The following is a 72,089-nucleotide window of genomic DNA, read 5'->3' as shown; positions in this document are numbered from 1 at the left end:
AACATGGATGGACCTGAACCTGTTAAAATTAAATGAAAACAAGACGGAGATTGTCCTGTTTGGCCGTCCCGACCTGGTTCAGGTCCTTGCCAGCTCCCTTGACCCCGTAGTTCCGCGCATACAAACCCATGCCAGAAATCTTGGTTTTATTATTGATGGTGCCTTTAAACTGGACAAGCAGGTTAGTGCAGTGGTCAAGTCCAGCTTCTTTCAGCTAAGGCTTTTAACCACGGTTAAACCGTATCTCCCCCGGAGAGACCTTGAAATAGTAATCCATTCTTTTATTACTTCTCGCTTGGATTACTGCAATTCCCTCTACTGTGGTATTGACCAGTCCGAGCTTAACCGCTTGCAGCTCGTGCAGAGCGCGGCAGCTCGCCTCCTTACTGGCACGAAGAAGCGCGAGCACATAACTCCTGTGCTCTCTTCCCTACACTGGCTTCCGGTTAGGTACAGGATCAATTTTAAGATTCTTTTATTTGTTTTTAAATCTCTGAATGGACTGGCCCCGAGGTACCTGGCTGACCTTGTTAATTTACACCAACCCTCCAGAGCCCTTAGGTCTGCTAACCTAGCCATTTTAGATGTGCCTCGTTCTTTTTTAAAATCTAGAGGGGATAGAGCGTTTGCGGTCACAGCTCCCACTTTGTGGAATGCACTCCCCCTCAGTGTGCGCACCGCAAATAGTCTCTCCACTTTTAAAGCCCAACTGAAGACGCACCTGTTCACTTTAGCCTTTGGCGGAGCATGATTAGTTTTATTGGGTTTATATTCATTTTATCTATATTTATATGCAACATGTTTTTATTGTTGCTGTTGTTTGCTGTTGTTTTACTTGTTATTCTTTTTATTGTTTTTACTATTTTACTGGAAAGCACTTTGGTTGGCCACTGGCTGTTTTTAAATGTGCTATATAAATAAAGCTGACATTGACATTGACAAGTTACCAATTGTCTGTTTCCAAAAATGTTGTCAGATTGTGGAAGGACATCAGTGGTTGTTTAAATGAGTTTTGAGAAAAGCAGTAGTAGTCATTTTAAGCTCAACTCAGCACTAGCTTACTTGCATTACTGAAGTAATTTTAACCCTATAATGCATAGGTGCTTGTGAATGTGAGCAAACAACACTCCTTATTCTCTGTTTTCAGGAGAATCCCTCAGTGTGTAACTAAAGAGAAATACGCACTGGGCATTGTTACCTTGTTCCCTGCATTAAGAGATCCCCTTTCCAAGAAAGGATATGTAAGTTTTGTGTCTCTTAATGTACAGCATATTTTTTTTGTCTTGTGACAGTTGTAATTGTTTTGAGAAGTGGCTATTCAACTTTATGGTAATTTGTGATACTGGAGTTGGTGCCTATGTTGATCTTAATTGATATACCAAGAGATGTCTTAAATATTTAGCCTGCCCTCACTGATAAATAGGGTGGGCCAAATGTAGGATGCGCTTGGCAGTTTAACACACTACAGTTTAGCAGCAGCAGAGGTGAAGTCAAGTTGAATCAAGACCTCTTGCAAAACTGAAAGAAGTGTTTGTTGCAAGCCTTTGAAATTAGACTTTATTTGTTTTAACTATAGCATAGTGCTGCCTTTTCATAGCAACCACAGCCACTCAGGTGGTGTCATCAATGCAGACCCTCTATTGCTGTTTCTCAGCAATTATGTGGGATTTCTGTTGAGAACTGCCCTAAAACTGTTATTTTACCTGACCTCCATTCACAGTTATGTTTGTCATTATTTGACCAGTGACACAATTTTTATCCTTTTACCCTTTAGTGTTTCTATACACCACCACAATGGATTGGAAATGAAACAAAATATCAAAATATGACTCAAGTGTAGAGTTTCAGCTTTAATTTATAGAGGGTTTCACAAACATATGGCCTTCCACATAAAACCCTCCATAAACTACAACTGGTCCAAAACTCAGCTGCCCGTATCATTACACGCACCCCTTTAATCCATCACATCACACCTATTCTACAACAGCTACATTGGCTCCCCATCACATACCGCATCAACTACAAAATACTCCTCCTTACCTTCAAAGCTGTCCACAACCTTGCCCCACCATATCTCTCTGACCTCCTCCACATTGCTACACCCACCCGCACCCTCAGATCTTCTTCCTCCATCCATCTCATCGTCCCCCCCGCCCGTCTTGTTACCATGGGGAGCAGAGCATTCAGCCGCTCTGCTCCCCAGCTCTGGGTCTCACTCCCACCTGACCTCCGTAACTCAGACTCACGACCACATTTCAAAACTCAAAACCCATCTGTTTAAACTGGCTTACTCCCTCTGATCACAATTGCATTGTCTAATTTTATATTGTATTTCTATATTTTATTTTGTCTCTTTAATATTGTGTCTGCTTTTATGTTGATGATGTAAGGTGACCTTGAGTGTCAAGAAAGGCGCCTATAAATAAAATGTATTATTATTATTATTATTATTATTATTATTATTATTATTATTAACCTTTTAGGAATTACAGCCATTTTATTCAGAGTACCTCCATTATCAGGGGTTCAAAAGATGATGAGAATGATAAATATAATCCTGGGTTTTAATACCTGGATAAAAATCCTTTGTATTCAATGACTCTCTGAAGTCAGCAACCAGTAAAAGTGGTCATTTGTGACATTTTTCTCTCCTGGTAATAAATTAGAGACCAATACATTTGAATGTAATGGTTGGTTTTATGTTGATTTCTGTTGTCCGGTTCCTGAGTAGTTCAAAGAAAATACAAATTCCCTTTCAAATACATTGGTCTCTGCTTTAATACCGCTTTGAATTGTAGACTTCAGGCAGTCATTGGTTGCAAATAATTTTCATCCAAGTGTTAAAAACCTCTGTTAAATTTATAATGACGTTGGTTATCAAAGTACCTTTGTGCCCCTGAAAATTGAGATACTCTGCATAAAATGGCAAATACTATATTTTTGTGAAACCTTTTAAATTGAAATGGAAAGTCAACACTTAAGCCACTTCTTGATTGTTTCATTTTAAATTCATTGTGGCTGTGTACAGTGGCAAAATGATTTTAAAAAATGTTCAAATAATTATGGACATAACTGTGTACTATGATCAAGGGGTTTCTGCTCATTTCCTGCTATTCACTCATTAGGCTGAATGTGGTTATGTCTCTGTCCTTCTTAAGGAACACTTTTACGACAGCCAAAGTGGTTCTGGATTTCTGGTATGGCGGCTCAAGACAACTCAGCGAAAGACAAAACTTGGATTCAAGGAGCCGAAAACACAGACAGCAGAGGGAGGTGGACCTAGACAGGAGAGGAACCAGCCTGAGATTGGTGGTCAGTTGGATGAAGAGCGCTGTAAAGAGGTTATATCCTTGATGAACCACACCAGTGACAGAGAAATCATCCCGCAGAAAATGAAGGAGACCTTTGAATATAGACAGCGTCTCATCCACAACTCTGAGGAATCACACACAGTACTCTCTGTGTTCCCACGGCTGCTGGACACAAAGGGGCTGGCAAGTATTGTTATTTGTTTCCGTGACCACAGTTCATAGCATTATCTTACGATTTGATGGTCAGAAATATAAATTGAACCAATATTTCTCTTTCATTTCTCTGTTACTGCAGATACCTCAAGATTTTAACCTCCTCTTTGGACCAGAAACAGCTGCCAAACTGCTTGAAAAGTGGCATACAGCATTTAAATGAAAGGTGATCAGAGAAGCTGAGAGCCTTGTGACTACCCCAGTTCTCCAGAGTTTGCTGAAGTCTGCCAGGAATCAGCATGATGAAACCTCTGAAGATCGCCCAGGTATTCAGTCAGTGACCAAAACAGTTTTTTTCCACTGCATCGGTTACACATAATACTGAAAATTTGGCTTAACACTACACAACTGAAGAAGCATGTGACTATACACATTTTTATTCTTTTTTGTTGTTCTTTTTTTTCTTTCTTTTCTTCAGAATGGGACAGTGATATGGCATCTTTCCTATTGCTCCTGCATATCCTGCGACCTCAGCCTACAAAAAAGAAAACACAGAAGATCAGTGCAGCTCAGGCTATGGGCCATCTTGTTGTGTTTCACAAGGTATATACTGGGCCACAATATGTCAGAGGGAACCATTGTTCAAACCCCAGATTACAATGTAATTTGATATATCATTTGTCCCGTAGTCATGCAAGAGCCTAGAAGAACACCTGGAGAACCAAGACGGTCATCGCCAGCCATACCTTCTTGCCTCTGGGACCAGCAAGCAGGTCATCAGCACTTACTACACTGTAATGGACAAGAAGCTCATCCCCTGCCAGGGTACCACATCATTGGCAGCGGTTGATGAACTCTTTAAACTGCACTTTGTTTTTAGTGTAACCTATGACAGTGCTCTCCACAACATGTTCACATTCCTCCAGACAACAGTCTACGGTATCGATGTTGACACCACAAAAGAAAGTCCAAAGGTGAAGGAACTGAGAGCCAAGTTCATGAATAGGGGCTAAGGGCCAGGTTCTACAATGTGCAGCAATTGTAGTTCATTGCATAATGTACCTAATTGGTCACTTTTTTTTTCCTTTTTTATGACTTTGGTGAGAAAAAAAATTTGGTTTAAGTCAGAAATGTGTTACCACAGCAAAAGAAGGCCTAACAGCAAAGAGCCACATTCATCATTGTGATCCAAGAGCCAAGTTCTCAAACAATGTACAAGTGCCACGTTTGCCAATCCTTGCATGATGCACCTAGTGCACTAATTCAGCACCTTAAGTTTTTTCATGGGTTATATCCTGGCAAAAAAAATGTTGTTGTTTGTGTTCAAGAAGGATGTTCACTGCAGTTTAAAAGTTATGCAGGTTTTAGAAAGCATTTAGATAATTGTCATACTGCTGTTAACATGGGCACAAGCGATGATGATAATATCCAGACACTACATCAGTCAAACATGGGTGAACAGAGCTCACGAGAAAATTTAAATGACATGGCCCTAGACATGATGAATCAGCCCTCAACATCTCACATGTCAAAAGATCAGGCAAAAGATATGTGTGCTTCAATTGTTGTGAAGTTGCAGGGCAGTGATGTCGCAAACAATGTTGTGTTATCTGTTGTTGAAAGCATGGAGGAGTATGTCAATGAAGTTCATGAAAGTCTTAAAGAGCAGGTGTTGAATGCAGTGCCTGCTGATAATCCTAGTAGAAATGCGGTGGAAGAAGTCTTCAGCAATACTTTTAATCCATTTAGTGACTTAAACACCAACTCGAAATGGACCAAGTATTTTAGTGAGAAATGGGATCTTGTTGAACCAGTAGAAATTCATTTAGGAGTCAGATATGATTCAAAGAGGAACAAAGTAACTGGATTATATGAACAGGTGCCAGTGAATGACACTTTCATTTATATACCTTTGTTCAAAACATTAGAGTTCATTTTCAAGAATGGAGAAGTATGTTGTCATATTAATAACCCTGCTGCTCATGGTGACTTGTATAAGGATTTTTCTGATGGAAAATATTACCAACATCACCCATTATTTTCCAAATCAAAAAATGCTTTGCAAATTCAAGTTTATTATGATGACTTTGAAACATCAAATCCACTAGGGTCGAAACAAGGCATTCATAAGCTAGGATGTTTATATTTTACACTCCGCAATTTACTACCACGTTTAAATTCATCCCTCATGAATATACATCTAATTTCTTTATTTCATTCCCATGATTCAAAAAAGTATGGCATTGACAAAATACTCACTCCTTTTGTTGACGATGTAAAGGTTCTAGAACAAAAGTGTCATTTACTGAACAACCTCTCTATGGCACCATTGCCCAAGTAACATGTGGCAATTTAGGTCTAAATTCGATTCTTGGGTATGTGGAGTCTTTTACTGCAAACTACTACTGTAGGATGTGTCTCATTGACAAAGCTTCAGCTCAAACAGTGTTCAGCAGAAATGATCCACTGGTGTTATTACACACTGCATTAACCAATAAGGAGCATTACAGGTATCTTTCTGAAAATCCAAGGGAAAATTCTTGTTTTGGGATCAAACGTGATAGTATACTCAATTCTTTGTCATATTTCAGTGTATCAGATAACTTTGTTTTTGACATAATGCATGATGTCTTAGAAGGTGTGGCACAGTACGAAATTAAGTTACTTTTTGAATATATGAATCAAAACTTCATTTCTCGTGAAAACATACTCCAGCGTGTATATGCATTCAACTATGGCTTCATGGATAAAAAGAATCGTCCAACACGTGTAAACATGACATGTACTGGTAGTGGCATTTGGCTTAATGCTAGTCAAACGTTATGCCTCGTTCGGAATCTCCCCCTGATCTTTGGTGATGTTGTTCCTGAAGGTGACAGACACAGGCATTTGTTGTTGCTTTTGTTGCACATCATTAACATTGTTTTTGCTCCAAGTATTACCGAGGGCATGACTGTATTTTTGAAACATCTTATTGAAGAGCATCACAGGCTATTTACAGACTTGTATCCTCAAAATAATTTAATCCCAAAACATCATTTCATGATCCATTATCCTGAATGCATATGTCAGATTGGGCCCTTAGTACATGTTTGGAGTATGAGGTACGAAGCCAAGCATACATTTTGTAAGTCAAGCATAAAGAACTTAACCAAGTCGCTTGCAAAAAAACACCAGATAGCTATTGCCTATCACTGGGAATCATTGTCTGCCAAAGGTATTGAGTCTGGGCCTGTCAAATCCAAAATACTGACTGATGTTGAAAATGGTGATTTGATTTCAGAGCATTTTCAAATTGATGTGTCAAGTGAAATAAGTGTTACAACTTGGGTTAAACATAATGGCACTGAATATCACACTGGTCTTGTTGTTTGCACAGATTTCATTGATGAAATGCCAGTGTTCAATAAGATTGTTTGCATTTTTCTGAGAAGTGAAGTTTATTTTTTGGTCTCAGAGATGAAGACTACATTTGTAGAACATTTTCATGCTTTTCATGTTGTTGACAACATGCACAATTTTTTAGTTGTTAGACCTGATGACTTGAGATACTTTAAGCCTTTTGATGTTCAAATGTCTTATGGTATTGACTCATTTTTCTATGTTGTGCCAGATGGCTGCATTGTATAGGGCAGTGGTTCTCAACCTGTGGGTTGGGCCCCCCAGAGGGTCCCAAGATAAGTTTCAGGGGTCTCTAAGTCACAGTTTTGAGATAAAAAAATCATTATTCTGGGACAAAAAAGAATCACAATTCTGAGATAAAGTAACAATTCTAGGAATATGAAGTTGCTTAAAAAAGGTTAAATTTTTTTTACAATCTTGTCACAAGTTTGAGATAAAATTCATGAGATTAAAAAAGTCATAATTCTGAGATGAAGTCAAAATTCTATGAATAAAAAAGTCACAATTCTAAGATTTAAAAAAAGTCACAATCCTGACATTAAAAGTCAATTCTGATATAAAAACATAATTCTTTCCAGGGTCTCCAAATGGATGTTGAGGGAAAAAAATGTCTTTAACATATATATTATTTGCATTAAAATCCTTTTTACTGAGTTGATTTGTACAATTGTGACTGAATTCTGATTGAATACGCACAAAAACCTCTTCATGTTTTGCACTTAAAAACTGAGAGTCAGAAGTCTCAGTGCTGGGGGACAGGGGCCCTGAATGACCAGCCTGTTTTTCCTTGGGTCACCACTCAAAAAGGTTGAGAACCATTGATTTAGGGCAACAACAGTTACAGGCTACCTCATGTTTTGAGCAGTGTTTCATTTTAGAGTCTTTTGAGTGCTCTGGCATTCAAATTTTATGTGAAGCCCTTATTTAAAGAAAAATAAATGTTTCTTTCATTGCAGTACTTTCTGGAGTGATTATTACACATGCGTTGGAGGATGGTTAAATTAATGGTTATTACATTTTAACTCAAACAATGTTAATCCTAGAAGGTATCAGTCAAAATGAGTTAAACTGTAGTGTAATTTTTAAGAGATGTGGGTGATCGCTTAACATGTGAAGGGACGTACATGGGTTTGGGGGGAAGGATGTAACCCAGGTCAGATTTAAAGAGTGTTCAGGTGCCTTTATCTGGTAAATCTTGTGTGGAAGTATCGCGACATAGGGGCAACCACTCAGAGCAGCCGCAGGGCTAAGCTTAGCACTAACTAATACATCTACCTTCTACCTTCTATTTCTGGTTAAATGTATCAGTATGCAAACAGTGGACACTATGCTGCCATGAATATCCCACAATGGGTTAGCATGAGCAGCCAGTGGATACAATTTCACTGGCACCCCCTGGTTTACATTTACAGTATGGAAGCAGTTTGGCTTCTCTTAAGTTAAATTTTAAAGGGACCCTGACAAGAGCCACTCTCTATACAATTAAATTTATCTGTTTAATTATGGATTTAATAACAAATACAGTATGTCATGTTTTACTAGTGGCAAGCAGTCACACTGTGAGAAAAAAAAAATTATAGCAATCAAAAGTTTTGATGCATTATGATGCATCAGTAATCATTTAATCATTGAACGGTAGCCCTCTGAATCATAATCAAATTGAACCAAAGTCGGGTTTGATTTCACATAGTGGTTGCTCATCAGCTCTGTGACTTTTTCCAAGACAACAGTTTATTCGAGGACTTCCAGTCAGGCTTTAGAGTTCATCATAGCACAGAGACGGCACTAGTAAAAATTAATAACGACTTATTTATCGCTTCTGACACAGGTCTGGTCTCTGTTTTAATCCTATTAGATCTCAGTGCTGCATTTGACACCATTGACCATCAAATCTTACTGCACAGACTTGAAACCTCAATTGGCCTTAAAGGAACGTCACTAGCCTGGTTTAAGTCATACTTATCAGATCGTTCCCAATTTGTTCACATCAATGATCAACCCTCCGCACATACAAAGGTCTGCTTTGGAGTGCCACAAGGTTCAGTGCTTGGACCAATCCTTTTCACTTTATATATGCTTCCTCTAGGCAACATAATTAGAAAACATTCCTTAAATTTCCATTGTTATGCTGATGATATGCAATTATATCTATCTATGAAACCAGATGAAACTGATCAGCTATCTAGACTTCAAACATGTCTTAAGGATGTAAAAGCCTGGATGAGCCGTAATTTCCTGATGTTGAATTCAGACAAAACTGAAGTTATTGTTCTTGGCCCAAAACACCTCAGAAGCTCCTTTTGAAAAAACTGTGAAATCCAGGATTGAATTTAAAATCCTCCTCCTTACTTACAAAGCTCTAAATGGTCAGGCTCCGTCTTATCTGTCACAGCTCATAGTTCCTTACCAACCCTCAAGATCACTGCGCTCTGAAAACGCAGGGTTACTTGTGGTTCCCAAAATTTCCAAAAGTAGGTTAGGAACCAGAGCCTTCAGCTACCATGCTCCTCTCCTATGGAACCATCTTCCATTTTCGGTCAGGGAGGCAGACACCGTTTCAACTTTTAAGGGTAGACTTAGTTGACCTTCCTCTTTGATAAAGCTTATAATTAGGGCTGGCTCAGGCTGCCTGGACCAGCCCATAGTTAGGCTGACATAGGTTTAACCTGCCGGGGGACTTCCCCTGATACGCTGAGCTCCTTTCCTTCTCTCAATGCCGCCATCAGAAATCATGCATGTCTGTTAACTGCATTGCCATGTGCAAGCTTAGCTTAGCTCTGTGATAGCCATGTGGGACTGTCACTACCTGGGGCTCGCGATTACAGAGCCTGGGTCTGTTGAACTGCACTACACTAATCCTGTTGCCTCTCGGGAGCGTTCCTGCTCCCTTGTTTCCTAGTTTCCCTGGATCCTGGCCGTAACCTTGACTGTGCCTGACCGTGGTGATAGCTGTGCTGATGCTGTGATCCTGCCTTTGGTTGTGCTCGTGCTGTGGCTGTACTGATTCTATGCCCCCCACTCGCCCTGATCGTGGTCTGGTCCTGGTTGCGCCGATGCTGTGATCTTGCCTTTGGACAACTCCCTTTCAACATATGCATGAGACTGTTATCATCTCTCTCAACATCATCATAGAGAGCAATTACTAATTTCACACCTACCATTATTGTAATATGACATGCATCTGTTTCTATTATTGCTATAACAGCACTGGGCCACAGGTGATTAAATGCTTCAGGAAGTGGAGAAGTGGGGTCTTTCTTTGGTCTACTTTCAGTTCTGACACTCCTTAGCCGACCCAGGGAACCATTTAGGAGGCAGAAAGGCAAAGAAAGACAAAGAAAATGCCTTTACTTGTACCTCATCAAAGCCTCTGCGAGGGCCCTGTCTCTGCCTTTCCATTCCCTTCCTATCTTTCTGCCTATCAGCTCCCAAGATGCTTTGCAAAGGCAACCACGGCAGACTGTGTGATTTCACTCTTCTACCTGGTTGTCCTGGAGATACATTCTGACCAATCAAGAGCAGCCTTGTGACTTATTTGTTCTCGCAGCTCAAAAAGGCAGAAAGCAAAACTTACATTTCTCTTGTTTCTTTTCCCCTCAGGGGTCAACTTGGTTCAGGCTTTGCTGGCTTCTTGTTCTACACTTCTAAACGAGTGGCTAAATCACTGATCATTTGACACAACTTTACACAATTTCTTTCTAATGAGACACATACTCTGTCATAGCCAGCAGACAGCAAAGGGTAAACTACTGTCCACAGAGTCTTGGTCTGCATGATTAAAAACATCTGTGTGGGATTCCAGACATAAAAACAAAAAAAAGTTAGAAAGATGTAAAACACTGAGAGTAGTCTGTGCAGGATTTCAGAGTGAAAACTATTGTGTACATTACACACTGCTTAAGTCCAGAAGGATTTTACCTTGTTAATTGTGGACCATAAAGTGAAAGCAAGGAGACTATTAATGTGCAATTAAGTGTTATCAGAAACACAGATGTAGTGATTACATCGAAGTCATCTAAGAGAAAGTTTGTTTTCCATTTTCTTACCTTATTTCCTCTTTGGTCTTGCACACTGACAATGAGACGCTCAGAGCTTTGGGTCTCAGATTTTACCAAATGTTTCTGTTAGATCTTGTTCTGTAGCCCCCTGTCCTCACTCATACACCATATGCAAATGCAAATCTTCAGGGACAGTGTCTTCAAAACAGAGCCTTTCCTGTCTTTGCATGCATTACCTATTGTGACACAAAAGAAATCATTTCCTTTATTTACATTGCACTGAAGCACATTGAAACATTCACTTAAAAAGTAATTTCTCTGTTTAGTCTTTACATTTCAATCACATTTTTAACAAAGAAAAATGTTTTACATTCCACTGACAAAGCCTCAAGATAGCAATGTTAACACCACCACACATTACGAGTATTGTATAAATGGGATGAACAACACCAACACCTTCACATTCCAACTTGTCACATGGTGACACTCTGTCAGTAACCTTCCGTGTCTACTTATGACGTTTTAGGTGTCCTTATGCACCGGCTATTTATGCTCTGGTATGCCGGTACCGTGATGTTGTTACTGTGATGTCAACAAATGTACATGGTGGGATGCAAGGTCCTTTTGTTTACACAACAGCACAAGGCAACTACCATGGACTGTCACCATGGTTAGGATTAGTCACGTACAGTTAGGTTTAGGCAAAAAAAAGAAAAAAAGGTAAGGTGTACAAAAAGAACCCTGCACACAACCACACAGGACGTGAAATCCGGACTCCGCACAAAAGTCAGCTGTGCCCACATTGCAAAGAGGGACCGGGATAGCTCCATGCTGAACATAAACACCAAGATGAAGGTGTAACAAGCCTGCATGCTCAGAACACTAATGCATGGCAGCAAAGCATGGAATGTTTACTCTTGCAAAGAACGCATACTCAATGACTTCCATCTACACTGTCCCAGAGGGATTCAGGGCATAACCTGGCAGGACACACACACACACACACACACACACGCACACACACACACAAACACAAACACACTCTGACAAACACACACGTGTATGGCTACGTGAAAAGCATTTCACACACATAAATCCCCTGTGGTAAGCTACATAGTCACTCGTTGTGTCACACATATACGTTCACCACATACCCCCCATACACAGGCACAAATACACCTACACGCACACGCATGCACGCACGCACACACACACACACACACACACAGGCACACACTTGCAATGGCCTACAGCAGTTGCAGAGCTCCCTGGTGTGGACAGCTCCATCAACTGTGTGTGAATAATGTCCAAGGTCACTATGTACTCAGAGGGTGATCATAAGACATACTGCTGCTAACCACAGGCCCAACCACTGAATTAGACAGATGCTGGGCAAGACAGGGGAGAAGAAAGAGCAGGAAAGGAGGAGGTCGGTGCAGTGTGTGCATGTGTGTGCCAGGCAGAGAGAAAGGGAGGAGAAAAGGGAGAGGGCAGAAGAGTAGAAGGGGGGGAGGTTAAGAAGGGACACAGGGGAATAGGTGAGGAGGGATTGCAGAGGAAAGGGGAAGAAAAAGAGCAGGTGGGTGAGCCTGAGTAAGGTAACACTTAATTTGGATAGTCACAGATAGATGATCGAGTTTTTGTAACATTTTAACTTACAAGTTCAGACTCAATAATTAAGCTGTTTGGCATGGCTTTAGATGTTTATCTATAGAATGATTTAGTTGCACTTGGACTATTTAATGTAACTAAATTATTCTAAGAATAAGTATTTTTGTGAATTGTCATGTTTACTGTAAAGATAATCTGTTAAAGAGGTATTTCACTGATATAAAGAGAGTTCTCACATTATACTAGTCTGTCTCTACAGTACAAAGATGGAAGTACTTTTGAAATTGGTGCTACATGGCCAGAGAAAACAGAGAAAAAGGACTGTGGCACTGGCTTTTGCTCAAAGAGAACCTACAGCTACCAGAATGCAGCAGACCAATGACGCTGGTGGGTGATGTAATGTGACCTAATATGTTTGACTAAATGGCAGCTGTCGGGATCTCATGTTACATTTAAACAGTAAACTAACATGTTTCTGAAAAGATCTAAAGCAAGAAATATGCAACTCAGTGACAGAATTTTGGTTGATCAGCGCTGTTTCGTTTTATTGTTTTTTCTCCATTTTTTTGCCCAAACTCTTCCCATAACAGCAAAACAGGGAATTAAACTACATTCCTGAAAACATTTTAGGTGAGAAAACAGGCAGAGCAGTAATAAAATCTTGGTTTGTATTTGATCAGTATTGCATAATAATGCATAATGTAATTTTACTGTTTGATCGGATTTTGGTCCATATTCGAGAGATAAAGAGGGGCAGGTGTTTCTCTTGACTAGCTGTATATTCTTGGTATCTGTGGTGGCAGCCAATATGAAAATGCAGAGGTACAGCCTGTCGTTCCAGCAACAGCCCTGAGAACCAGTCAAATGCTGTCAAAATTAAGGTGGTGGTGTTTCGCCAGGGAGGGTGGGGGGAGATCTAGGCACTGGTCAGATGGAGGGAGGCCACCACAGTTCATGTATACATACTACGCAAAATTGTTTCAGCTGGTTGAAAATCAGCTAAGTATCCTTTAACCAATAACAGAATCAATTGAATTGCCACTAAGCTGTTAAAAGGCTTTAATCACTCTGTAAACTATCTGTAGGTGGACTTTTCAAATAACGTGTTACCCTTAGAGAGGTATACAGGAATCCATATCTGTCTCACAGGCTGATCCAACAAATTCTTATCCCAACTCGTCACATGGTGCCACTCTGTTGATGACCTTCCACATCTACTTATGATGTTTTAGGTATCCTTCTGAGTCAGCTGTTTACACTCTGGGACGCCGTTAATGTGATATGTGAAGTTGTTTGTGGGACCAATCCACCCACCCACCCTATAAGCACACTTGCACACCTTATATTACATGGTCACCGGCAGCATTATTACCCGATGCTATACTTCGGTGTTTCTTGCGTATGAGTCCTGTTCCATCCAGCCACCTTCTCAAGTGGCGCTGCCTGTGCATGTTGCATGTGGACATGCTCGCTTTTGACAACAAGGCTATTGATTCTGTCTGAGTGCGTTCTCTTTTCTTTGAATGGTCAGGTACTGGACAACATAAATTTAGGTAAATCACTAATATCCCATTATGTGCACCATGTACTTTGGGTAAGGAACAGTTATGTCTTCCTCATCACACATTCCAGGCGGGTCATACTGGAGAGCACACCAACACTGTCCACACGATGCATGCCCTGGGTCCCGTTGCACTCTGTGTCCCTGTGCACGTAGACCACCTTGGACTACTCTGCACCCAACATCTGGCATTGTGCTCTTGATTCCTGTGATCGGTGAATCTAATTTATCATCACTGCAGCCACTGTATGTGGCAGATATCGATAGATATCGATTTTTTCAGCCATCCACCTAAATAGTGTAGCTCTCAACACACCAAGGAGTCTGGCAATGCATTCTTTCCTAGGGGATAGAGAGATAAATAAATAAATAAATGAAACATGACAAACATGGATTGTACATTGACTATTTGTTACATGCTGGCTAGAAAGGCAATTTAACTCACTTCAGTGATCGTTAAGTTTGAACCATCAGCAATTCCTGAATAATTATGTTACCAATGTGAGGTTGATAAATTGACAAGCTAAGTTTCTTTGCTTATTTACTGAAGGGCTAACTTTTGTAGCTAGCTAAATCCATTTTCCATCTCAGTGCGATCATTATTATAGTATCATTTGTCATTTCAGTACTGCAGCTAACGGGTGTAAATTGTCAGCTAACATTTCATACATTATATGATGTTAGAGAATCAAAACTGCCAAGTGTGAAGTCTGATCATGCAAGCTTGTTACCTATTTATCTATTATGATTTGCTAGCAAATTGTTATAAGGCATATATTTAAACAGGGAATTTGAAAGTGAGTTACTGAAAGATCATGTTGTCTAAAGCACTCATCCCCAAAGACTGTGAAGGGACCCACAGGTTTGTTGCAGGAGATTTTACAACAATTGATTTGGTCACCAATCAATTGACAGAATTTCTGCCATAGGCTTTTGAGATTTATATCTGCAATGAACCTTTCAGGGGGGACAACTCAGCCTGCCATTTTTACTCCATCTAACTGCACTCTCTTTGACTCATTTGTATGGTATTTGTGATGTATAGCAGTGTTTCCTCTAGGATTTTTTTCAGCAGCGGGGGCAGGCTCTCCGGGGAGCCGTGGCGGCGCAAACAAATGACGCTTTTTAAAGGCTGAATGTAAAAATAAAAAATAATAACAAAAATTCAACAATAAAATAATAAAAACAATAAATAATAATTTCTTGATGGGGCTGTAATCAGTGGCAAAGTTTGCACCCAGGCTCAGAACAATGGATTTTTCTTGGTTTTTTGTAGAACAGCTCTAAGGCTCTGTTGTACGGAAATTCCCCAAGAGGTGGCCCGTTGATGCTCAGCAGCATACATGCTGCAAGGTGATCCCCCTGCAGCCTGTTTCTCAAGTCAGTCTTCACCTACAAATAGAAACAATAATTTCTTTTAATTTTTTTTTTTTCAACCCATTTAGGGTCCCAGCCTGATAGCCTGTGTTTCCCTTTATGTTTTTCTCCTCTCCTCTCATCTCTCTCTCCTGCACCATCACTTTGCTCTCCTGCTCCTTCACTCGGCACTCCCCCTCCTGTACTCTGCTCTCCTTCACTTTGTTCCACTGCTCCTCCCTGTCTGTTACTTGTCTTATACGATTACATAAAACATTAACATTAGATAATTTACACTCACGTCACATTTGATTACAAGTGTGAACATAATTTTTTACCTAACCATCATAATTTGAGTCAGTAAAAAGGCTAATGATACCTGACTAGCGCCATCCTCATCAGGTGTCTTTCTCTTCTTTGAAAAATATTTGAACAAGCTCATCTGAAAATGCAGTCAGCAGTTACATCATGGCGTGTATATCGCTTAATGCTATCAATTAGTTTACTCACGTTAGCGACACTGAGTTGAGTTGGCACCGGGCCCAATTAACTTAAGCTACGTAACCTTAGCTGGCCATCAATATTTTGCGAATGTTTATTTAACTAATAAAATCTATTATAAGTTTTCTTAAGCTAATAAATCTACCTTTTCTCCGGTAAGTTGCACGCTATTTTCAAGCCGACACTCCTCTGACTCTCCGACCTGATGCCTGGATGCGAGTAGCTAATTAACGTCGGCACCAGTTAGTTCTGTTGGGGGGTGGGAGGGGGCGGTGGTATCTACCCCAAAGAGTAGATACGGAGCAAGATAGTTATGTGCCTCAGCACTCTCAACACCCAACGCAGTGCACGACTGTGCTGTGATGCGGCGGTGGTGTATTTGCAATTAAAAAAAAAAAAACAAACAACCAAAAAAAAAACCGACATTTGAAGGAGCGGCGGGTAGGATTTAGGAGTGGCGGGCCGCCACTCCTAAATGAGTGTAGAGGAAACACTGTATAGTGTATTGTTTTACTGATGAGTAGAAGAAAACCCCAATGACGCTCTGTTATTTCCACCTAAATTGATTTGTTTGGTCTAATAAAGTATTTAACATATGTGTGTTTTCCTTAACATCTGTAAAAAACAAACTTGTGATTTCTCAATTGTAGTAAAAATGATAATGATCATTCATTTATGTACAACTTTGGTTTTCTCATGGTTTGTAGACACGAGCTATTGTGAAATTGGTCGCAATGATTTTTCATTTTTAAAAAGGGTGTCCTCAGAATAAAAGTCAAGGAAATAACAGTTGTTAATCTTACTAGGATCATATAATGGCTTAAGTTAGGTAGCTGATGCAAAGGCATGATGACAGCATTGGCACAACCGGGACCAAGACCACGATCAGGGCGAGCGGGGGGTACAGTATCAGTGCAGCCACAGCACGAGCACACGCAAAGGCAGGGTCACAGCGCCAGCACAGATATCACCACGATCAGGCACAGCCAGGGTTGCGGCCAGGATCCGCTAAAGTTAGGAGACAAGGTAGCAGGAATGCTCTGGAGAGTCAACGGTATTAGCGTAGTGCAGCTCAGCAGACCCAAGGATGTGAGCAGTAAAAAGGATAATCATTCAATGAGGATCCGAGAAACACTGATCAGCAAATACGACTTAAATATGAATGCCAGAGAGCAGTAATAGAAAAGAAAGAAAGAGTGAAGAAGCAGAGCCAGAGTGGCAGGTCTGAACGGACTCAAAACCACCCCCGCCAGACCGGGCGGAATACTCTGCCACCTTCCCGTCGGGGAGGCACCTTGGGTCTGCTGAACTGGACTACGCTAATCCCCGACGGGGATTTCAACTAAACACAAGAAACTTGTGAGATTAGATATCGGTCTATAGTTCGACAGTGAGCTACTTTAGAAGCGGTTTAATGACAGCTACTTTAAAAGACTGTGGTACATAGCCCATTAATAAAGACACATTGATTATATCTAATAAAGAATTGTCTAATAAGGGTAAAGCTTCCTTAAATAGCCTAGTTGGGATGGGGTCTAGCAGGCATGTTGATGGCTTAGATGCAGAAATCAGAGTAGAGAGTCAGCAAAGGTAAATCGGGGAAAAACGGTCCGAATAAATTCAAGGCCTTGCTGCCATATCAAAGCTACCTGAGTTCAGGGTCAGGTCAGTTAAGGGCAAGAGGTGATGGATTTTATCTCGAATAGTTATAATTTTATCATTAAAGAAAGTCATAAAGTCGTCACTGCTTGGGGCAGAAAGAAAACAAGGCTCTATGGAGGTGTGACTCTGAGTCAGTCTGGCTACACTGTTGAAAAGAAACCTGGGATTGTTTTTATTTTCCTCAATTAATGATGAGTAATAGTTTGCCCTGACATGGCGGAGGGCCTTCTTATACATTTAAGACTATCCAGCCAGACTAAACAGGACTCTCTGAGGTTGGATGAACACCAGTTTCTTTCAGATTTCCGTGATGTTTGTTTCAATTTGCAGATCTGGGGGTTAATTTTCTTTGTTTCATTATTTACTTCTTGAAAGGAGCAACAGAGTCGAGAGCTGATCGCAGTGCAGTAAGCCAGTAGCATTATCGACGAGACAATCAATTTGAGAATGACTTAAGTTAGTAAGAGTATTCTCAGTCGCTGTAAGACATGGTAATGATGTCAATGCAGAAGGAATCAATTCCTTAAATTTAGCCACTGCTGAATCAGATAGACATCGAGAATAGTAACTCTTGCTGAGAGGCTTGTAATCGAGTAATAATAAAAAAGTTATTAAAGTTTGGACAAAGTCAGGTCTCAGTGAGGCATAATAAATCAATATGATTATCCAATATTAAATCAGTGACTAAAAGAGCTTTGGTTAATAGGGATCTAATGTTTAAGAGTCTGCATTTAATTCTCCTGTTATGATGCTGTTTGACAGGAGTTGTATTATTTTTTATGAGATTGTTTTGTACAACTCCCCTTTTATTTATTTTGGATTGAAACAAATGAAGTGGTCAGGGGACAGACACCATTTTTATAACATTTACATTTTGGGTGTGCAACTGTACTAGAGGAAGCTCAGAGAAGTGTGTAAGACTGCGACTCTGCACCCTGGTCCCAATTCTGGGATGTCATGGCTTTGGGCCTCTAATAAACTGGGCCAGATTCCTAGAGAGGAGAGCGGCTCCATCCAAAGTGGGATGGATGCCATCCCTCCGGAGAAGACCAGGTCTACCCCAAAAAGAGTGCCAATTATTAACGAAGCCCACATTACTTACTTTGCTTCGCTCAGACAGTCACCCAGCCTCCTGGCTGCACGGGGGTTGCCGGGGGATGGCTAGCAGAGGCTATGCTATGTTGGTCCTCAGCAGTTACAGGGGACTTGCTAACTATCGCAGCTAAAGAGGGATTTTCCATGGTGCGGAGCCGCGCTTCCAGATCACTTAGCCTCGCCTCCAGCCCAGCAAATAAACTACACTTGTTACAGGTACCACTAACACTGAAGGAGGAGGAGTAACTAAACATCTGACACATTGAGCAGGAGAGAGCAGAAGAGGGAGAAGCCATCGCTAACCAGAGCTAAAGCTAAAGCTAAAGTAGCTAACGAGACAGATTTACAGGGACAGATTAGGATTCCTTTTGTACCGTGTCTGTGACATCTGCATTTTCAAAAAACTCCATTTTCCCTCATTCACCATGAAGAGAGTGGGTATTTTAGATTCATGGGTTCTGCAGTCTTTCAGAAAAGCACTGATTGTGGAGAACAACAGCTTAGTGTGAATGTGAGGAAAACTGAGAAAAAGATGCATCTCCAATTGATAAATGTTAGTGTGGATACAGCATTGTGTGTGTGTGTGTGTGTGTGTGTGTGTGTGTGTGTGTGTGTATCTCACACAGGGTCGGCATTATGATCCCCAGTTCCTTCAGGCAGCATGTCAAAGTATCCTTGGGCAAGATACTGAACCCCAAATTGCTCCTAATGCTGCGCCATCAGTGTGCGTGTGTGTGTGTGTGTGTGAATGGTTACTGATTAGCAGGTGGGACCTTGTACAGTAGCCTCGAACACCAGTGTGTGAATGTGTGTGTGAATGGCGTGTGATGAATGAAGTGTGATGCCAAAAGGCACCTTTCATCAGCACATGAAATGCAGCTTGACAGTGTCAGGTGAGAATGTGGTGGGACAGAACTGGTCACAGTTTTTTTATATGCTGGTGTATGGCCTGACAGCACCTATCGTGCTCACATACGTCACTTGACATCACTTGAGGACAGAGCTGGGCGTAATCTGTTATGTGTGCATCAAATGTGGCAGGACGGCATCAGGTTGAAACATTGTAATGATGTGATATAAGGAATGTGAGGGAGCCTACAGGGAGCAGTGATGGTATCATAAATCCCCGATTTTCATACAAGAGTCCTGTGTTTTCTTCCTGTCTGAATGTAATTTTTTTTTCCTACACCTCATCATGCGCCTCCTTCCCCTATTCCTAACCATCCATGTCAGCATTTGCGTTTGTTGACGTCCTGGCATTGGTTGCCACGTGCTGTTGTTTCCCAAACAACCACATGCAGCATAATCCCACCATGTGCATTTGCTGACATCACAGTATATTGGAATGTAAACAGCAGACACAGAAGGATAACTACAAGGTAATATTTAGACTCAGAAGTCCACTGCAAAGCAGCAACATGACGAGTTGGGATGATCACGTGTTGGTATTTCAGTCAATGCTGATCAAAGCTGAAGACGATAAATTCCCATGACTTAATTCGATTCTCCTATACTGGAGAGTCGAATGAATGCCAATTGTAACCTTTCCCTTTAAATAAAAAAGCCAGATGTTAGCGGGTGTTAGTGGGTTTTTTCTGCAGTGGGAAAGGGGCTTGAGTGTACCCCTAGTAGTGAGAAGCTGTATTTGTCTGTGTGTGTGTGTGTGTGTGTGTGTGTGTGTGTGTGTGTGGCTGGCTTACCATCAGTTCCCCATGCACCTTCATAATTAGTGTGTTCTTGGTAATGTAGTCTAATGGCTTCACAGGAACACTCTGAAATGCTGATGAACATCTGTTTGGCAGAAAACTCAACACACACACACACACACACACACACATGCTTGTATGCATGCACACACACAGCCTCTGTCTCTCAGTCTTTCCCATTCCCAGTAAAAAAACACACGGTTCTAGCAGTCTGCCGTCTAACAGTTTGAGTGTTTAAATCTATGTAAAGTATGCAAATGTTATGTACCAAAACTCAAACACCTGTAATTACAGAAATATCTTTGCATAACTCATTCTCATTTTGCCTCACTAGCAGCCTTAATGAGCATTTTAGACAGTTCTATGGCTAAAACTCACACGCGCGCACGCACACAAAAGACTAAATGTTTCCAGTTGTTCATCTCTACAGTGAGGATGAAAACAGTCAGAATTATGCAGAATTGTGCAGAATTGCACAATGTGCTTTTCCCTATTAACACACAAATAAACCAACCTGCTGAATTTGTAACAGGTCAGTGACAACATGAAGTACCATTTACATGAGAGCAGGTGGCTTGTCAGTGTGTGTGCGAGCATGTGTGTGTGTCCTTGTTAGAGCTGTACAGTTTACTGGCTCTACCAAGGTCACAGAATGTGTCAGTGCATCCTTGGAGACAGACTGACGTGTGTTAAGTGAAGTGATGACTCGTCATTTCTTCAAATGCCTGTTTTGAGGGGAAAGACTTGGCTTTAAGATTCAGGTTAGAATTAGGTGAGGGTTAGGATAAGGTTAGGTTTTGCGTTTAGTTTGGGTTGGGGGCTAGGGATGTCAGTGAGGGTCCTCACAAAGATAGAAGTACAGTGACAACATGACGTACCCTTTAAATGAGATCAGGTGGCTTGTCTGTGTGTGTGTGTGTGTGTGTGTGTGTGTGTGTGTGTGTGTGTGTGTGCGCACACAAACGTGTCTGTGGCAGAGATCCAAACTGCTATCAGTTTCATCCCTTTCCTGGGGACAGATCTACTGACTTGTAAGAAGGTAAGCAGTGAATCTGACTCCTATCTCTCCTGCCTCTCATTCTCTCTGTCTTGTCTACATCATTCTCTCATGTTTTTCTCCTTTGATTTATCAAAACTGTTAGAGAAAAGAGTGAAAAGTGTAAATGTGAGAGTGTTCACCTCTGCATTTTTGCAGATATATGTCTACTATCACTGCCTGGAACCTGAGACCTATCCTCAGAGGCGCCAATACATACCTTGACTGTGATGATGCAAGACTGACATTCATTTTCCTTGCTTTCTCACAGACTGTAGGGTGGACAGATACAGGGACGTGGGATGGAGTGATGAAGGGAAAGAGAGATGCCAACAGAGGGAACCATGTGACGGCGGCAGCTCAAACAAGCTGCCTAATTGGGCACAAGAGGCCTCAGAAGTTTGGTGGTGGAACACTTCAAAAACACTTTTCTAATATAAACGCATCCAGGAGAGCCTGCGGATAATTACTCACGACTGAAAACACAAACATACTTACAAATGCAAAGCTGAGCTATGATGGAGTCATGGAGTTGGAAATAATGAATTATGTCAGAAACACACACGCCTGTTAACAAAGTGCAAAGACTGCGCTAAGACAGGGCGGTGGAGGGTCTGTGTCTTTCAATGACATGTGCCAGCTTCCTAAGAAACACACACACACACACACACACACATACACACACACACACACACACACACACACACACACACACACACAAGGACACAGGCAGGCTTAATATAATAGGAGTCCATCAGATCTCAAAGTGGTTGCATTATTTAACAGCGGGACTACAATCGCCTTCAGTGTGTGTGTGTGTGTGTGTGTGAGAAAGAGAGAGAGAGAGAGAGAGAGAGAGAGAGACTCTCCTTTTCCAACTATAAATACACTTGCATCTGAGAACCCCCCTGCTCTCTCTCTCTGTTTCCCTGTCTCTCCTCTCCTTTATCTCTCTGCCTCTCTTCATCTCAACTGGGACTTTTGTACTCCATAGAGATTCATCTACCATTTGAAATATTTCCTGACTTCCATCTAAATGGTACCTGGTATGATAGCAAAATTTACTGCTATAGGATATTACAGGGCAGGAAAAGCTTTGTGTTACTACCTGCTGTTTTTTATTCAAAACCTGCCATCAAAGGGAAATGTATGCTTTTAAAGGGGAAATCACACTTCCCCTTTATATGAAAAGGGGAAGTGTGATTTCACCTCTGTTCCCTGTGAAATGGATTGTTATCTCATTATCACAAATGATCGAGCACCTTTAAGAGGCAATGCTATAAATGTGATGTACTTACAGTAGGCAGTGAAATAAACTGTCACACCTACAGTGTATGATAACACTGCCACAGCTGCACTCACAGCACACAACCTGAGGATGTGCAGTAGTTCTTGGACACATCGACACTATTTGACATGCATGTCTGAAGCAGCTGGGCCGCCTTGACTCTCCCATGGACTCTTGTGTTCTGTCAACCTGTGACGTTGAAATCGCCATTGTGTTGACCTTATGGGAAATAAATATGACTGGCTGAGAACACTCTGACCAAGATAAGAGAAAAACATTTTATTATATATATTTTGTTTTCACAGTCCACGAATTGAGGCCCACCGTAAAGAAAAATGAGTTTTACATTTGTGTAATGTTTAATACATGCATGAATATAATTTAACCAAATTTATATTGTGTTTTAGAGCAGGGATTCCCAAAGTGAGCTGCCTTAAGGGGGTGCTCAAGAGAAATGGTGTTCTGGTGTAATAACTAAACAATAATGCAGATTGTCCAAAGCCATAATGTGTATTGTGCAGTGAGGTTCTGTCTAACAGGTACGATATTGCCTTCTCTACTTACAGCTGCCTGAGACCAGGGTTCGAATTACAGAGGACCTTGGCTCCCCTTAAAGGCGACCAGCTCCACCTAAAGCCTCTTTTGAGACATTTACCATGCGCATAATCTCCACGGAGGACCTTGGGTCACAACTACTTCTCATCGCTGTTTTTGTTTTGTTTTTGTTCCGGAGTCAAGCACTCTCTTGATTGGGAGGGAATCCTGCTGCATGCGCAAATGGCACGGCTGCACCCGTCTGTGATCCATAGTGGTCACAGACGCACTCCAAAGCCTCCAGTCCGCAGTTTTTCACTGAGCTGTCAGCGCGTGGATAGTGAGATGCATGAGAAATATCATAATTGCTAAAGTATTAAGTATTATTAAGTATTAAGAGCTGATGAGGCATACAGGAAAATTCAGGGAATCACATCTTAACTTGTGTGGAACAAGAATGTCAGAACGAAATTCATTCCACTACATTCTGTAGATTCGGGTGGTGATCACTGCTGATGGTGCTGCGTGAAATAACAGGTACTCACCAAAGTCTGTAGGATTCATACCCTAGGTCAGTGTTTCTTCAACACTTGCCTCCCAGCTTCCTTCCATTTCCCCTATTTTCCAAATAAATATTATATTTTTGCAAAGATGCTGCAGCTTCTCTTGAAACATTGCCAGTACAATTTAATGTTATCACAGTATTGATGATCTATTGAGGCTCAGACTCTGTTTTGTCTAATACTGTTTAATAAACATCCTTTAGAATCAGCCCAGTTTTGTCAAACAGAGAGAAAAAAATGTCCCACAGAGTGAATCAATAGTTAATATTACTTAAAAGCTATGAGGCAACCTTGGATCAGCATGAGAGGCCATGCTGATATTACAGATCAAAGATTCAAATGGGACATTGGCAATCTCACTTTTTGGCTTTTTGGAATTACCCAATTATACATAAGACAAAAAAAAAAAATTAAAAATGCTTTCACTGTTTTTCAGGCATAGATTGCATTTTCATTTCAGTACTTCCTCATTTCAGTTATTTCCAGTGAAACTTCATCACATGGAAGGCAATTAAAATAATGGCAGTCAGTGTACTTAAGATGGACAGACAAACATTAGACAGAGTGGGGCTGTTCTCACCATCACCGGATAGAGACTTTCTCTGAAGCGAGTAACTATACGAATCTGTGCTGTGCTGCAGGTGATGAGAGTGCAGCTAGTTCCTCTCAGCTTATGGACAGAGAGACCGGCCGCACAGAAAAGCACACTTGTCTGTGTTTCACTCTTTTTTCCATCGCATAAATGGAAATATTTTAATTTCGGGAAACTATTCCAGCACATGGCTTCAGCTGAAATGGAGGGGAGGTTAACCACTGCTTTGAGGTATATATCTATCAGACACTTAGATTTCATGCTGTTTAAGACCTATTTTTTCCCTAAATTGGACACATATTTTTAGTCAAATAATCTTTTTCATATTCAAGTATGGCGGAATATATTAAGGTAAGTATACAGTGGGCACACACCTATTGTACCCGCCTCCTGAGACGGAGGCCCCCGGGACTGGAAGATGGTTCAGGGTTGCACCGCTACCATTTGAGTCATGTCCACAGTGGGGAGCAGAGACCTGGGACTTTATCACAATGACTGACAACTGTTTCTGACTCACTCTCCATCAGCGGAGGAATTAGACGGAGGAGCAGAATGGTATAGATGAGCTTTCTTGGCCATAGCATGTGTGCAAAAGCAGCCACTCCCAGGGGAAAGGCCTTATGTGGCACCAGGCAGAACCATAGTGGGCAGTAGGTGTTGCGTTGGCTGGCAAACATATCCACTTCTGCTTTCTTGAACCAAGTACAGATCTGGGGTGAAGCCTCCGCTGATCTGGTAGGGGACTGGCACTTTGCCTGAGGTCAGCACCCCTGTTTTCCAGTCAAGTCAAGTTAAGTCAAGTGAATTTTATTTACAGAGCCTATAATCACAAAACAAGGTTTGCCTCAGAGGGCTTTACAGTGTACGACATCTCTCTGCCCTTAGACCCTCACATCACCCAAGGAAAAACTCCCGAATAAGAACCCCTGTAACGGGGGAGGAACAAGAGGAAGAAACCTCAGGAAGAGCGGTAGAGGATGATGAGGGATCCCTTTTCCAGGACGGACAGATGTGCAATAGATGTCGTAAATAACAAATGAAATACAATTGTGGCAAAAAGGAAAGAGAAAGAGAGAGGGGGAGAGAGGGGGAGAGAGGCACGGCAATAGTGGAAACAGACATGTCATATTACAATAATGATAGGTGTGAAATTATCAAATGCACTCTATGATGATATTGTGGGTGTTGATAAGAGGCTAATATTGATAGGGAAGTGTCCAAAGGTATGATAACGGCATTGGCACAACCAGGACCAAGACCACGATCAGGGCGAGCGGGGGGACAGTATCAGTGCAGCTACAGCACGAGCACGACCAAAGGCAGGGTCACAGCGCCAGCACAGATACAGCCAGGGTTGCGGCCAGGATCCGGGAAAGACAGGAAACAAGGGAGCAGGAATGCTCCAGAGAGGCAACAGGATTAGCGTAGTGCAACAGACCCAAGGTGGTGAGCAGTAAAAAGGATAAGCACTCAATGAGGATCCTAGAGTCACTGATCAGCAGTTACGACTTAAATATGAATGCCTGAGAGCAGTAATAGAAAGAAAGAGAGAGGAAACAGAGCCAGAGTGGCAGGTCTGAACAGACTCAAAATCACCCCCGCCGGATTGGGACGAAGGCTCTTCGACCTCGCCCTCCTCCCTGTCACACAGATGGGGATTTCAACTGAGCACAAGAAACTTGTGCTCCAAGAATATACACACTAATGAAACTAGGGTCACTAATCAGCTATTATGGCTTAAATATAAAGGTCAGAGAGCAGTGTTAGTCCCACTGCTCTATGACCCCTACAGAAAGTCCCCCGGCAGGTTAAACCTATGTCAGCCTAACTATGGGCTGGTCCAGGCAACCTGAGCCAGCCTTAATTATAAACTTTATCAAAGAGGAAGGTCTTAAGTCTACCTTTAAAACGGTGTCTGCCTCCCTGACTGAAACTGGAAGATGGTTCCTTAAGAGAGGAGCATGGTAGCTGAAGGCTCTGGTTCCTATCCTGCATTTGGAAACTTTGGGAACCACAAGTAATCCTGCATTTTCAGAGCGCAGTGATCTTGAGGGTTGGGAAGGAACTATGAGATAGACAGATAGGATGGAGCCTGACCATTTAGAGCTTTGGAAGTAAGGAGGAGGATTTTAAATTTAATCCTGGATTTTACAGGGAGCCAGTGCAACAAAGTCAAACAGGAGAAATTTGGACCCTTTTCTTGGTTCCCATTAGAACACGTGCAGCAGCGTTCTGCACCAATTGGAGAGACTGAAGTGATTTGTTGGGGCAACTGAATAAAAGGGAATTACAGTAATCCAGCCTAGAGGTTACAAAGGCATGTACTATTTTTTCAGCATCTGTTTGGGACAGGATGTGTCTATTTTTTGCGATTGTTATGCAAGTGAAAGAAAGCCGTCCTTGAAGTTTGTTTTATATGGGAGGCAAAAGATAAGTCTTGATCAAATAAAACTCCAAGGTTCCTTACAGTTGTGCTAGAGACCAAGGTAATGCCATCTAGAGAAATTACATTGTTAGAAAGAGAGTTTTGGAGCCAAGAACAATAACTTCAGTTTTGTCTGAATTCAAAATCAAGAAATTACGGCTCATCCAGGCTTTTACGTCCTGAAGACATGTTTGAAGTCTAGATAGCTGATCAGTTTCATCTGGTTTCATAGATAGATACAATTGCGTATCGTCAGCATAACAATGAAAATATAGAGGGTGTTTTCTAATAATGTTGCCTAGAGGAAGCATATATAAAGTAAAAAGGATTGGTCCAAGCACAGAACCCTGTGGCACCTTCATATGTATGGTATGCGCGGAGAAGTGATCATTGATGTGAACAAATTGGGAACGATCTGATAAGTAAGATTTAAGCCATGTTAGTGCTGTTCCTTTAAGGCCAATTAACTGTTCCATTCGGTGCAGCAAGATTTGATGGTCAATGGTGTCAAAAGCGGCACTGAGATCTAAAAGGATTACAACAGAGACCAGACCTGAATCAGAAGCAATTAATAAGTCGTTATTCATTTTTACTAGTGCAGTCAGTCTAAAGCCTGACTGAAAGTCCTTGAATAAACTATTATCTTGGAGAAAGTCACAGAGTTGATGAGCAACCACTTTCTCAAGGATTTTAGAAATAAAGGGGAGATTACATATTGGTCTATAGTTAGCTAAAATCTCAGGACCAAGAGTGGGCTTCTTTAGAATTGGTTTGATGACAGCTACTTAAAGGACTGTGGTACATAGCCCATTAATAAAGATTGATTATATCTAATAAAGAATTGTCTAATAAGGGTAAAGCTTCCTTAAATAGCCTAGTTGGGATGGGCATGTTGATGGCTTAGATGCAGAAATCAAAGTTGAGAGTTAGCGAAGGTAAATCGGGGAAAAACGGTCCAAATAAATTCCAGGCCTTGCTGCCATATCAAAGCTACCTGAGTTCAGGGTCAGGTCAGTTAAGGGCAAGAGGTGATGGATTCTATCTCGAATAGTTATAATTTTATCATTAAAGAAACTCATAAAGTCATCACTGCTTAGGGCCGAAGGGGGGTGCGTATAGATCAGAAATGTAGATCAGTGTGTGTGACTGATCTCAGTGTCTGAGTGTGTCTCTTCAGAGGCCCATAGACAGTGCGGTCGACTGACTGCAGCCAATGGCAGTAGTGCGGGGGAAATGAGAGCATCACTATGCTGTTCTCCATGGCATAGTTCAGGCCACTGATTGAAAGAGGTGATTTGTGGTTGTCAAGGACAAGGAGGCATGGAAGTGTTCCTCCTTCATCCACCCTGATGGGTTTGCAACCCTCTTACAGCCAACAGAACCACTTATAAGGAAATGGTCCCTGAAGTTCACCCGAGGGATGATGAAATATGGTGGGATGCTATTTCCTGTTGCAGAAATTGCACATGTGAGGGTCATGAGTGTACCGCAGAGGTGAGGGACCCGACTTGTTCGAATCCCTGCCTGGCAACAACTCTAGCCTACTTATGCAGATTTAACACAGCATGAATCATGTCTCGTAAAACTAACATTTGTCGTCATCCTCATACAGCATTGATCAGGATGGATTATTGTTGACAAGGCCTATTTCATTTTTTTATTTTTGAAATAAAATCTGGATGGAAAGGATCAGTCTTGTTGCAGCACAAATCAGCATGTGGCGGTGATTTGTATATGAATTGCCCACACCCATTTCAACCAGACAGATCCCACATTAAAAATGAGGTGAACTTAAAAAACTTAGTGATAGTGGTACTTGTATTAAGTGTAGTTTGTTTGTTGCGTTGGAGGCGAGGCTTAGCGACCTGGAAGCGCATCGTGGAAAATCCCTCTTTAGCTGCAGTAGTTAGCAAGCCCCCTGTAGCCAGTGTGGACCGACATAGCGTAGCCTCCGCTAGCTGTCCCCTGGCAACCCCCATGCAGCTGGGAGGCTGGGTGAGCAAAGCATAGTGGCAGGCTGAAGCCCACGGTACACCACCCATCCCCCCTTCACGTTTCAAATAAGTACTCTCCGCTCAGCGACACACCAGCTGAGGACACAACCCTGGTCATTGGTAGCTCTGTTTTGAGAAACGTGAAGTTAGTGACACCAGCAGCCATAGTCAAATGCATCCTTGGGGCCAGAGCGAGTGTCATCGAGTCAAATCTAAAGCTGCTGGCTAAGGGTTGTAGTGGACTGCCTTGGCGTGGTCTCTGTCATTTTCCTTTTTGAAAAACTCCAGAACTCGAGTTCCCCTATGCAAGTGGGGGACACGTCAAGAGACACTGTTTTACGAACCCAAAACATCCAACAGGGGGTCGTTAATTAACTTAACTTAACTGGGGATGTCTGCAAACACGCTCTGCCTTTTAAGCCACAGGAAAGTGTCAGTATCTGACACCCTCCATCCTGACATACGGTGGGAGGTAAGCAGTCCTGAGGCCCCATCCAGCATACCACAGGATGTAAGACATCTGAATGACCTCCTGGGGTCACCCAGGCAATACCAAGCAACCATCATTTATCGCCTCCCCTGCTGAGATACCAAAAGGCCGAACATTGGGTAAAGCCATTATATAACCCTGCGTTGAGATTAACGTCTGACAGAATGACTTGGACCAAGGTTGTAAGTTAAAGTTTTCCTTACTTCCCTAATCTTTGTGCCTGTGGGTGAGGTTGTCTCTGTGCTTCAGTAAACAGATAGGAGCACCTCCCATTCTTTTCTCATGGAATTTGAATGAGTTAGGTAAAGCATGTTTATTCCCTTTTGTTGTAATGGAGCTATACTGTGGCCTTAGTTATTAGTAAGCTCGTAACCAATTTTGGAATTACATCTTATTTTGTATCCATTGTATAATGATAAATAAAATGGTAATTCTATATCTAAGTAATCACCAAGTTGTTAGAACCCATGGTACAAATGTGATGCTATGTATGGTCATTTAACAAATTGAACAAAAGGGTTTTAAGAGTCATGTGTTACGTTACAAATTGCCCTCTTAGATCTCCTAACAGGTATTTGAATTTACTGTGATGAGATTGTACTGGTGATGAGATACATGAATTTACACACAACGGGTTAGGTCGCGTAATTCGTCATAAAGTACAGAGAAATAAATGTCTCCTAAATTACATTATTATGTAATTATACAAGTATTTTATAAGAAAGAATGCCAGATGCGCGATCGCTTGGCGCGAAGATTCGCTACCCCCGCCTCCAATTCGTGCACCCCAAAATTCAGAGATAAAACTAAGTGAGAGCACAGCCCTCGCTCTCTTCTGGATCCGCTCTTCAACTCTTCTTTTGATTCTCTCTGACACCTCGTCAGCCTCTTCGTCTCCTCTCTCTCTTTTTCGATGCATCCCGTGCATCCTCACTCACACAATTTTTACTTTTGTTCCAAAAGTTTTACAAGAGAAGCCGCGACTGCACATCAGAACATGCCTGAATCGTAACTTTTTAAGTCTTTCTTTTTAATCTCTTAACGTTTGTTTTTTAAACGTCGTTTTTGGTCAGCAAAGACAATTTATTTCACCTCAAATAGGCTCGAGATAATAGTCTGAAGTAACTCCGTCAGGCCAACGGGACTACTTTTGATTACTTCTGCGAGTTTAATTGAAAAAGGACATTCCGCGATCCGCCGCCATGGATCTGAAGGCAACATCTGCTGTACAAAATTGTCAGCATCCGCCGCCTGCCCTTAAAGACTTTGTTTAAAGACTTTTACCGGTTCGCTGAGGTGAACACTGAGGCCAGTTAAAGTCCGCCGCACACCTACTCCATCATCCCTGCCGCCACCGCCTTTCAGTGGGTCACCTCGTCTGGAAGACGCACAGCAGCCCTCTACTGGAGCAACGCGACGATCTGGACCTCCCTGGAGTCTGTTCAAGTCGGCAAAATAACATCTTCTAACGATCAGAGTTGATGTCGTATAGCGATGTTCTAACTAAATTGCTGAATATTAATTTACTATTCCGCGAGCGTCCCCGCTCCATACGGTCACACATCTCTTCCCACTATTGTCTATAATTAATCATTTACCTCACCTGAATACAAGTTACATTACCTTGTTCCCTTTCCCTTGTTTAGCCTCATTTATATGCCATACTTCTTATTCTGTTTTATTATCACTTCATATAAATTAAATAAAAGCCTTCACTTATCTCCAAGTCATTGTCTGTGAATATTATTTCATGAGAGAAACAAGATCAATGTATACAGGATAAATGGTACAGATTGTGAGACTGATTAAAATGATGACATGTTATAACATTGTCATAATTAAAGATTTAATTTTTCCTGAATGGAGAATGGTGCCCCTTTTACTTTAACGAGTGCAAAAGTCCAAATTTTAACGTAGTTATTAATATCCGATACAGGGTAAAATCAGTAACATTGTTATTCACGTCGGCGGCAATGACACCTGGTTACGCCTATCGGAGGTCACTAAAATTAACGTAGAGTCGGTGTGTGAGTACGGTGTGTGAGTACGCAAAGACGATGTCGGACACTGTAATCTTCTCTGGACCCCTCCCCAATGTGACCTGTGATGACATGTATAGCGGCATGTCATCGCTCAACCGCTGGTTGTCGAGGTGGTGTCCAGCAAATGATGTGGGCTTTGTAAACTCTTTTGGGGTAAACCTGGTCCTATCTGGAGGCATGGCATCCATCCCACTTTGGATGGAGCCGCTCTCCTCTCTAGGAATCTGGCCCAGTTTACTAGGCCCAAAGCCATGACAAACCAGAGTTGGGACCAGGGTGCAGAGTCTCATAAAAAATAATACAACTCCTGTCAAAGAGCATCATAACAGGAGAATTAAATAAAGACTTTTGAACATTAGATCCCTATCAACCAAAGCTCTTTTAGTCACTGATTTAATATTGGATAACCATATTGATTTATTTTGCCTCACACAGACTTGGCTACGAGTACATTGGCCTGAATGAATCCACTCCTCCTTGTCATATAAATAGTCACGTTGCGCGGGACACTGGCCAAGGAGGGGGAGTCGCTGCTATTTTTAATTCAAGCTTAGCCATTCACCCTAAAGCTAAGCTAAATTGTAGTTCATCTGAGAGCCTTTTTCTTAGCCTTTCTCACCCATCCTGGAAAACTCTACAGCCCATTCTACTGTATTTGTTGTAGTGTACCGTGCCCCCGGCCCATACTCTGAATTTCTATCTGAATTATCTGAGCTTATATTAAATCTAGTGCTTAAATCGAACAAAGTAATTATCATAGGGGATTTTAACATTCACATTACATGACAGCCTTAGTTCTACTTTCTCCACGCTTTTGGATTCAATTGGCTTCAGTCAGTGTGTACATAAACCCACTGCTACAACTTCACCCTAGATCTAGTCCTTGCATACAGCGTCGATACTGAAGAGTTATTATTCTTTCCTGAGATTCCTGCTCTGTCAGACCATTATTTAATAACTTTAATAACTTTTTTATTATTACTCGATTACAAGCCTCTCAGCAAGAGTTACTATACTAGATGCCTGTCTGATGGTGCAGTAGCTAAATTTAAGGAATTGATTCCTTCTGCATTGAAATCATTATCATGTCTCACAGTGACTGAAAATGCTCTTACTAATTTAAGTCATTCTCAAATTGACTGTCCCGTTAATATTGCAACTGCTACTCACTACGATCAGCTCTTGACTGTGTTGCATTTATCAAGAAGTAAATAATGAAACAAAGAAAATTAACCCCATGGTTTAACCCCCAGATCCGCAAATTGAAACAAACATTGCAAAAATTTGAAAGAAATTGGCGTTCAACCAATTTGGAAGAGTCCTGTTTAGTCTGGCTGGACAGTCTGAAAATGTACAGAAAGGCCTCCGCCATGCCAGAGCAAACAATAATAATAAACAATAGGAAAATAATAACAATTCCAGGTTTCTTTTCAACACCATAGCTAGACTGACTCAGAGTCACAGCTCTATAGAGCCTTGTATTCCTTCGGCCCGGAGTTTCTTTAATGATAAAATTATAACTATTCGAGATAAAATCCATCAACTCTTGCCCTTAACTGACCTGACCCCTGACACAGGTAGATTGGATATGGCAGCGAGGCTTGTAATTTATTTGGACCAGTTTTCCCTAATTGACCTTCACTGGCTCTCTACTTTGATTTCTTCATCTAAGCCATTAACATGCCTGTTAGACCCCATCCCAACAAGGCTACTTAAGAAAGTTTTACCCTTAATTGACAATTCTTTATTAGATATAATCAATGTGTCTTTATTAATGGGCTATGTACAATAGTCTTTTAAAGTAGCTGTCATTAAACCCCTTCTAAAGAAGCCCACTCTCGACACAGAGGTTTTAGCTAACTATAGACTGATATCTAATCTCCCCTTTATTTCTAAAATCTAAAAGTGGTTGCTCATCAACTCTGTGACTTTCTCCAAGGTAATAGTTTATTCGAGGACTTTCAGTCAGGTTTCAGAGTTCATCATAGTACAGAGACGGCACTAGTAAAAATCAATCACGACTTATTGATTGCTTCTGATACAGGTCTGGTCTCTGTCTTAGTCCTATTAGATCTCAGTGCCACATTTGACACCATTGACCATCAAATCTTACTGCACAGACTGGAACACTTAATTGGCCTTAAAGGAATGTCACTAAGCTGGTTTAAATCGTACTTATCAGATCAGTCCCTGTTTGTTCACTTCAATGATCAATCCTCTGTGCATACTAAGGACTACTTCGGAGTGCCACAAAGTTCGGTGCTTGGACCAATCCTTTTTACTTTATCTATGCTTCCCCTAGGCAACATAATTAGAAAACACGTTGTAAATTTCCACTGCTATGTTGACGATATGCAACTATATCTATCTATGAAACCAGATGAAACTGATCAGTTATCTAGACTTCAAACATGTCTTAAGGACATAAAAGCCTGGATGAGCTGTAATTTCTTGATGTTGAATTCAGACAAAACTGAAGTTGTTGTTCTTGGCTCCAAACACCTCAGAAACTCCTTTTCTAAACATGTAATTTTTCTAGATGGCATTACCTTGGCCTGTAGCACAACTGTAAGGAACCTCAGAGTTTTATTTGATCAAGACTTAGATCTTTTGCCTCCCATATAAAACAAACTTTTAGGACTGCTTTGTTTCACTTTGATAACATCTCAAAAATTAGACATATCCTGTCCCAAACAGATGCTGAAAAATTATTACACGCATTTGTCACTTCTAGGCTGGATTACTGTAACTCCCTATTATTCGGTTGCCCCAACAAATCTCTCCAACTAGTTCTGGTTCAGAACGCTGCTCTGATGGATCTATCGACCAACTGTGTGATGTTTGTTTTTATTAGGCCCAGTTTTTTTCAGTCTTTGAAAATAGTAAAATTAATCTCTTGGGCTCAGTTACTTCGGTTCGGACAGGAATGTTTGGCACGAGCTGTGCTCTTGTATCTAAATACACACACACACACACCTGGTGCACAGTCTGTATTCAGACACGTTTCATTAAAACCAAACCAATAACTATTTTTGTGCATTTTCAGTATTTACTCTCTAACCAGCTGCTGTTGGGATGTTGGGATGTTGGGTCAAATTTCCGGACGTGACCCCCGGTTCTCCATGGAGATTAGGTGCGTGGTCGGGGGCTCTAAATCGGGAGAAATACAGGAGAGATGTCGACGCCAGGAGGACACCGGGAGAGGGCAGGGATAATCGGCGGTTTCCCAGGAAAATCGGGAGGGTTGGCAAGTTTGCTTCTACCTTCTAAGGGGAAAGATACAGTGTACACAAACCTTTCTCACGTTTTGGCCTGGTGGGGGGGTCTCTAGCCTTGTTAACAATGTAGGGAAACACTGCAGATTTGCAGCGGGTTGGTGTCTTATCAAATGGGACACAGCAGGAAAATGTTTCCACTAATGTTGGCTGCCTTTTACCGGCTGCGTGTGGACTGACGCAGTCTTGTACATCTCAGAGTGAGAGACATTTTTCCCCTTGGCTGCTGCTTCTGTTTGACATTTTGAAACAAGGTGGTCACACTGCTGCCTTTAGTTGCAACAGCATTTAAATAAACTTTGCAGCGGACTGTGGTTTGTTCGAGATCTGACACCGCAAAACAGAAACCAGTTCCAAATGAATGACCAGACTGTGTCTTTTTTGGGAACGTAAAGCAGAGGCGAAAACCACAATTTTCATATTTAAAAATCGCCCTGAACCACAAATTTGAATTAATCGATAAAATAAATTTAGCATCCAACCCTAACCTCAGCGTAGATGAGAGCCATATTGTGACTGGTCCCTCTGTTGGTGTAGAGTTGAGTTAAGTTCATATTTCCTGCACCATGTCTTTATAAAATGACATAATTTCAAACTTTAAATGAACAGTAAAATATTTTTGTGCTGCTCTTTGTTCTTTGTCTTTTTTGAGGTATTTGTACCTAATGAGAAAGTTTTGTTGTTTGTTCAAATAAACATGCCTTTCTTCTCTGATATGCTGCCTACATTTTGTTCTTTTTACCGTACTTTGCAGCATTACTGGTCAGTTGTGCAAAACTCTTTTTGTTCTGTTGATAAATTATAGACTTTCACTGGTTTTCACTTTAATTGGATAGTCCTAACTACAAATGCTCAGTAGAAATGCAGACTGATAGTCTGTTGACCGTTCAACTATCAATGAGTTTACAATCAACAGATAGTGAACTACATATTAGTTGCTTATGTATTGATTATCAAATATTCCAATCTTTAGTTTACAATCAACATATTATCAACAGAGAGTTGACTAGTCATTAATTTGATGAGTTTGAGATACAGAGTGATCTGATTTGTTGATAGTCAACTTAAAAGAAGCTCACACCTACAGATAGATTAGTTGAATATTAGTTAATAACTTGTTGCAAAGAAAAACCACTGTCAGCAGATACTTTTTGTAAGATCTTTAAATAATTTGAAATGAGCATACAGTTTACTGGCAGTTAGTTGAATCCATGTGACTTACCTGTTGAAAGTGCTGACAGATTGTACATCACTTCTTATCTGTTAAAAAAAAAAAAAAAAAAAAATCTTAACTATCGAGTTAGAGTCGGGGCCCAGTGTTTGAACTAGCACCCAGTTAACATCTCACATTCAAACTTAACATTTAAAATGCATTTATTACAGTAAAATAAATCTATATAGATTGCCATGACAGAAAAATATGGACATTTTTTCCACATTTTTAGTGGTAGTGGAAGTGGAAGTAACTTGAATCCTTATAGCCAAAAAAGTTTTGAGAAATCTCAGTCTGTAACATACTCTAAACATGTTGACAGATTTCTAAAATAAACCTTTGAACAATTCATCAACATTAAGTGTCAACATTTACAGCTTCCTGGGGGGTATTGCACATAAGTAGAATTTAGAAATCCAGGATAACGGAAAAAAGAGAGGCTTGACCTCATCTTATCAGTGACTCCTGACTTAATCTGTTGCACATTTGCTAAACCAGGATGAGAAGGTGTGACTATGTCATGCCAGGTATAATATTCTGGATAAATGCACGTTCACAGCTGTCATGTAAGGGGAGGAATACATAAGTGCTTGAAGAAAACTTGTTGGAAGTATTTTGTAGTAGATAACCATTTTGTCTTTTGTCTGTGGGTCTCAGGTTCAAGTCTCCTTTCATGCAATCTTTGTCTCTTTATATCAAAACTATTCATTACTCATTACCTTTAACTTCAGTTGCACTGACATGTCAAAATACCACGCAAGGAAATACCTATCACTTTTACAAATCAGCTTGATACTGCCTTAAAGGTAAGCAGTGGAAATTATTAATTAATTAAATATACCATGAAGACTAATCACTAACACTTATAAAGGTAACGAGTATTTAGCAGATGCTTTTATCCTCCTCCACCACATTCAACATCACTACCAATAACAGAAGCAATAAAAGACATCACAAACGCTATTGAGCAAAAGAAATATGCTGTTGGAATATTTATTGATATCAATAAAGCCTTTGACACAATCAGCCATGACATACTAATAAAAAATACTGGAAAGATTCGGCATCAGAGTTATTGTGCTAGATTGGATTTATGAAGTTATTAGTTAGTTAGTTTGTTCACAATGTTTGGACATTGTTTGTGGTGTGGCTTCAGATTAGCCCATCAACTCACATGAAAACTGATAAATACTAATTTATAAAAATAATGGGCAAATGGTGTGATGTTTCTAAAAGGGACAGTCTGTTTTTTTTTTAAAATCTCTTTCTCTTTCCTTTTTGCCATGATTGTATTTCATTTGTTATTTACGACATCTATTGCACATCTGTCCGTCCTGGAAGAGGGATCCCTCATCATCTTCTACCGCTCTTCCTGAGGTTTCTTCCTTTTTTTTTCTCCCCACTACAGGGGTTCTTTTTCGGGAGTTTTTCCTTAGGTGATGTGAGGGTCTAAGGGCTGCATACGGCATCCTGCAGGGATGTCGTACACTGTAAAGCCCTCTGAGGCAAACCATGTTTTGTGATAATGGGCTCTATAAATAAAATTGACTTGACTTGACTACATATCTATAATCAGTGTATTCAACACATTCTCATCCCAAGTCGTCACTAATGAGGTGTTTCTACCAGCAGGTGGGTTTGGTTCACTTCACTTTGGTATGCATTTTTTTGTGTTTCCATTGTGAAAAGTGGTGAATGGTATCATAACTCATTGAGTACCATTGACGTATATATATGTCATTCAAAAGCCAACGCTTGAGTGCCATTGACATATATATACGTCAAAGTGTGTTTTCGGCAGCTGGCACAAGGGGGTGCTCTCACGCTCCCTGTGTGTAATTTTGGGGCTGCTGGGATTCGTAGTTGTAGTACAAAAGACGGTAGATCAAAGCATGAAGTGGAGTAGCTGGGATCAGAGAGCAGAGTGATCGGTATGGAGGTGATTCAAAACTACAGCACCAAAGCTACATCAATTCAATATCGGCATAAAATGCCCCCAAAAAACGGAAAGGGTCAAGTGGCCAGTTTTGCCAGCGGACGCTGGAAGAAACTCTCATGGATCTCCCCCCCCTTGCTCTTGACTGAGTGTCCCACGGGGTCCGAAGTGTTTACTTTGAAAAAATTGGAGTGTTCAAAGCGGGCCCGGTCGCCCGAACACTGCAGGTAGGAATAATGGAATAGGACAGTTTTATTTTGTGGGTTTTCTCTCTCTGAACTGGGGCCACAATTTCTTGCATTGTGCTGTACTTTGCATATTTATTTTACAATAAAATAACATTTGTAATACAATTTTCAGATGTCTTTTATGTTATTGAAGGCAAAATTATAACAGTCAAATCACTGTTGCTTGACAGACTCCCTTTCACAAAAATGCATTTTTCTCAGCTTTCTAGAAAAAAAGTGATATTTTTGATGAAATTAGCCTCTATTCAACTTCAGATAAATCAAAATTAAGCAAGGTCTAAAGAAATGGTTTTTTTTCCATGACGAAAAAGAGAGTTTCTTCTTTCATTTGAGCTATTCGGTGTTTTTCGTCTAGTCTTTGTACAAAATATTCTGTGGGTCTTGAAAGATGACTCAAAATGTCCAGAAAAGCTGGCAATAGCCACTTTCCATTATATAATAGAGCTGGCACTCAATGAGTTAAGTAACTTTGGAACCATTTTTTGTCACCCCTCTGATGGGGAACCTAGTACACAGATCCAGTACTAAAAGGAGGAGCTAGAAACACTGCAGTCAGTTGATTGGTCAGTAGAGAATCAACACTCTGTGCTCAGGGCTGAGCTGTGGCTGCTTTAATCACTGTTAATACCATCACAGGTTTTTCATATAATAGTTAACCTTTAAGATGCAAAGTTTACTTGTAACATTACCCACTCTGAGTTGACAACGTGAATCCATCAACGCACCTTAATTTTCAACTTTGACCAATGTTTTTATTTTCCTTTCTTGGATGACATACACTTTTAGTGATGACTGGATCTTCAAGGGTTTAAAAATGTATATCAATTTGCAACCTGATTATGTGAATCTGATCTTCACTTGGAGAAAAAAAATGTGTCTGGCTGTTGGAGCTTCATCCAGTGTGCTCAGGTAGCACGTAATCCCTGGTCTTGTCTGACAAGGAGTCAATGCACAAATCTACTATTTATAAATATGCCATTAATAGAGACTCACTGCAGCCAACAGTCCAGTTCTGTGGACGATGAACAGGGTCGAGACACTCTGTATCACCGGTACACAAGGAAATACAGCGAGTGCTGCTGGACGGAGCAATGAGTGACAGCAACCCTGCCCACATGTAAGAGTTACTTTTACTTTCGGTTGTGAAGGTACAATACCAAAAGATTTAGATAGAAACAAGGCTATATTGTCGCTTTGTCATTTGTGTCTACATATTATGCTTTAGGTATCTTCCAGCTGTTGACGCTCTGGGATACCGCAACCAGTGCTGGGACATCAACAAAAGTACATGGTTAGGTTAAGGAAAAAACATCATGGTTTGGCTCTGCATTCATACGGGAAGCAAACACTGGGATCCCGGGTGAAAGTCTGGGGTTTGTTTAGCATTACATATATTATACTGTTTTACATACCTTCTGAACCAATGATGTATGAGGTGTCCTGTTACAGTTTTAATGGACACCTCAAATCAGAAACACACATTTTCTGTGGGTGTTATGAAAGTAATAAATCTCCTGCAGTCAAAGTGGGTATATTTCTAATCAGAAGTGATTTAACATACCAGTATGTCTGAGGGACAACTTGATGACTTAAACATGCTTTCATCTTGTCTGTGCACACCTACGCAAGCATATAATCTGCATGTATACCATCTCAATATCACATGTACCCCACAGAGAGCCCTTGTTTTTGCAGTGCAGTCTGTTTGTTAGCAGACCCCCTTTGGAGCCTGGGTCACTGTGTTCTATTACTGCGCAGTATGCATGAAGCCAAACAAACAGCCTGGCAATAGGCAAAGCAAACAGTAGCTCAGCACCCTGCTGCCATTTAAGGCACAGCATGGGGCCTTTGCTGCCTGTGTGTGTGTGTGTGTGTGTGTTTGGAGGGACTGAGATGCTGAACGTTAGCACACAATAATTCCAATAACTTGATGAAGCTGAGAAACGTGTGTTTTCATGAGTATGAGTGAGTTTGTGAGGAAACAGTTCTGTTTGTGACTTTGTGAGCATGTTTGATGTTTTGTGTGTATGCGTGGGTGTTTTTTTTCTCTATAACTCTACACTTTTCAGATGTGCTGCGGCCAATAACTCATTGTCCTTCTGCAGCCGACTAGATCAGACTTTGTCCGCCAGCTCCATTGTGTCCTGATAACACCCATGTCTCATGCTGATAATTATCTGCACGACTGCTCTCCTCTCTTCTGCTCTCTTCACGTCTGAATGGGAAAGACAAAGAGCAAGTTCGTAAAAGAGCCTGAAAACTTCGTTAGGGAGTAAGAAGTGTGTGTGTGGGGGGAGCCTATAGACGAAAGGAGAGGAAGGAGAGATGATGATGATGAGTGTGGATAGGCATGGAGAATTGAATCTTTTAATCTCCCAAAGTGGGAAGAAAGCGACCTGATTCATTTGTGATTGGATTTCCTTTAAGTCCACAAGTAGGTCAATAGAGCCAGCATTGCTCATTAGCAAAGAGGGGGCTAGGGAGGAGAGTGAGGGAAAAGTTTTGTGTCTATGCAGTGAGCATCATTCATTTGAATCTGATTTATCAGATGAGGAGGAGGAGGAGGGTGAGGAGGAGGTGTGAGCAGAGCAGAGAGAGTTCTATGGGAAGTTTGGCTGTGAGGCTTTTTGTTGATGCTGTGAAAAGGTTGGAGCAGGCAGCAGATATAAAGCAGTAGAAACGACTTGCAAAAGAGCATTTACACTAAATATCAGTTTCTCCCTATTGAAAATGAGGGGCCTTATTAAGCCAAATAAAAATGATCTGAGGCAGAGGTTGCGCTAAACTTTTTCGTTGTATGTCATTTTGACTAACAGGGTCATAAAAATCCCGTCATAATCTATTTTTACCCGTCACTTTAAAATGATAATAATGACATATTCAATAGCATTTAATTTTCATTCATTTTTAATTAATATTCTGTCCGAACAAGTTTAACAGAGAATCCACACCGTGCCATCACACATCAAGCAGATGAATATGTAACTTATTCTCCGCAGTGACAAAAAACACTGACTGTGGCCCCAGTAGCTACATATGAACAATGAAATTAAACGATTGCACTTAAAATATGAACAGTTCACCTGCTGTGGTCTGAACGCACAGTCTCACACCTTCCTCCTGGTCCGCATGCACTTGAACTGTGTGCCCGCTTGTGCGTAATCAAATGTCTCAAGTGGGATTGCTGCAGAGGCTATTGTCATGAGGTTTTGGACTTTTGCCTCAGACAGACGACTTCTCATGGCTGTTTTGATGTCGTTCTGGAGGCTGAATCCGCGCTCTGCTGCCACACTGGAGACTGGAATTACAAGCGCCACTTCAGCCAAAGTTTTGAAATCAGGGAACATTTCTCCAAGTGAAGTGATCAGTAGTCGGCAAGACTCTCTGAACAAGGGGTTTCCTGATCCCGCAAGCACTCGCTTCAGTGGGAGGAAATCCCGCAGCATGCGCTCCTTCTGCACCAGTGGTTCAGCTGCACTGGTCTGTGACCCGTAATGGTCACAGATGCGCTCCAAAGCCTCCTGTCCATAACTCTTCAATGCGCTGTCAGCACCCGAATAGCGAGATGCATTGAGTACGGTGTCCAGGTCAGAGATGATGCTCAGATGCTCTGATGGGAATCTTTTTTTGATTGATTTGGTTACCTCTACGATGTACTCTGTGCGTAAAGTTGAAAATGTCTGCGCGTCTGCATGTGTGAGTGTGACGCCACAGAACTTGCCATCTTGTGAGGCCTCGTTGAATTTTTTCTCCGCCTCACCTGGCCCATTCATCAAGTCTTCCAGACTGGCCACAATCATGCTTACGACAGGTAAGATGGAGGAGATGTTAACGTCTTCTTTTTGGAAGGTGAGGTTCATGCGGTTCACCACGGCCAAAACGTCAGTCAGCAAGTGAGTCAAAGCAGGGAATGTGTATGTTTGAAGGTGCTTTCTGATGCCCTTAGCTACCGGGCAGTTTTTCGCATCTTCCTCCTCCCCCAACTCCGAAACCAGAGCAGCCCAGTTGGCACGTATGCCCTTAACTGCCCTCTCCAGAGACAGCCAGCGTGTAGCCGATGGTTGTTTTAGGCTCAGCAGGTCGTGTTCCCCCATTTCTTTTTGAAGTTCATTTAGTCTGTATGTTCGTATGGGCGAATTCTTGTAGTATGTGTATATGTTATTAACAGTGGTGACATATGCATTTACTTGACGCGCAGCCATGGAGGCATCACGGGCAGCAAGCGCTGTCCTGTGTGCACCACAGTGAATGTTTACAATGAAGGGACAGTCATTCTGACACAACTGCTGTGCAACTCCGGCCTTTCAACCCACCATCACATTCGCTCCATCACTTCCAAGTCCAACAACCCGAGCCATAGCAACCCCACGGCCTGACAGCACATCTTTTATTTTTGCTGTGATGCATTCAGCAGTGCCTTTCTGTTGAAGTGTCAGGTATGTGATTAGCATTTTCTCCATAGTGATATTAGTGGTTTCATCTACTATTATTCCAAAATATCTGCTGTTGGCGATGCAGTCATCAATATCACTGGTTATGGTCTTCGCTAAGGCCTCTTCCATCTCACTGACTGTCTCATGGTGGGTGTATGTATGTGCACTATTAAGGTTAGGACAGCTGGCAGACTATAAGAGATTAATCAGGTAAGGATACAGGTTGCTCGGGGTGTTTGTTTTAGCCTTATGCAGCACGACCTTAAGTTGTGTTTTTAATGCCTCGTTGCAGGCAACCTGTGATTTCTCCACATGCTTAATCATAACCACAAAACAGAAACAGTGAAACAGAATCATTGTGTTTTGGTTTATGAAAGAGAGTAGTAATAGTGTACAGTTTCACATGGCATTGTGGGTATTTTGTGGACTAAACTGGCTTTGATGTTGACGCTACAGGGGTTCTTTTTCAAGAGTTTTTCCTTGGGTGATGTGAGGGTCTAAGGGCAGAGGGATGTTGTACGCTGTAAAGCCCTCTGAGGCAAACCGTGTTTTGTGATAATGGGCTCTATAAATAAAATTGATTTGACTTGGCTACCTACAGGGTAATTTAGAGGAAAGATGTCTGAAGTTAACTCCTAAGTTTTTTGTAAGTATGGGGTACTTTAGGGGAAAGACATTTGAAGTTATCCGCTTAGTATTTTGTAAATACTGGGTACTCATGGGGTACTTTAGAGGAAAAAAAATTAACTTATCCTCTAAATATTTTCTTAGTACTGGGTACCTATGGGGTATGGTACAGGTTTATATATCCAAATGATTTACAAAAATGGGATCCTGCTAATAATGCAATTCTCTGTTGTATTGATAATTATTTTCTATTCTCTAGTTATCTTACTTGTCTTTGGCATCATAGGGTATATTGTTTGAACAAACAACATACCAAGGGGTTTTTTTCCTCTTTATTGAACATACAAATCAGACAAGCATTCAGCTGGTGGACATGGAATGGACCCCTCATTCATCCAACACTGCACCAACACACAAGGAGCAGGCTAAAGAGTGAAAACAAACCCACCTTTTCTCAGCTCCAAAGAAGGCTTTTGTTGTCATCCAAGGACAAAAAAGTAACAAAATACATTAATGTAACAATGTCACAGACAAATATCAAGGTGGATCAAACGTAGCTATGCTATACGGTCTGTTGGCAAGAATTATTTCCCCCCAAAATTATAAATGAAATGTAATTAAAGTTTAATTTGTTATGTAAGTGTAAATTGAAAACTGAAGCACACAAGACCACCAGATGGGCTACTTCTGAATAAATACCATTGTAATTTCTTTAAATCAATGCAAGTCTCCACTGTTCCCTTTTATTGCCCAGTGCCTACAGAGTACTTACCTTGTACTTACAAAGTACTTACCATGTACTTACATAGTACTTAGAGGGGCGAGGGCTAGATTATGGAGTATCCACTGTTCCCCATTTCTTACCCTATTGTTAAACATTACTTACCCTGTAATTACATAATATTTACCATGTACTTCCACAGTACTTACAGGGGTATGGGCTGAATTATGTAGTATCCACTATTCCCCTTTCATACCCTGTAGTTACACAATACTTATCCAGTACTACCACATCTTTACAGGGGTGCAGGCTGGATAGAGTATCCACAGTTCCCTGTTCTTTCCCTGTACTTACATAGTACTTACAGGGGTGCGGTCTACTTTGTCTAATTTGTACTTTGTACAAAGTACTTTTCCTGGAGAATCTTGAATCTCAAGAATCTTGTAACCAACCTCGAGGTCATCAGAGTACCTAAATATATTAGGACCAGTGTCTAAATTCGTAAGAGAGGTTGAAAGAGAATGACAGACACAATAAGCAACTGGAGTCACAGGGTGCATTTCACTTTAATCACTCCTGCTGTTATAATTGTCTAGATCTAATTTCTTCCTAAAGTGTTAATAAAGTTCACAACAGGTATTCATATCTTCACTATTTGAAACCATGATACTCTCCTCTGCTGATCGATATCACACTTATGAGAAAACCAATAATTCTTTGGCAGATCATTAACTAAGTAAAACAGTATTAACCACGTGTAACAAACATAACGAACATGTGTAAAAATAAATAAGTGTAATACTACGGTGTCCAAACACTCTGATATAATTACAGGTTATTTAAAATCCTATTTGAGTAAAGGAACACAAGTACTTGCATCAAAATATAGTCTTTAATATGACCAAAGGTCTATTAAAAAGACCTATAATTAGGAAATGACAATTCACATGATTACAAAACAATATAGAATCTACAAATACAATGTATATGAAAGATAATTAAAATATAGATAAAGGAGATGCATATCAAAATGCAAATCTGTATTAAGAGTCTTTCCATTCAGTGTGTAGCACGCTGCTGTCAGAGGGTTACGAAAGGTCACACCCCTCCACACACACACACACACACGCACACGCACACACACACACACACACACACACAGGCACAGCTTGTGTGCCCCTCAAAATCTGCATATAAGCAAAGTTCCATTTCTTGAGGTATGAGATCACCACACAACATTTCAAAGTACATTTTACTTTGAATACAAAAATCAGTCAGTGTGGTCCTTTCTTACAGTCTGGCGATGTATGGATGTGTGTCAAGTGTTGGTGGCGCAACAAAAGCGGAAATTGTCAGTTTCTATGATGTAGAGATCTCCTGATGTCTCCTTGAGTCTTTGCAGGAGCTCAGTCGACAGCTCCTTGGAGGAATCAACTCACTAGTCTGTAAACTCTCCTCCTGTTGAATTCTAGCTAGTTGCTTGCTAGCCAGGTCAAGGTTTTCAAATGTAAACATCAGTAAACATCAAAGGAAAGATGGAGAAGAAATGGACAACAGCTGAATTAGCATTCTGCTAGCCTTTATACATGCATTGGAAAATAAACCAGTTGACCTCTGTTACCCATAAGTCTCCAACAGGATATCAGGAACTGTAATATGATTCGATTCAGCGAGACTTGGCTAAATCCTTTCCATTCAATCAAATGATCCCTTTCTATTTGTTGATCTAACAGAGCAGAGGACTCTCATCAGAGAAGGAGAGGAGGACTATGTTTTATGGTAAATAAGGACTGATATGCCAGTGGGAATGTGATGTGCTGTCCCGGCCGATCCTGCTGTGGATCACTGCTAATAGAGGCTGCATTGTGAAGCTATCATATTGAAGAAGAGTGACCATGAGGCTGTTCTGTACATGATTATTCTACATTGTAACATAATGCCACTTTGCAGCTGACTTCTGCATCTACATATTACACTGTAGGTATCCTTCTGCATCTGTTTTTATGCTCTGGGATGCTGTTACCGTGATGTCAACACAAGCACATGGTGGGATGGCACTTGGTTTTGCAACAACAGGACAAGGCAACCAATGCCAGAACATCAACAAATGCCCATGCTGGTGCAGATGGTTAGGGTTAGGCAACAAAATTATAGATGGTTAGGATTTAGGGAAAGTGGCACATGGTAAGGTGAAGATAAAAACATCACATTCAGATGGAAAGTGAACACCAAACTCCTGCATGAAAGTCTGAAATTTTTTTGATCCAACCACCAACTCTCCCATTCACCCTATAGGGATCTCTGTGCTCCTGATACTACATTGTTACTGACAGTATTTTAACCTGATGCCATCCAGCAGCATATACATAATGTGGACAAGACAGTGTCTCTGGGCGCATTCACAACTGACACTCCCTGACTGTGTATCATGCTGCCGCAACAGGTGGCTTTTGGTGTCGTAACGTGAACTATAGACTCCTGTATGACAGTGCAGGGTTTGTTGGATCCAGTCACTGCCCATTCTGCCCTCATGCTCCTAATATTACGATGTTACAGGCAGCGTTTTAATTGGAAATCGTCCTGCAATAGCTTCCATCCGGCTACATTCTCTAGTGACGCAGCAGGTGCCATCTGGCCATCCACTGGCGTATAATAACACTGTGAGTGGTTCTGTGGGGCCTCGTTATCACATGACATCTAGAAGTATCCAGATATATGGACAATTATAAAGCCACAACCATCAATGTAAGAAGAAGCAAGACAGACTAAATTACAGAGTACAAGTTAAAGGAGCTGATGGGATCACATTTCACTGAACTTGTACCTTGTATAGTTTCCATTTGAAAATGAAATCACTGATTGATTGATAGATTGCTTTTAGTTGGACTTTCAATGCAGAATGAGTAGGAATAAAAAAAACAACAACAAAAACAACACAACACATATTAAAGTAATAATGTTCAGTCATCGTGTAAGGCACACTCTCAGTGTGTATCTACAGAGATCCAGCCTGGATTTTCTTATTTTGTTTTTTGAGCATCAAGCTTGGTGCAGTGGTATGTAGCTATTAAAGATATAAAACTGTAGCGACCAAGAGCAAGGTCATAATCACAGGGAGGAAGGGCCAAACTGGAATACTGTCTTTCCAAACTGTAACCAACAAATCCTTCTAATCCTATTTTGAAAGGTCCACTGTGGAAGATTCAGAGTGATTAAGTGGCATCTATTGGTAGTTAAAGCAGATTGCAACTGTTATGGGTCCCAGGGATGGTACCAAAGCCACAAAAATGTAACCTGTATAAGTAAGTAAAAAAAAGGAACAATAAGGTGGTGTTTTTCTTTTCTATTGCTTCTCTGGTTGTTTTATTAACAACCCAAACTCATGTAAGCTCAATACATTCTCATTTAATGCATTTTCAGTTCTGCTTCCTGTGTTTTACAGTTACATTAAATTAAGTACTGTCCCTAACTTAACTCAGTATTCTTTTCATTTCAACAAAATACACATCTATCCACTCTATTCAGGTACTCTTTCTGTGATTAACATATAACAATTGACCTTTCACAAACCAAACTTGACATTCACTTCTGGAATAAATACCAGATACTGAAAGGTATTGACTAGAAACAGGGGCAGAGCTTCCATGGTGGCACAAGAGGGGCACCTGCCCCTCTTGTAATCTGACTAGCCACCCCAGTTGTCATTGGCTCTTACTGATGTCAATCATTTAATTTAATTTGTCAGTTTTTTAAAGTCGTCATTACAAATTACTGATACAATTACTTTTGTTCCATAAACTGTTTTTAAATACTTAGTAGAGATGTGGATAACTTAGTCTGGTTTATCTAACTTAGCATGGTTGGACATGCTCTTCTCTGTTACACTAAAGTCTCAGTTTTGCGACACGAATCAACAACAGTAATTTACAAGTAATGTGTTGCTTTTCATTGTGTTTGTGGACGTGTTTTCAAGGTAGACTAACAATGAAACGACGACAAAGGAAGCTATCCAAGGTTTCATAAGGTTCATAAGGTTGTTCAGTAGCCGACATGAAAATGGGTAGGCAGGCTTTTATCATCTATCAGTCTTATTAGATCAGCATAGTAATCAGCATTCTTCCGCCTGTCTTCAGCTAACTGTTCTTGGCTATCGCCGGTGGGCTCATGTAGAATGGTCTCTTTTATCTTCAGAATATGTAAGTAGCCTAGAAATCTTGTTTCCCATAGGTAATACTTATCTTTCGATCCATCAAACAGAAGTTGTGGGGCCTGGACTCCCCTTGCTCTGCTTGGCATTTTTTGCTGACGGGCTAATCATGCCACAATCCACATGCTGCACTTTTTTTTTTTGTTAAGCTAACTGTTAGCTTCTTTGGTTCTCAGGTGATACGTCACATAAAACTTCTTCTCAAGCTTCCTCACACAAGCACTCACTTATATCCAAGCTTGTCCACATAGTCTGAAGTCCCACGTTTTACTTCTTCTGGAAAGCTAATTTTGTGCCCAACTCAGCCTTGGTCCATAACCTGCAAATTTGTGCTGCGCCATTTTCATGCGTATGAAGGATAAGCAGGGCTTGACTCAGTTCTCTCTTTAGCCTTTAGGCATATTTAAAGAAACAAATGCAGCAGTCATCATCATCATCATCGCTGCTTGGTGTCGTGGGCAGCACCCTGCTCCTCATATCGCATCGGGCAGGCAAACAGCAAAAATGAACGTGATGACGTCTCATTGGAACATGCTGAAAAGCCCTGGACACAACAATAATACGGCTGATGATGTAACACAGAGTGAGGGCATAAATAAACAAGTGAGTATTCTGCTTAAGTCTTACCAATAAAATTCTCACAATGAAATTGAGAACAATAAAAAACAATATTCTATACTCTTAATCAGTAGTTAGTGCTCAGCTCTGTACAGTAAACACCTCAGTGTTCTGTGTAGTCATCAGTCTTAAGCAGAATAAACACTACTCCCACAGTGAATTTGAGAACAATAACAACAATATCCTATACTCTAAATTATTATTGTTCTCAGTTTCATTGCGAGAATTGTTCTGTACAGCAATCTCTATGAGATGTTTACTGATTAAGAGTATATGATATTGTTGTTATTGTTCTCAATTTCATTGTGAAAATTTGAGGTGTGCATATTCTACTTAAGACTGATTACTCTACAGAGCTGAGCCCTAACTGCTGATTAAGAGTGTGATATTGTTTTCATTTTCACTGTGAGAATTTATGGTGCTTCTTACTCTGTTGCACACTTTTTTTTACTACATGCTTAGAGTATTGATTATAATTAAAAAAACAGTAATAAATATGAAATATGTGATGATTGACAGTACTATAAATAGTGTTCTTGCACAATGCACTGCACTCACTTACGCTGCCCTAGGCTTCTGTTGGTAAGCCTACTAATTGCACATACGATTCAAATGTTGATGAAAATATTGTAAACAAGGGGTCATATCCATCAGAATTTTAATATTAACAGTGAAAAATAAAAAGGTCATATTCACCTTCCTTACAAGGTTGAAGAGTTAAGATGGCACTGAACATGTCACTGGCATACTTTCATTACAAAAAAAATCAAATACATTCTACTTGTTCAAAGCCTCTTTGTGCAACAGTTGGGCAAAAACAACACAGGGTCAGGGTAGAGGTTCAACATTCTTTGATCTCTTGACATCTCACATGTGCTTCTCATCTGCACATACAAAACCTGGTGCGAGACTGACCACAGCTATTGTGCACCTGCAATGATTGAAATAGCTATACAAGTTTTACAGTTACTCTCACTTTTATTTTATTTCAGTGTCCCACTGTACCCAAAGACGCCAGGCCTAGTGGGAGGGAGAGAAGACCACATGAATCAGAGTTCTCATTGTAATAAAGAACCCACACACAAAAATTCAGCGCTGCGCGACTTTCCAGTGCAGAGATTTGCAAGACACACACATCCTACTGTATATATTACTAGAAATTACGCACGAACGCACCGGCGTCAAACTGTCAGCGTGTGTTCCTCTCCTTTATACGGGTTCACATTAAATATATGCAGATCTCTGCTCACTACCCTTAAAGAATAATGAATTATGATTCTGAAATTCATACATTTATGGCCATGATGACGTGGGATGGTCTGATCTACACCAAACCTGCAGTGAGTCTTCTCACTGACAAGCGTTAGTGTTACTCTAAGTTACTCTAAAAAAAATCAGCTCTCAAAGTGCTTTCCAGGCTCAGTGACCACGTATTACATGGTTATAAAAAGAAAAAAAAAATTAATTCATAACACCCCAGCGTATCTATCTAGCTATCTATCTAGCTATCTATCTATCTATCTATCTGGTTTAGTTCTCTGGGTTTTATTTTGACATTGTTACTTTTACTTCCACGTCATGTGACCGCCCTGATTCATTTCTTTACTATTTTTGCATTAAATCACAAAAAGAAATTAAAATTCGACCATTATTTTGAAATTCATTTTCTCGATTTTGTTTTCTAACCAAACATGGGATAATGGAAATGCAATCCGTTCATTTTTGATTGCCAATTGAAAATAGAAAGAACGAATGATACACGGATTGAAATTGGTCCGTGTATATTTTGGCAATTTTCCGTTCTGAAACGGGTATTAAAAAACAAAAAACGAGTGGTTATTTGATTTTCATTTTAAAATACAAAAATTCAAATTGTAATACAAGGCGTTTTTCCTTTTCATGATCAAAAGGGATATACGAAATTTTAAAAATGGTTTGATTTTCATTTTCTATTTAGAATAACAAAAAATAAAATCAGTAAGAGACAGAAACGAAAGAAGGTCAGTTTTTTTCATTTTCTGAGACTGGATGTGGTCATCAGCAAGAGCGCCAAATATGTGTGCCAGTGTATCCAGTCCTGTCGGATCCTAGGCTAGTGATAAACCCAAGGTAAAATGTCTTTGGAACCCTACCGTGAAGTTATTTTAGACATGGCAAAAGAGGGCCTGTGATCCGTGGAAATATCTGCACGTATTTCGCAAGAAAGTGGGGGTGGAAGAGGGTTTTCTGAAAGAAATGTGAGGAAATTTTGCGCTGACCATGGCTGCAGCTTAATGGGACTCTCCGACGCACATTTGGAGTTAGAGGTGGCAAAAGCTATAACCGAGGTATACATCTTCTCTTCACGACCTAGATGTTTCTTTCTGTGTGCGTGTGTGTGTGTGAGAGCGAACGTGTTTATGCATACATACGCATACACACTATGTCCGCATCTCTTCAAGGATTATGCACGATTATAATTACAAATAGTTAATAAATCACAATAAAGAGCCTCAGCCTACCATCACTTCTAAGTAATCATCAGGGGTGGAAGTAATTAATTACAAATACTCAAATTACTGTAATTAAATAGTTTTTTGGGATACGTGTACTTTTATGAGTAGATTTTCAAGTCTGTACTTTGACTTGTACTTAAGTATTCATTTCACCATGTAATCTACTTAGTTACTTTTGAAATCATAGTTGAGTACTGAGTACAATTCCAAACCTTTTATCTGCATTTCTGTATGTGGACGAAAAACAAAACAAAACAAAAAAAAGGATGTTAATGATTGATCTTTAATTGATTTTGTGTTAAGAGTTTAACCAGTTAAAATGTATTCATGGATATTAAATCAATAGCCGTGGCAGTAAATGCACCTCATCTAATTTTGTTTTGTTTTTTATGAATACATTGTACTTTTACTGGAGTATTTTTCTAACACCAGTACTTTTACTTGTAATTGAGTAATATTTTAGCAATGTAATAGTACTTGTACTTGAGTACTGATTTTCAGTACTCTTTCCACCACTGGTAATCATAGTCAGCATACATGTAAACCTTACTACACTCCACAAACCACACACACAAACTGCCCTGTCTAATGTCATGATAAACATATATCAGCAGGTGTGATTTTTGAATGTGGAAATCATGTTAATTTGTTATTTTCAAGACAGGACCTACATATGGGAGAAGAATGATGAAGGGGTATCTCGCCATGAAAGGAGTGCATGCTGCAGAGAAACGAATTGGATCAGTGCTCAGAACTATGCATCAGCCTTACCATGAAGCAAGGCGTCAGGCATGTTACTGTCTCAGCCTTCATATTTTACATCATCAAACTTGTGTAATCTGTGTCTAACTATGAGCTTGTGTGTGTGTGTTTTGGTGCTTGTTTAGCTGCAGTTACCGAGCACAAGATTTAAAAAATTCATGTTTTTATCGTATAACCAGATCAAGTGCCCTAATTTATTTTTAATTTTCATTTTGACAGAGGTAGTACAAATAGACATGGTTACATTTATAAAACTTTTAACTGATGCAGTATATGATTAATGGGATTTTTTTATACTCAACCCCGTACCATATCATGCTGAATACATGGGACACAAGATTCATATGGACCAGAATGAAAAACTGGCCATGTTTGGAGTCACCCATGTTTTAGCCCTTGATGGCTTCAGCAAAAAGGTTGTTGCTCATTCTACTATGCCAATAAAAAACAACCTTACCATCTATGAAGATGTTTTCAGGTAACAGTCTATGTATTGCTGTGTACAGTAAAGGGATATTCTGTCATTTTTTCAGTGTAGACATGAGTGTAGTCTCTTTCTGGTTTTAAAGGCTGCTTTACAGTAAAAGGATGCATCTTTAGGAATTTATTAGACTGTGGTAGCTGTTCTATTCTCTGCCTCTACCTGCTTGATAATCATATCCACTAATGAGTCTTTATTAAAAATATCTTATGTGTAAATATCTTAGGAAAGCAACAATAGTCAAAATATCATCATTGTGGTATTCAAAGATATTTGATATTTGATTTTTTTCCCTATTGCCTAGCCCTACGTCCCACTAGTGTTTTGCGCTGGTCATTTGCAGACACTTCTATCTATCGTCTATATTCTTAAACTCTTAAACCCCTAAACCTCAGCCCCACCTATCAGTTATGCCATTCAGATGTTGGAGTGAAAAGAGAGGCTGCAAATAACAAAAAAAAACAACATATTGTTAACAAATAAATTAGACTGTCCCTTTCAAGCCATTGAAATAGTTGTACATATTGCATAACTACCACATTCATGATAAACTGTGACTAAATGATACCTGCTGAACATCATTGTTATAAGTCATTTTTACTGAAAATATCTGATTTGGAATGGTGAAGTCAAAATGGACTTTTTCATCCAATAGGCCTGCAGTACTTGCCCATGGTATCTGGGACCAGGTGCGAGTCGATCATGGCAAGGAGTTTTATTTGACGCTCTTCATGCAGGAGCTGCTGTCATCTCATCACTACAATCAGGAGAGAAGGCCTTATTTACAGACTTCATCCACAAAGGTACATTTTTATAGTTTGTGTGGTTGTTTCAGCAACACTATGCCTGCCTTTATTATCATTACTATTATGGTGACTTCAGCAGGTATTCTTGCATACATTTTATTATTACTATGCCTTCCAAATTTTAGAGTTAACATGATATTAAACACATTACCTTTTGCCAAGAAGGGGTTTATTTTTTTTTTAATCTGGTTATTTATTTTACTTAAAACAACTGCAGAAGCAACCACACTGTAGTTATTCGAATTTTATTTTCTAGTTATGTGATGAGCATTGTTTTTTTTTATCAAACTTTGGGAAAATTTAAAAACAGTAAATTTACTAGCTCATCCATAATACCCAGATAGATGGTCAGCATGCAGATTTAATGTAAATGTGCATATTGACTGCTGAGTCAGTAAATTTACAGATTCAGGACAGGAATTCTGCAAATGACCATTTTTCCTGAATGGACCATAACACATTTTTCACACACCATAACACACCAGAACAAATTGAATGATAGTTGAACGAATCTGGCCTGAAGTCAACAACCGTGTCAACTATCCACTGAAGACAGCCTTACTGCAGTTGGAAGATCAAGAGGAACTAGACATGAACGATGGCCTTGTGAGATACTGTGTATCCAACCTGACTGTTCAGTTGTGCCAGATTGGTCTCACAAGACTGGTGGACTCATGGAATTCTCACCGCATTCCAGGTGAAATAAACCAGTGTTGCGAAGATTAGAATAATTACAGCAAGCACTTTGAAGTTTCAAGAACTGAACTGATTTCTTTATTTTACAGGTAAAGGTGTACCAAACAACTTGGCTGGCATTGGCTGTCCCAAAAAAATCCCACAGGAGCTGCTGCCTCATTCAGTTGAAGCAGCAGGCCTTTACAGCCAACAGTTTGGATCCTCATTGACAACACATTCTACTTTTGGAATTGATCCATTTTCAACTGAACAGGACAAACTAACAGTTGAGAATCAGTTTGCAGAGAAATATTCAGACATTTCAGAATTCTCTAGAGAAGTGGACAACAACATGGCTCCATACAAAGAGGCACTGCTCTCTCATAAACACAACTTTGAAGAATGTAAATTAGTAACTATAACAATTAACTGGTGGCAATGGATGTTTGGTAAAGATAAATGTTAATCTCACGAAAACAGTGAACAGTAATATGATGTCATCCAGCCCAAACATGTAAATGAATTCACATTACTAGTACAAGAACTCTGACCCAAATACAACAGAACACAACATGCCTACAGTATTTGAGTATGAAAGTGCAAAATGTTACTCCTCTTCAAAAAGGGATCTCAGAACAGAAAATGCCTCTGACAGACCATTAACTTCAAATATGTTGCTGCCTTCGGTGTTCCCTTTACATTTTGCACAATGCACAGAGGTCAACTGCCACTGTTCCACACATGTTTTGCAGCCAATAATGCTTCGGCAACACTCTGTGAAGACTGGCTCATCGATGAACTCTGAAACATAAAAAGAGAAAAACTAGTCCTTCTCTGTGTCCCCATCTGTCCTTAATGTGTTTTTAATGTAAAAAATGTGTTTATGTTATAAACAGTGTATATTTGAAATTTTTCCTGTTAATTTCAAACCATTTCCAGGTCTGGAAAACAGTGTTTCTAATTTAAAAACCTTTCCAGGAATTTCATGACTGTGGTAACCCTGACTTTTAAAAGATTCTTTGTTATTGTATTATTACACAATGGGCTGTTACACAAAGGACTGCATCAATACATGTAATAACTGTAGTGGATGAGACACCTTGGTTAGTGAATACAAAAATGTGTATTTGGAAATATTAAATTCTGGCACACACACCAAATAAAATGGCTCCAAAATTATTTTAAATGTGGGGCAATACTATCTTTTGCATACTTACTCATACAAACAACACAGCAGAACCCTTGCTTGATGGCCTGTAGCTGGGACGGAGTCAGGATGACTTTTTGAGTGGTAGCCAGACTGGTGAGCTCTCTGATTGCTGCAGTGACATCTGGTAGGCTCTGTGCTGCCAGTACAAGCTCTTCTACTTTCTCAGTGACATCTCCAATGCCTGCAGCATCTTCATCTTTTCGGCTGTTAAAAGGAAAAAAGCATAGTAGATGTGTACTGGTTGTGATTTAGTGGTTTTGGTAGTGGTGGTGGGGTGGAAGTCTGACCTTTCTGGGAGGAGGATGAGGATGGGGAGAGGAAGCGGAGGAGGAAAAACAATAGCAAAAAAAAAGTGTATATTTGAAACTTTTCCAAAGCATCCTGTTAATTCTAAATCATTTCCAGGTCTGGAAAACTCTTTTTTATCATTTCATAACTTTTCCAAGAATTTCATGACCATGGGAACCCTGTGTAACAGGGTCAGTTATACACTAGCAATGTGTGTATTCTAAATGTATTATTGCCATAATTACACAAAAACTGTGTATGTGTAAGTTTGTTTTATTTATGTTTGGTTTTAGTTAATACCTGACCATTTAATCTTCCGGGTCGGTAAGTGGAACCTTTGTTCAGGTTGTACCCTCTGGGCACATTATGGTGTAATGCCGCCTTTACAAGTAGCGTTTTCGCGCCAATTCGCTTCCCTCTTGTTACCGATCTCCGTGGGAGAGGTAAGCGAATCCGCAGTCCGAGGAAATGTCTTCCTTAACATGTGCTAATTACATTTTCAAGTTCACTGGCTAGCTTGAACACATTGCGAGACACTTACTTTGCACTGAAACATATGTTTGTGTTGTTTGATTCGTGTAGGGGCGTGTTTTGTGGTGATTGACCGGAGGATTTGTGTGTTTTGCGCTGTTTCGTCAGGTATGTTATGTTCTTTTTTTTAATTATTTAATCTATAATTTGTGTGTCGTGCCCTCTTGTTACCGATCTCCGTGGGAGAGGGGCGTGTTTTGTGGTGATTGACCGGAGGATTTGTGTGTTTTGCGCTGTTTCGTCCAGGAGCCATGTAGAATAAATGGAGACTGCCTCCAAAAGATCGACGTATGAGTCTTTCTTCAACACAACGCAAGAGTCAGACACGCGGTCACACTTGGTGCAGTAACCACGGTTACACTTGGTGCCCGTGACAACCCGTGGCATCCACGATCAGCGTCCGTCTGGTCCCGGGATTGGCTGTCGACACCTGGCTCCTGTCTGCTGCTCCTCCCTGTTAGTCCGTCTGCTCCAGCGGCGGCGCCGGAGAACTAAGCGCTCGCTCCAGCGAGCGCCTTGAGGTTTGCTGGCGATTCAAAGCTTCGTTAAAGAGACATTCGTCCTCTGTTTAGGAGTGCGTATTTTTTTATTTATTTATTTTTTTTCTCGTTTCCTTCTCCCGTGTTTTTATTTCATGTTGGTATGTGCTGGTGATACTACTGTGACCAGCCAGTGCATTAGATGCAAGCAGTAAAAACGAGGAGGGTCTGTTATAACTGAGTCTATTTGTTTTACATCAGTTATGTATAATTTAATTTTTTTTGTCATCCCTTACAACTGGTCATGCACATGTGCATTTTAGTTACACTTTGGGGGATTTGATGCTCTTTATTGTGCTAGGCTCATGCTATTGTATTGTGCATAACTGTCACGGTGTGCCTTGTATTCAAGGTTCTTTCTAAAAAAAAAAATATATTTTTTTTTCTGCCAATATTGCACTTATATTGCTATATTAGTATAGCTCTTCGGTAATTGTCAGGGGTGGATTTTCTGAGGTTGATGATATGGAAAACATGCATAATGTCACATTTGGAGTGGGGAGGGGCCAACAGGTTGCTGGTAAGGGCTGGTTGATGTCTCCCGGTGTTCCCAAATACACAGCTGATCAGACAGTTAACCCACTTTTGACCCCCACTGCTAGTTCACGCCTATCACTCAGTCAGACCCCCAAGCACCAAGTCATGTCTGTTGATTACTATGGAACATGATAGCAAATCTGGCTAAACAGATTGGAGAAAACATCTCAGCCAGCCTTAACACTATGCCAGCCTAGTACTGCCAGCCTCAGTCTCCCATCAAGTCAGTCATCCAGCGATACTGGTTTATCACAGTTAAAGGTTGTTGTGCAGTCAGACACCAAGCTCCACCTTACTTCAGGGGTGATCATGTTGATGTGTTTTCTGTTCATGAATGGGAGGACATGATGAGATGTTACCTGAAAAGGGTGAAATGTGACACTCATGCTGAAATGTTTGACCTGATAATGTCAAGACTAACCGGTAAAGCTCGGGATGTGGTGAAGGTGTAAGCTCCATGGCCGTCCTGAGCTGAAACACGGTCGAACCTGCCCACAGCTGTGTTTGACATATTGAAAGGTAACTTCAGTGAGCTGTCATACTCTAACTTGCCCATGAAAGATTTTTACAGCACCATTCCACGTGCTGGTGAGAGTGCGATGGACTATTGGATCCGCTTAACAAGTCCATCGATGCTGCTGATGAGTGTCTCCGAATGAGGTAAATCTGTGGAGGACCCCAGTGCTGAGTGGTCTTGATGTTTATTAATCATTGTCCCGACCCCAAGCTTGCCATGTCATTCCAGCTGAAGGCACCCTGATCGGTGGACAGCATCTGTGGTTCAGGATCGTTTAGATACTCACCTGGGGAATATGAGACAGTCAGCAGCCCAGTCCAAATGCGCAGTGGATTTGTGAAACCTACAATCAGAGCATGTGTGATTCTTTTCACCCTCTTGATCTTAGCATGTCCCAGGCTGCTTTAGTAGCACACACCAGCGAAGCCCCTACTAGCTCCCAATGGCTTCTGCCCTAGCCTACAGTCAGACCCAGTCAGACACCGTTGTGGTGAGGAAACCATGTGAGTCTGCTTCTTTGCCCCTGCCTCCTTCTGCCATTTCTGGCCCGGCTCTTGCTGCCGTTGAATCTCCTACTGACAATTCTGGTGTTCAACAGGTTGTGGCGATGTTTGACAAAGTTCTTTCCTTGTGCAACGCTTCCCTTGCAGCCAATCAAAGGCCAGTCAGCCGTCAGCCAGACAATCGTCAACCAACACACACGCCAAACTGGTCATCCCGTAACCGCAGTCTTCTGAGCTCTTTGCATGCAAGGTCTGTGGTTCCAGGGACCACTCTACCCATGCACATTGTAGGCTTTATAGGTTGTGCCTCAACTGCTTCAGTCCTGGTCACATTAGAAATCAGTGCCAGGCCTCTCTTTCCCCAACCATGCCATCACCTTCTCCCTCAATGCTGATTTAAACTAAGCTCGCCTGTGTCGTGAGAGGGGTAGCATGGGCGGTATTAGTGACACCCTCAGTGAAGAAAATGACTTGCGGTCGATCTATGTGAACTGCTGTAGTAGTGTTCCTGATGACAAGACAGTTATTGTTGTGGGTTCACATAGAGTAGAAGGAGCTAGTGATCTGTTTTATGCTCCAGTATCTATCGGAGGTCAGTCTACTTTTGAAGGGATGCTTGATTCGGGGAGCATGTCATGCACACTCAGTGTAGAGGCCGAGTCTGAGCTTAGAGCCGCTGGTGTTCTCCCCAGTCCTCAGCCTGTGCCTGAGAGGTGGTTCTTGCTCGGCTGTGGTGGCCTTCGATACAACCTACATGTATCTATGACCTAGAAATTGAGCTTTATGGGTCAAAATTTGTTGTGCCAACTTTCCTTGTCCAGGGCAGAGAGACAAGCTCATCATTGGGAGCAATGTCATTAGGCCTGTAATACAGAGGATGAAGTCTGATGAGAGTATTGGGGCTCATCCACTCCAACACTTCAGACCTGATTGTGAGCAATTTCTTCAGTTGCTCAGCTGCATCACCAGGTGGTCTGGTCCTGAACTGCCTGATAAAGTTGGCACTGTCAGCCTCGGCAGGCTATCACTCTTCGCCACAGGGGAGTATTTGGTATGGGGTAAGCTGTCCAGTAGTGCTCCTGTGTCACCTGGGAGCACTGTCATTGTGGAGCCAACCTCTTCCCGTTCAGCTCCTAAAGACATCATTGTCGGACGGGTTGTGACACCCATGTGGGGAGATCGTTGGGTCCCGATGAAGATCCTTAACCCAACAATGAAACCTGTGACACTTTCATGCATAGCGCAAAAGTGGCAGATGTGTTTCCTTGTGTGGCGGTGGAGGACCTCCCTCTTTCCCAGGGTGTGAGTAGGCCACAGACCCGGCCAGTCAGCTGACCCTAACACCAACTCCGGATGCCACCTCTACCCCTTGCAGCGGCTTAAGGACTGTGGGTTGGCAGACATCAACCTTGAAGGCTGTGGTGTCAGATGAATGGAAACAGCGGCTTGCTGAACTTGTGCTCACTTACCAAGATGTCTTCTCCAAAGACAAGCTGGACTGTGGGGAAGCGAAGGAGTTTGTCCATCGAATTCATCTCACTGATGATCGCCCTTCAGGCTGCCCTATCGCCGTGTCCCTCCAGCACACTATCATAAACTGAGAGAGGTGTTGTCTGAGATGGAGTTGAAAGGCATCATCAGTAAGTCAGTCAGTGAATATGCTTCGCCACTGGTCCTTGTCTGGAAGAAGTCAGGTGAGCTGAGGATCTGCACTGACTTTCGCTGGCTTAATGCCAAGACCGTGAAGGACGCCCACCCGCTGCCTCACCAGGCCGACTGTCTTGCTGCCCTTGGTGGGAACGCCTTTTTCAGCACCATGGATCTCACATCGGGGTTCTACAACATCCCCCTCCATGAGTCCGACAGGCGGTACACGGCCTTTACGACACCCTTAGGCCTGTACGAGTACAACCGACTCCCCAGGGCTTATGCAACAGTCCCGCATCATTTATGCGGATGATGATCAGTGTGTTCGGTGACTTGAACTTCTCCAGCCTCCTCTGTTATCTGGACGACTTACTCGTCTTTGCTCCATCCGAGGAGGAAGCCCTGAAGCGGCTGGAGGCTGTCTTCTGTGACCGCTTAGAGCCAACAATCTGAAGCTGGCGCAGAAGAAGTGCTACTTTCTGCGCAGGTCTGTGAGGTTTCTTGGTCACATGGTGGACAGCAGTGGTGTCTCAGTCGCGAGGAGAAAGTGAAGCCATCTCTGCTTTTAGGAAGGAGGACCTCATGCATGATGACGGCCGCACACCATCTCAACGGAGGGTCAAATCTTTCCTTGGGATGGTGCTGTATTACCAGCATTTCATTCCTGGCTGTTCTTCCATCGCAAAGCCACTCTACACCTTGACTGCAGGGCAGAAGAGGAGGGCTAAAGGTTCTTTTGGTCGGAGACGAGCTGGTACCTTCCGAGAGCTGACTCCTCAGGACTGGACTCCTGCCTGTGAGAGAGCATTTGACGATCTGAAAAGGGCATTGCTCAACAGTGTGGTGTTGGCACACCCAGATTTTGATAGGCCTTTCATCCTCTCCACCGATGCTTCCCTTGACGGTCTGGGTGCAGTCCTGTCGCAGGTGCCTGCTGGTGAGGAGAAAGCAAGACCCATCGCCTTTGCGAGTAAAACCCTCAGTCGCAGTCAAGCCAACTATCCTGCCCACAGGCTGGAATTCTTAGCTTTGAAATGGGCGGTTTCACGATTTTAGCCACTGGCTCAAGGGTCACTGAGTTCACTGTCTGGTCCGACAACAATCCGCTCACATACATCTTGACCAAGCCGAAACTTGGCGCTTGTGAGCAACGGGTGGGTCTCTAAGCTGGCTCCATGTGTTCCTTTGAGATCAAACACATTCAGGCAGACTGAATGTGGTGGCGGATGCCCTCAGCAGAGACCCATTTGTGAAGCCCTGAGGCAGCGGCTGCTGTGTGAACCTTATTCCAGAGCTGCTAGAGCAGGTGTGCGATGTCAGTGATGGGCCAGCGTGCGAGATCTTTCCACCTCACGTGCCAGCCACAGTCACTAGGGGTTCCCTCCCACTCTGCTGCTGAGGGCTCAATGTCTGAGGATGATGTCTCCTCTTCTCTCCTCTTTGGATGAGTGGGACTCTGCTCCCAGACAGCGTGCAGCCTCCATGGCTGACCACCTCACCACCTTGGCACTTCCTGGCCAGGACGTGTTGCCCTCCTTGTCTCTTACTGAGCTTCAGTCACACCAGCAGCAGGACCCAGTCATCTCAAGGGTCGCTCACTATGTTGACAGGAGGCACCAGACCTTCCAGGCGTGGGCAGCTACAATGAAAGTCAGCCAACCCTGAGAGTCCTGAAGCAATGGGATAAGTTGGCGGCTTCTGAGCGGAGTCCTCTATAGAGTGACAAAGGATCCCCTGACCAAACAGAAGAGGTTCCAGTTTGTTGTACCTGAGTCTCTGAAGGCAGATGCATTGTCAGGTGTTCATGACCACGCTGGTCATCAGGGGTCAGCCTCGCACACTTTCTTTGGCCGCCAGCGTTTCTTCTGATGCGACATGGAGAAGGATGTCCGCAATCATGTGAAGCACTGCCACAGATGTGTTTCTCAGCAAGACTCCCGAGCCTTCCGCAAGAGCCCCTCTGGAGAGTATTAGACCTCTGCCCCTCTTGAGCTTGTATCCATCGACTTTTGGTCAGCAGGACAATCACAATAAGTCAGTGGATGTTCTTGTAATCACCCGATCACTTCCACGAAGTTGGCACATGCTTTTCCTGCCAGGACCAAACTGCTAAGAGGGTGGCCAAGAAGCTGTGGGACAACTTCTTCTGCATCTATGGCTTCCCTCAAGCGCCTCCATTCTGATCAGAGCAAACTTTGAAAGTGAGCTGATTGCTGAGCTCCTAAAGTTGTCAGGGTTGACAAGTCCCACACCTCACCTTACCATCCCATAATGGCAGCACAGAGGTTTAACCCGTGCCTTGGGAAACATGTTGAGATCTCTGCCCTTACGCTCCAAACAGAAGTGGCCGCAAATGATCAGACCATGACATTTGTGTACAATTGCACTGTTCATGAGACCACTGGAGTTCAGCGCCTTCTACTTGATGTTGGAGAGTCCCTAGGCTACCGGTCGACCTTCTCTTCAAGAGCGTGCTCCATGATGTGACTGTGTGTGACTATAATGCCTATGTAGAAATCGCTTTGGAAGACCTGCACTGTGCCATGGCACTGGCTCAGAGGAACTGCAAGGCTGAGCAGAGACATCAGTGTGACCAGTATAACAAAGCGGGTCAAGGTCAGCCTCTGTCTCTCGGTGACCAGGTGCTGCTGGCGAACAAAGGTGTCAAGGGAAGCGTAAGCTCTCTGACAAGTGGTTGCCTGTTGTACATACTGTGGTGGCCTCAAAACCGCCTTGCATATCTACCCGGATCAGAGATCCAGGGGAATGAGCGTGTAGTTCACGAAACCTGCTGCTTCAGGTCAACTTCCCTTCCGCTGGAGGAAGCCTTGGTTAATGAATTGGTGCTTCCATGTCCATACCCACCCCTGGCATGACCGAAGCCCCCTGATTCTGTTTGGCATGAGACTGATGTGTCTGGTTTGGACACTGCAGCTGCAGGTTGAGCTGTCCTTGCTGGTTCTCTCCTGAGTGTTGATGACTGGGATGATGGCGTACTGCCTCATGGGTCCGTGAGCAATCCTCCATTGATGAACCACCGGAGTTCAGGCTGTCAGAACCCCTTCTGTGGCGGCCTCTCTTGCATGGTGGTTCTACCACTGCTCTGGACCCCCCTCATAGCCTCCCCAGCTCTCCTGCCAACCAATACCTGTCAATCCGCCTCGAGCATCTGAACTTACCTCACGGTTTGTGAGTTATTAGACCAGTGTGCCCGATTGATTGAGTCCATGCTTTAACTTGAGTCCATTCTGGGGTTCAATCAGGCCCCGTTCTGTTCTTCATGTGAAGTGTGTGGATCAGGGTGGCGTGTTATGATTAGCTGCTCTGTATGTTATTATGATTACATGTTGCTATTTAGGGCCCTTTTTCTCTCTTTTTTCTTTTCCTTTTTTTACTCACCTGCATCGTTGGCCTGTGTATGTGTGGTGTATAAGGCACCTCATTTTGTCTGTAGAGTACTGTGAGTCCTTGCTAGGCGCCAAGCAAGTCTCTCGTTCTCTTATCCTTTTATTGGGAAGCTCTTATTGCTGCTTGATGTAATTTGTTGTTTTTCTTCATGGCCTGTGTGATACTGTGATTGTTTTGCTACCCAGATTTTTGTGTAATTCTGGGGGTGAGTGTAACAGGGTCAGTTATACACTAGCAATGTGTGTATTCTAAATGTATTATTGCCATAATTATACAAAAACTGTGTATGTGTAAGTTTGTTTTATTTATGTTTGGTTTTAGTTAATACCTGACCATTTAATCTTCCGGGTCGGTAAGTGGAACCTTTGTTCCAGGTTGTACCCTCTGGGCACATTATGGTGTAACGCCGCCTTTACAAATGGCGTTTTTAGCGCAATTCGCTTCCCTCTTGTTACCGATCTCCGTGGGAGAGGTAAGCGAATCCATGCCAGTCGAGAAATGTCTTCCTTAACATGTGCTAATTACATTTTCAAGTTCACTGGCTAGCTTGAACACATTGCGAGACACTTACTTTGCACTGAAACATATGTTTGTGTTGTTTGATTCGTGTAGGGGCGTGTTTTGTGGTGATTGACCGGAGGATTTGTGTGTTTTGCGCTGTTTCGTCAGGTATGTTATGTTCTTTTTTTTAATTATTTAATCTATAATTTGTGTGTCGTGCCCTCTTGTTACCGATCTCCGTGGGAGAGGGGCGTGTTTTGTGGTGATTGACCGGAGGATTTGTGTGTTTTGCGCTGTTTCGTCAGGAGCCATGTAAGAATAAATGGAGACTGCCTCCAAAAAGATCGACGTATGAGTCTTTTCTTCAACACAACGCAGAGTCAGACACGCCGGTCACACTTGGTGCAGTAACCACCGGTTACACCTGCATAATAGATTTCATTGTTTGGACAAATAAGAGTACTATGAATGCTTAATATTACCTTGTTCTCCTCCTTTTTTTGTCCTGCAACTCCTGGAAGTCCTGTTCTCGTACAGCAAGAATCTTTCATGCATTTTGTTTCCAGTACTGTGACCCTTTGGAGTGGGGGTGGAAACCAGGAAAAACCATTACAACTTAAGTGGTTGGTCCAGACATGAGGAATCATGTGCCATCTAATATTCAATCACTAAAGTTAATACTTAAAAAATTAAATAAAATCAAATGTACCCACCTGTTGTTCCTTCTGACTCCAAAATTGCATTCCCTTGCGCATCAGTCAACACCACAGGGTCATGATTTCCAATAGCATCTTGTACTTTTCCGATGATCCCCTGCAGGGGAGCCTCACATTCCAAAAACCGGACCACCACCGTTCTGCTGGGACTCAACCTCCCACCAACCACCTCAGCGAGGTACACTGATCTGTGAAAATTTATAAAAATAATTGCTGACACACAGAGCATTCATAATCCTGGCAATGGCTAATGATGATGTATACCAACAATAACTAGAAAATGCGGCAATGATTTTGTTGTGTTTTAAGATGTATGGAAAATACAGTACTTTGAAAAATAGTTTGTGTCTGACATTGTTTTTCCACAAAAAGAGTCAAATATATTTTATTACAATCCTTAAAATTACATCTGTTCCTTCTACCTTATTACAAATTCCACAATCTATAAATGTACCAATATTTTTTGTCTCGAAAGTTTAACTGTTGGACACAAGATGTCTTCAAGCTTCAGGTTTCCACATCACACTCGTGTAAGCTCAACAGACTTGGCTTCCAAACTTGTGATTTCACAAATCATGCTCTTAGGCCCCCCTTAAACTTGGATTTTCAATAAGCACAGAGAAACATTCCACTTTCAGCAGACTAATGTGAAAACAGCCTTCTGGTGACAAACTGTATATACACATCATTCTGCACAGTGAAGCTCAAACATCCAACTGTTGGAAGAGGAGGAAAAACATTTGAGTTTATATTAGGGATACACAATAAATACCTGTTCTGAAATAAATTATCAGCTAATATTGGCTTATCCAGCAATATCGGTCCATATCGGTCCATATATTGGCTATACTAATAAATGATTTGACAGATTCTCACAGCATTTAATTTGAATTTGTAGACAAAATGCTCTATAAAAGTTGTACATTTGTGAAGTTTTTTTGATGAACTTTACTAGAAAAACTAAGTGAAAATTTTAAGAATACACAAAATCTGAACCTTTCTGGCCCTCAGTTGTGCAGAAACTACAGGTAATATGTGCGTCTTTTAAAAAATACAAATCTGAATTTACCAGTTGTCTATATCAGCTATGAGAAGCAGGTCATTATCGATTATCAGTATCAACTGAAAAACAAAATCCAGATTGTGCATCCCTAGTTTATATTCCTTCTTCTATCTTTAGGCTGATAAACATGAAAATTTAATTATTTCTTCCTTGGCTCAGGACAAATCTACACACAAGGTTTCATACAAATCCACAAAGAACTTTTTGAGTTATTTTGCTGACAGATCGAGACATAGCAAAAACAGAAGTAGTGGAGGTAATTAAAGTTCTGTCAAAAATTTTAAAATGTGCAAAATACATGTAAATTAATGTAAATGGGTGAAATGCAAGTAGTATGAACTATTAATATACAACAACAACTAACTGCAAGGAAGGAGACAACTAGGTGTTTTCGCAATAAAATCTAACTGTATTTTATTTCCCTTCCCTTAATTTGTAAATTTGAAGTTATAAATTGTATCACTATCATTTAACAATGATTTAAGTTGAAGTTACCTGTGAAAGGTTTTAGAGACAGTGGCTCGAGGGGGGGCTGAGGCAGTCCGCTGTGGAGTTGAACTTGTAGTGGTTGCAGGCGTGCGCATAAATGAAAAACGTTGACCTGTGCTATTTGCAGGTCCTGAGATGTCCTCAGCCTCACCATGAACCTCATAATGAGTCCTTGGATTGAGGTCCAATGAGCTGAAAACACCAGATGCCCCAGGAAATAATGCCACGTTTGAATCGTCAGTCATGTACAGACTACAAGATGAGACCTGTCAAGAAATTCATAAGTCAAATTATAATAAATACATTTTCATTTCCGATCCTTTCTCAATGAACATTTTTCAGTGACTACCGGGGAATCTTTTCCAAACACCAGCTTTCTACATGACGATATTATTGTATGTTATAGGGGGAGGTTGAAATGACAATGAATCACGGAATTAAATTGTCTCTAATTAATTTATAATCCGCAAGGTTATGTGAGGTGGTGGGAGAGCGTCATACACTTCATGGCTCCGGTCAGAGAAGAGCGTTTTCAGTGACATTTTAGATCTTTACTACATATCTGTGACTTGCTACCGATAGCAGCATTAACTAAGAACATTTAAGAATTGAGAGGGAGATCAGCTCCTCTCTGTGTGACTGTGAACACAACTGTTGCAGTCACCACGTCAACTGTCTGTTCAATACACAGGGTAAGCTAGCTGAGTTAGCCAGTTAGCTTATTATAGTAGCTGGCTATACCTTGATATGGCTTTACAGCATATGACATCCCTCTGCTCTTAGACCCTCAAAAAAAAAGAACCCCTGTAACCCCTGTAAGAACCCCTGTAACGATGGGGAAAAAAAGGAAGAAACCTCACGAAGAGCAGCAGAGGATGATGAGGGATCCCTCTTCCAGGACGGACAGACATAAAATAGATCTTGTAAATAACAATTGAATTACAATTATGACAAAAACGAAAGAGAAAGAGAGAGGGGAAGAGAGGGGGAGAGAGGCACAGCAATAATGGTAACAGATGCATGTCATATTACAATAACGATAGGTGTGAAATTATTAAATGCACTCTATGATGATATTGTAGGTGTTAATAAGAGTCCCATGCATATATTGATGGTGGAGGTCTGACTCATAATAATGTCAATAAAAGGTTGCGTCAAGCAAGATCAAGGCATCGGTGCAACCAGGACCCACAACACAGGCTTAGCTTCAGACAGGACTAAAGCAATGGCAAAACCAAGACCACGATCAGGGCGAGCCGGGGTACAGTATCAGTGTAGCCACAGCACGAGCACGACCAAAAGCAGGGTCACAGCACCAGCACAGCTATCAACACGATCAGGCGCAGCCAAGACTGCAGCCAGGATCCAGGAAAAACTAGGAAACAAGGGAGCAGGAATGCTCTGGAGAGGCAACGAGTCAGCGTAATGCAGTAAACAGACATGAGCGTTTTCAGATGGAGGGAGCAAGAGAAGGAAAAAAGAGCTCAGTGTATTATAGAAAGTCCCCCCGACAGATTAAACCTATGTCAGCCTAACTCAGGGCTGGTCCAGGCAATCTGAGCCAGCCCTAATTATAAGCTTTATCAAAGAGGAAGGTCTTAAGTCTACTCTTAAAAGTGGAAACGGTGTCTGCCTCCCTGACTGAAACTGGAAGATGGTTCCATAAAAGAGGAGGTTTTGTGTTTGTTAAAACACGTGCAAACTTGATATCATAACAAACACAAACACAAACAAATGTGCAAACTGATCCACTAAGGGTGCGCACTGAGGATTGTGCCTTTAAATAAGCAAGACAGCACGTCATCTTATCATAATGGAATAAATAGAAATGTGGATATGGCGACAGCTGCGCACCAAAAAAATGCAACATAATAAATATGCATTTACAGGTGTTTCTTCAGTGAAGAATGTACACAGACAGTGAACATATGTGTCAATTAGTGTGCTGTAAATCTGTTTGGGACATCTCATGCAGGTATCAGTTCTTAATCAAGCTCTCACTAGACTGTAGCCTCCATCAGCTGTGATCACTTGAATAACACTCTGGGTAGTCCTGCAGACTGGTTAGAGATACACAATACCTGATATAAAATAAAACCAGTAAAAAAAAGAGTTTTCATGTCTACTCAAGCAGACTGACTACATTTGTAGGCTACTTAAACAAATCCCTGAGGAAATAAAAAGAAAAGGCATTAGACCTTTGTAGCCCATATATTATCATTTAGCAACATTGTGTCTGTAGCTGCTATCCAGACCTTACTGATGTGATACTGAAAACCCACTAACCCTTAATTTGCGGTTAACGGCCTAACGTTACACAAAGGATGGATCAACAGAAATAACTTAACCTGCCAGGCAGGGCAAGCCGGGGTACAGTATCAGTGAAGCCACAGCACGAGCACGACCAAAGGCAGGGTCACAGCACCAGCAGACTGCAGCCAGAATCCGGAAAAATTAGGAAACAAGGGAGCAGGAATACTCTGGAGAGGCAACGAGTCAGCATAATGCAGTAAACAGACATGAGCGTTTTCAGATGGAGGGAGCAAGAGAAGGAAAAAGGAGCTCAGTGTATTATAGAAAGTCCCCCAGCAGATTAATCCTATGTCAGTCTAACTCAGGGCTAGTGCAGGCAATCTGAGCCAGCCCTAATTATAAGCTTAACCTGCCAGGCAGTTACAATGAGCTGCAATGACTTTTCCGTCTTACTTCGCGATGATCCACGTCGGCGTTTCACCCGAACTTTGACAGTGGTTAACCTAGTAATGTAAATTGATGAAATGTGGAGAGAGACGGTGTTGAATGTTTGTTGCTAACCACTAATGTCAGCTAACCCATAAAAGAAATAAAAAACAAACAACAGTTATTGTGGAGCACCTTGGAACCGAGATTGTCGACCCAAGGTAAACAAGGTAATTGCTGATATTTACTGCCTCAGTAGCAGGCAAATCCTTCAATTCAGTTGAAAAATCGCTCTTCCTCTAAGATGAGGATCACATTCAACATATGTAGTGATTTTCGGTTTATATCTTCCTCTTGTAATAGCATCTAAGCTGGCACAATATGGACTTTCCTCTACCTTTGCTGTAGCTGCTGTTTACTTCCTGTCCTCCACCTGAATTTCGCGCATCAACAGAATCACGTGTCGGCAAACAAGCTATTTCATTGTCCAGCCATGTTAACAGCACAATATGGAGTCTTCCGTGGTAAACGTCACCAAAACTAATTAACTTTCTGTTTACAGTTTTACATTTCATTTCATCAAAACACTCTAAAACTAAGAATGGAGTGTCACATTAGCCTGACCTCATAAGGTATGTATTTATGGTCTCATGTACAGTTTACCAACTAGTATAAGTAGGTAAAACAGGAACAATGAGGACAAGGTGCATTTAGTTTCCTTCTGAATGCTTCTGAGGATAGAGAGGGGCAAAGCCTCCCTCACAGGTCCTCAGAGCAACTACACTGAACCTAAACATTCCGCCTCACTGTTATCCAGCCGATCAGGACATGCCTACTCAAATATATGCATACCCCGCAAGTATGGGAGGCGAATTCCAGCCATTTTCCTATTCAACAATAAGCATGTTGTTCACTCTGGATCAACCTCTTCAGGCTTGGCTCCTGAGAGGGATGGGCTGAGGAGGGCTGGATAATCTGTGCGGGTGTAGCCAGGACAGTTAGTTAATCCCGACCACACTGCATTGTGTTCTGGTGTACAACCAGATGTTGGACACTGGCATATTTTGTTGAACTCAGGTTTATTCCTGTATTGAGTCCGTAGTGAGCAAAACGCTGTCATGTGTATTCTATCTTCACACCAACACGCCACGTTTACTGTAGACTAACAAGAAATTGGAAGTAATGCAGTATGTCCACTTACAGTCAGAAGAGGGCGCAGTTGTATAAAATAAATACATTACTTCCAATACCACAAGGAATAACTTTGAAACTGCAGGCCAAATGATAGATTTTGTCAAAATTACTACATATTGGAAAATATTCTATATTGAACCAATACCAAAAAAAAAATACAAATTTTAAATGTACATTGTCAGTAATTTTTTCTATCTGCTACACAGGTTGTGCAGACTATATAGGCATTGAGAGTAGGGTCATCCACTGTCTGTTACAGGGCAAAGTGGCTGGGGTTCCAGCGCTGGTGCAAGAAAAGGAGGCTAGATCCCCTATCAGGCACGTCAGCCATCTCTTCCTGCCATGAAGGTTTTGGCAATGGGCCGGTCTTTGCCCACCCTCTCATAAAGCAGGTCTTGCAGGGGGTCAGAAGTAGGGCTTCAACTAATGATTATTTTGATAATCGATTAATCGGTGGATTACTTTTTCGTTTAATCGATTATTCAGATTTAAAAAAATGAAATTGGAAATAATAATAAAATAAGCATTTTTTCTCTCATCACTTTGCTCAAAAACATATTATTATTGACAACAGTGCAAAAGTGCAGAGCATAAACAGGCGGTTGCTTGAACATCCCTGAGCCGTCAAAATAATATTAAATTCTAAATAATAAATAACTACAAAATCAAATATGAACAAGAAATAATTCAAAAATTAAATGTTGACTGCTTTTACAACATACCGTTACGTTTTCTTGGGCCCATTTCACACATCGCGCGTCGCATGTGTTTCATGCTTGTGGTGTTTACACATGCTGCTGCTGCTGCATCGCTGCTGCTGCATCACTGCTATTGAACTGCAGTAAAAAGTGGTATAGAGTCAACTTAATAATCAAAACATCACTTTCACTGTCTATTTTTGCTGAAAAATGCAAGGGTCACACATAAAAAATCAGTAAGCCACCACTTCTCTAGATGTGCTGGAGCTGACACGCAGTGGAGACGCGTCTGACAAGTGTGCATGCTCTAATTTGATAACATGGGCGCCGAAACTAAAAACAACATCCTCTGCGCTGCCCAAGGCAGTCCTGATGCGTACTGTGTGAAACGGGCCTTACTTTAAAACTGAACATACATTGTTTTTAGTCGACTAAACCCTGCACTTTCGTTTTAGATACTGCATCATTACCGTGGTGCTTCTGTGCCACTAATTTGTCTTGTCACTTCTGCATATTTTGCAGCTAACACACTTCCTTATTTTGCATAACGTGAAATGCTCCCAAAGTTTTTTAAGTTTTCGTATGAAAGGTTCTCTCTGCCTCCGCCATGCCTGTTCAAAACATCAGGTTCACCAGTCTGCATGTGACATAAACAGTCCTGCGACACAACGAGTGAAGTAATAAAAGCGTGACACAACGAATCAATAATTTCATTTGTTGCCAGCACATTTAATAATTGATTAGAATCAATTTGATTAATTTGTTGTTGCAGCCTTAGTCAGGAGTCAATGCCCAGCCTCCTTCTCATGATGGGACCTGCCATGGGTGCAGGAGAACTTGGTGAAGGGTCCCTTTAGGCCTCTGGAGCACTCCTTTCTGGAGTCATTGTCATTCAAGACAGTTTTGTTGCTTGCGATGGCATCAGCTCAGAGTGTGTAAATAACTGCTCTATTGGTGCATTCCAGTTGCTTGCTGCTTTGTGGTGACTGCAGTGGGGCCTCTCTTTCTCAGACCAAATCACACCCCAAGTTCAGGTCGAGAGTAACACAGTTTGATGAATTTTTTTCCGTCACCCTATGAGGGGGACAGGGAGGCAAAATTGCATCTGCTCTGCCCTGTTTGTATGTTGGCTTGTCATGTTGAATGCATGGCTCCCTTCAGATGCACTGAAAAACTTTTTTTGTGCTTTGCTGATGGTGTGGCTGTTTGGGCACTATCCAAGAAATGCCTTTTGAGTAGGCCTTGCATCTCCCAAACCTACAGGTGGTCCATGCATACTCAACATGTGTGTAACAGTGTCAACAGCCTTGTTCAGTGGGATGAGTTTTGAGGACACTTGTACAACAAGGTTGTGTTCTATGCCTTGCCCGTTCATGTTTTTTTTTTTTCTCTTGGACACGTCAGGCTCCTTTTTGGGGTCTGTGCTTGCTGGAACGACACAGCACTAGTGAAAAGTTATGGGTGTTTATCAGTTTTGTTCTACCTGACTCCCCTCTGGGCCTGATACACCAACATGGTTCTGTGCTCCTTGATGACTTGAAAAATGTGGTGTGCAGAGTGTCTATAGTTCGTCTTTCGAACCCTGCCCCGTTAAGCCAAGGCTCTTCCCGTTTTGGTTGTTTAACTGCTTCCCGGGTTACAAAGAAGTGGGCAGGTTACGACAACTAACTTTCAGTCGGTCAGGATCAGTGTGGCTGGGGCAGTATAATGTTACGACAGGGCATTCAGGGTGAAAATACATGCTTGTAATTA

At 41.5% G+C, this 72,089-nt stretch overlaps 2 protein-coding genes and 2 pseudogenes across 3 annotated transcripts; 2 read left to right on the top strand and 2 right to left on the bottom strand.

Moving 5' to 3' along the window:
• LOC148189848 (uncharacterized) overlaps positions 1-3,662 on the top strand; it is a 7,398-nt pseudogene extending 3,736 nt beyond the window's left edge.
• A 37,437-nt stretch (positions 3,663-41,099) lies between these two features.
• Positions 41,100-42,086, bottom strand: LOC148189847 (uncharacterized protein C17orf113-like). Its single transcript, XM_088075112.1, has one exon. The coding sequence runs from the start codon at positions 42,084-42,086 to the stop codon at positions 41,100-41,102; it is 987 nt and encodes a 328-aa protein (XP_087931238.1).
• A 9,673-nt stretch (positions 42,087-51,759) lies between these two features.
• On the top strand, positions 51,760-54,283 carry LOC148189846 (uncharacterized). The gene is made up of 5 exons (XM_088075111.1): positions 51,760-51,886; positions 52,126-52,333; positions 52,992-53,161; positions 53,645-53,839; positions 53,928-54,283. Exons 2-5 carry the CDS (start codon positions 52,182-52,184, stop codon positions 54,281-54,283), a joined length of 873 nt encoding a protein of 290 aa, XP_087931237.1. The 5' UTR covers positions 51,760-51,886; positions 52,126-52,181.
• On the bottom strand, positions 54,193-66,011 carry LOC148189845 (uncharacterized; annotated as a pseudogene). The gene is made up of 5 exons (XR_015776121.1): positions 65,773-66,011; positions 64,212-64,402; positions 63,981-64,074; positions 55,035-55,231; positions 54,193-54,618 (listed from the first exon to the last, which is right to left on the bottom strand). The product of XR_015776121.1 is annotated as an uncharacterized LOC148189845 (transcript).
• Positions 66,012-72,089: the final 6,078 nt, after the last annotated feature.

This window comes from Plectropomus leopardus, chromosome 3 (assembly GCF_026936395.1).
Source record: "Plectropomus leopardus strain MGB_pleo_1.0 chromosome 3, ASM2693639v1, whole genome shotgun sequence".
Classification (NCBI taxonomy): domain Eukaryota; kingdom Metazoa; phylum Chordata; class Actinopteri; order Perciformes; family Serranidae; genus Plectropomus; species Plectropomus leopardus.
This window is presented reverse-complemented; position numbering and strand designations above follow the sequence as displayed.

What these genes read in the sequence shown, in the direction of transcription:
- LOC148189847 (XM_088075112.1), bottom strand. Translation starts at nt 42,086, where the DNA reads ATGGGGGAACACGACCTGCTGAGCCTAAAACAACCATCGGCTACACGC.
- LOC148189846 (XM_088075111.1), top strand. Translation starts at nt 52,182, where the DNA reads ATGGGACACAAGATTCATATGGACCAGAATGAAAAACTGGCCATGTTT. An exon ending in ATCTATGAAGATGTTTTCAG is followed by an intron (nt 52,334 to 52,991) that starts GTAACAGTCTAT and finishes TTCATCCAATAG; the next exon opens with GCCTGCAGTACTTGCCCATG. An exon ending in GAATTCTCACCGCATTCCAG is followed by an intron (nt 53,840 to 53,927) that starts GTGAAATAAACC and finishes TTTATTTTACAG; the next exon opens with GTAAAGGTGTACCAAACAAC.